General features: G+C 44.2%; 2 protein-coding genes and 1 pseudogene across 3 annotated transcripts; all 3 read right to left on the minus strand.

Moving 5' to 3' along the window:
• Positions 1-7,953: 7,953 nt before the first annotated feature.
• Positions 7,954-27,786, minus strand: LOC132513781 (small integral membrane protein 10-like protein 2A). 2 transcript variants are annotated; one of them, XM_060138368.1, is made up of 2 exons: positions 27,099-27,786; positions 7,954-8,146 (listed from the first exon to the last, which is right to left on the minus strand). In XM_060138368.1, the coding sequence occupies exon 1, from the start codon at positions 27,677-27,679 to the stop codon at positions 27,443-27,445; it is 237 nt and encodes a 78-aa protein (XP_059994351.1). In that variant the 5' UTR covers positions 27,680-27,786; the 3' UTR covers positions 7,954-8,146; positions 27,099-27,442. The 2 variants fall into 2 exon arrangements, with proteins under 2 accessions (XP_059994351.1, XP_059994350.1); XM_060138367.1 differs by lacking the exon at positions 7,954-8,146 and adding an exon at positions 23,558-25,516.
• A 26,086-nt stretch (positions 27,787-53,872) lies between these two features.
• On the minus strand, positions 53,873-54,158 carry ETDB (embryonic testis differentiation homolog B). Its single transcript, XM_060136835.1, has one exon. It carries the CDS (start codon positions 54,145-54,147, stop codon positions 53,977-53,979), a length of 171 nt encoding a protein of 56 aa, XP_059992818.1. The 5' UTR covers positions 54,148-54,158; the 3' UTR covers positions 53,873-53,976.
• Positions 54,159-59,408: 5,250 nt separating this feature from the next.
• LOC132513050 (dolichyl pyrophosphate Man9GlcNAc2 alpha-1,3-glucosyltransferase-like) lies at positions 59,409-68,601 on the minus strand (annotated as a pseudogene).
• Positions 68,602-72,089: the final 3,488 nt, after the last annotated feature.

The raw sequence follows: 72,089 nt of genomic DNA on the forward strand, positions 1-72,089 counted from the left end.
TAATTGTCTTTGTGATCTTGAACAGCTTTCTTTGAGGTGTGGAGTTCTCAACTTGCCTGTCCTTTGAAGCAGCCTTTCCTCAACTTTTGTTAGAGGTTTTCACTAAACTGGGATTATTTGGCTATGATTCCATATAAAGAATCAGGCTTAAGGAGTGAGGCAAAATGTTTGCCTTTAACCAGGATTCTGGACACTTGGTAGATAATTATTTGGGGGAAGGGCACACAAAAAATTTACTGACATTGATAGAATGATTGCTGTGTGCCAGGCAGTGTGCCCAGCATTTTATATAAATTATCTCATTTAACTGTGGGTGGTAGGTATTTTTACTGTCCTCCCTATACCGAGCAAGGAAACTGAGATTTGGAGAACTTCAGACTTGCCTGAGAACCTCTTGCACCAGTCTTTTCTCAGGGCCTTCTCTCCTGTGTCAAGTCAGACTAGCTCTGTTGGCCAGATTGTTGACAAACTGTACAAGTTCACTGCTCTTGAGAAGCAGGTTGTTTTTAAAGGCTGCTTTTTGATTAGTGCTTTACCATGCTGTTTAGGTGATATTAACATTACTAGCCTGTGTGTCTAGGAGAAGTCTGGGGTGAGGGGGGGAAGGGGGGTGGAGGGCTGCCCTCTGAAGCCTGCTGAAGACCCCTGGTGGCTCCTTTCCCCAGCGTTCTTCCCAGTTCTCTGAGGGTTTTACGGTAAGAAATGGAGATGGGGGAGCAGAGTGGCTTCCCTGCCCATAGACCTCCCGGTGGAGGGTCAAGAGCCAGCAGCCACTTCGTGGGCCCTCAGAAGCGGGCCAGGGCTGCAGCTTGGGTGAGGGCAGTCTGGTTGGAGCCTGTGGCTGCAGAGCTTGCCCGCGGCCCAGTGTGCACAGGGACAGCCAGGTCTCCGGGTGGTGGAGAGAGGCGGGCGAGGGCCCTTCTCCACCTGCATGTGGACCAGAGTTACAGCTCCGGGTTCACTTGCTGTGCTTCTTTCCTCTCTGCAGAGTGGGGTTTGTCCTTGCTGTCAAGGCCCAGATTCCTGAGGAGACTAAGAAGTCTCCTGTTCTAGACTCTTGGATGCTGTCATGTAAGCTGGAACATCTTTTGGCCTGCAGAGTGCCCTTAACGGATACTTTGGACTTGCCTTTTCTCCAGGTGGTAGTTTAATCTGAAGAGATGCTTCCTTGACTTGAGAGGACCCTCCTCTCTTCTCTCTTCCAGTAAGCCTTGCATTCGGGCTGAGAGTGGTTCTCTATTTCATATCCCCAAAATTTCCAGTAGCAATTTGGTGTTTTTTTGTTGTTGTTGTTTGCTTAATTAATCTTTTCTGTTGGAGGCAATTACATTTGGGGGCAGATCATCCTCTACTTAGTGATAGAAGTACTAGTGCTCATGATTAATTCGGTCGACGGATGTTTGAGTGCCAACGATGTGTCAGGCACTGGGGATACGACAGTGAACAGAACAGACAAAAATGAGCCTCCTGTGACACTCACGTTCTGGGTGGTGATGATGGCGGTGACGGTGGGTGGATGACAGTAATTAAGGTGTGTTGAGCATTTACCCTGTGCCAGGCACCGCTTAGCGGGCTTTACACCTGTTTCCTTTCTGGAGCAAGGGAGCCCTCCTCTGAGGCGGTTTTCTTGTCACCCCTGAGGAACGCAGAGGTTAAACAGATAGCCCAGAGGTCACTCCCGTCCTTGTTTGCAAAGTCAGAGGTGAAATGTAAATCCCAGTAATCTTATTTTCTATCAAGTTTATTACTAGAATTAACAAATAAATTCTAAGGAGAGGTAAATAGATGGTGTGTCAAATTTGAAAAATAAAGCATATTCAAGAGGTTTTTTTGTTTGTTTTTGCAGTTGTGGAAATATATGGATTATAGTAGTAAAATAAGCCTGTATTAATCACTACATTATATGGCCCTTATTTTATTTTCTTTGCTGTCATTTAGGTCACACCGTTAATTAATTCGTTGATGACTTATCTTGCGAACTCCCTAAATGCTGGGACTCTGTCTTGGGACAAGTGGAAGAGGAGTTGAATTTCTTGGCCAGCATGGGTTTCAGTTACTGCTTAGCTAGTTAGGAGCTGCATGGATTTGGGCAGGGTATTTACCTTTGCTGCCAGGTTGGAAGAGTTATTCCTACCGAATAGAAAAGAAGTCCGGCATGGAATAGGGCATTTGCCCCATGACTAGAATGGACCTCTCTTCACAGTGCTAACCGGATAGTGAGAGTACTCCAATATGGGGAAAAGACATTGAATGTGGAGGGCGCCAAAGTCAGCCTTGCTCCGTGGGGGGAATCTATCGCCTAGGGCGGAAAGTTCCCTGGGATTTGGAATCAGCCACAGGCTATAAACAGATTTGAAGTCTGGTGTGTCTTACAGTGCAAAGCAGATCTGGGGGCCGATCTTATCTTCCCTTGTGAGAGGATTGTGGGCAGTGGACTGGACTCTAATCCTCCTTACTGTGATTTTCGGTCCAGGAGGAAAGGTTTGGCATAACTGGGAATGAGAAGGATGTCTTCAGTCCTGTCCTGCTTTGGTCAAAGACTGTTATGCGGTGAAACTTTTTTTTATGTCTTTACATTACACATAATTAATTGATTAACTGAGGAAAGAGCATGGACCTGAGAATCAGAGGCTGGGTTTTAACACCAATTAATTGTATAGCCTTAATTTTTTCTTAATCCATAATACGAAGGGATCACCTGGCGATCTCTAAAGTCTGTTCAGAGTGGAACGTGCTATAACTTTAGGATTGAACACTAATTATAGTTTATTGTATGCAAAAAAGTCTTGCATTTAAGCAGTGCAGTCATTTAATATCAGTTTCAAAGCTAAGGCCAATAGGACAATTTAAAAAAAATAAAACCAGTGACTGTTAACTGTAGTGAATTTATAATTAAGTGTGTAAACTGGGAAGAAATTCACATATGAGTTGTATTTTGCTAGAATTTATAAGGTTAAAGCAGGAATTCTGAGCTGTCTGCCCTGGTAGGTTTCACCAAATGAAGTGGTTTTTTGGTGAGGAAGGATTTAAAATTCCTGGAGATCACGCCTCATTTTCTACATTAAAAATTAGATTCAGAGGGCTTCCCTGGTGGCGCAGTGGTTGAGAGTCCGCCTGCCAATGCAGGGGACACGGGTTCGTGCCCCGGTCCGGCAAGATCCCACGTGCCGCAGAGCGGCTGGGCCCGTGAGCCACGGCCGCTGAGCCTGCGCGTCCGGAGCCTGTGCTCCGCAACGGGAGAGGCCACAACAGTGAGAGGCCCGTGTACCACAACAACAACAAAAAAAGCCGTCTCTGGCAAACTGCCATCCTGAGCAAACGCCCGGCGCACGGACTCCCGCGCAGTAGGCGCCTGGGGCGAAGCGCAGAGGTCCGGAAGCGGCCGTGGGGCTTCGGGGCCCTGTGAGACTGGCCTGTGCCTGCCCTTCCCTGCCTGCGTCTCCCCGACCCCGCCGTCAAATGGACTCGGAAACACTGCGACTTGTCTCCGGGAGTTGCTTGAGGGTTAAAGGACGTGGATGCCTCTCAGGCCCTGAGCCCAGCGGTTGGCACAGACGAGCGCTCAGCACCCACGGAATCAATGCAACCAGAGCACGGACGCCACCCTCCCCAGCAAACCTCAATTTAACAGATGCCTGCCAAGAAAATGACGTCTTCTCAGTGTCCCCCGCGTCATCCCCTCGGTGCCAGACTCTGGGGAAGCTTTCTAGGGCTCAAAGGTGAGCAAGTTAAACACGGCCCCTGCCCTCCGACGGGGACAGGTACATGATTCCTCCACTTGGCTTCAAATACGCGCGCGTTTGTCAAGTAAAATCAGGGTCACCCTCAGATCGGGCCGATGCACCGTAGGGGAAATCTGGAAAGCCATCTGCTGCAGGAGCAGCTGGGGAAATGCAGGGTCGGGAAGCGCCCCCATGGGCCTTCTCTGCGAGGGTGCTGTGGGGGGCCAAGGGGACTGAGAGGTACCTGGTGGGAGCCCTGGCTGGCCGGGGCACTCCCCCTCCACGGGGTCCCCCTCCTCCGGAAAACGGCCACCGCCCTGGTCAGAGGCCTGAGCGTGGTCACCGCATCCTGGGCACGCGCCACACGAGATGATGCACGAGGCTGACGCCGCTGCCTCGTGGATGCCCTCTGGTCACAGCGACCTCTCGGGGCCTGAGCCTCCTGCTGTCTGTCCTCAGCCTCGGTGCCCCCAAGGGACCCTGCTTCCACCCTAGTAGGTGACACGGGCCCCGTGCTCCAGTGTGTGGGTTCATCACATGCAAGGCCCATCCCTGTGGCCGTCCAGCCAATGAGGGTGCAGCTGGCGGGCTCCTGTGGCGGCTCTCTGGAGCTATCCAGATGCGGAAGCAGCCTGTGCAAAGCTTCTGAGGCCAGAGTGTGCCTGATGTGTTCAAGGAAAAGCCAAGTGCTTGGAGCAGTGTAGGTGAGAGATAGAACAGTAGGAAATGTGATCAGAAAGAGAATAAGGATTCAGGCTTCTACTGTGCATGAGATCTGAAGTCCCTGGAGTGTTTGGATCCTTAGAGAGGATTCTGTCTTATGTTTTGGAAGGATGCCTGTGGCTGCTTGACTGTGAACAGGTTATAATGGGCTGAAGAGTGAAGCAGGAAGGCCAAGTAGAAAGGTACTGCTTCATGCCTGGGCACTGTGGCGGAAACTGTGCGCCCTTCATGCCCTGCAGAGGGAGACGGCAGAAGAGCTGCAAAGAGGATCATCTGATGGAGGAGATGGAAAGGGAGACGCCCGAGAACCAGGGGAGAGCAGTGTTCGGACAACGAGGGGAGGTCTATGGGGCGTGGGGGGCATGGTGTTGAGTGCAGGGGGCTGGAAATGTCTACTGGGCTTAGGTGATCACCAGTGGCTGTGGGATGGATTTGGGCAGCAACAAGTCACAAGGGGAGAATGGAGAGTGTGGTCTGTCCTTTCAGCAAGTGTCAGCATGAAAAAAAATGAGAGAGATGGGGAAGAATGAAGGCAAGGTTTTTCCTTAACGTACTAGTCATGGTTGAGCCTTTAGAGTGTGTGCTCTGTGCTGGTACCGTGCTGAGCACTTGACGTGCAGCAACTGATTTCATCCGCCAAGTTTTTCATGGTAGGTGTTATTATCCCCACTTTATAGATGAGGGTCCTGAGGCTAAAGGAAGTGGAACAACTTGCCTGAGGGTGCCAGCCAGGGGGAAATGGGATGTGGGTCTGAGCAGTCTGGCTCCATCATTGGTGCCCATGAGCACAGGGTCACGCTCAGCGGCCAGAGCCTGGAGACACCCATCCTTCTACTCCTTCCCCCTTCATTCCAGAAGCACTCCCCAAGAGAGTGGTAAAGACCCCGGGGAGAGGGGTTGGTTGACAGATCAGGGGGAGGTCTGGGGTGTGTGCTAGCATCTTTCCCTGGCTTTCTGATCCCTGTAAGCTGTGAGTCGGTGTATTTGCTTCTTGCTCCAACTCTAGGGGCAGTGGTTTTCCTTTAACATCTGATGTATCTGAAAAGAGTTGTTGATTTTCAATTTGTTCATCTTTTTTCTTGTTATGAGGATGAGAGTCATGACTTCCAAGCTCCTTACTTGCTGGGCAGGAAACCTGGTTTTATTTTTATGTCGGAGAATGTTCTGGTTTTTAGGAGATATGTGCTAAAAAAAATTAGGAATGAGGTGTCATGAGGTTAGAAAATGTCTTTGAAAAGGTTCAGCATGTTGGGGAGGAAGAGATTTTCCTCTACTCTTCTAGCTTTTTGTGGCTGGTCTAAGAATTAAACTTTTTAAAATTTTAATTTTATTGGAGTATAGTTGATTTACAATGTTGTGTTAGTTTCAGAAGTAATAAGACTTAAATTGACATGAGACTGATTAACAGGAGAAAATCACAGAAAAGTTTAATAATGTGTATCCATGGGAGAGACCCCAGGAGAACTGAGTAACTCCCCCAAATGGACAAAACCTTCATCTTAAATACCAACTTCAGCTAAAGATAGAAAAGGATGTTGGGGGTAGGGGTTTGGAATGTAAAAGGGGAGGAAGGCATTTCACATGAAGATGGAAAAGCAAATGTTTGGTAAACAAATGTTTGCTGGGCCCTGCAGAGACAATGGGACCTGGGGTGGACTCTGATCTCTAAGAGTTGCCCCCCCAGACCCAGCCCATATTCTTACAGATGTCTCTGGTGATAGTTCTATTCTGAGAACAAGCCCTGTATCTAAATTCTTTAGGTGGTTAGGGGGAAAGTCAAAGTTTCTTCTTGAGTCTTTTGGACCTAAGAGACATTTTGGAGTGGCAAATTTTGCTCTCCTATGTGCACAGTGTTCATGGCAAGAATGTTAATGATAGTTGTGTTTAGATGGTGAATATTTGGGTGTTCATGGTGCTATTCTTTCAATTTCTCTGTATATTTAAAATTTTACATATCATTTTGAATTTAAAAATCAAAAGGAAAATAGGAATCTAATCATGTGAAGGAGCTTGGTAGTGACTATTTCTCTAAGGGAAATTGTCAGCCCGGTGAGGTTTGACATCCTTAACCGACAAGGTGAAAGAAACCAGAGGCACACAACATGGGGATTCTAACTCTGCCAGAAATGATCTGGGCCCCCAAGTTGTTATGATCTAACGGCTGGGAGGAACAGGAAGTGGACTTAATATCGGGTGGAATTATAGATTAGTTTCAAATACCCTGGTTTGTGTAGGGGCCTCAAGTTTTGCACTTGGTTTTCTTGGACCCCATCTAGAATGACCCCAGACATCTGGCAGAAGCAAATGAAAATCCTCTCTGGAGTAAGCTGCTAGCATTCTAGGTCTCAAGTTATTCTTACAAATATATTTGAAACACAGTGGACAGCAGGAGTGCAAAAACACGTAGGCACAGATAGAAACAAGTCTCTGTGAATGCAACCCAGCAGAAACGGAGTCACTCTGCCCAGTTTGACAGGCACTTGCCAATAGGTTTTGGTTTAGTCTGTTCAGGCTGCTCTAACAGAATATCATAAACTGGGTGTCTTATAAACAACAGAAATTTATTTTTCATAGTTCTGGAGGTTGGGAAGCCCAAGATCAAGATGCTGACAGATTCGGTGTCTGGTGAATGCTCACTTCCTGATTCTTACACAGAGGTCTTCTTGCAGTGTCCTCACATGGCAGAAGAGAACTCTGGTCTCTTCAGCTCCTTGTATGGGCACTAATCCCATTCATGAGGGCTCTACCCTCATGACCCAATCACATCCCAAAGGCCTCACCTCTAAATACCATCACACTGGGGGTTAGGATATCAACATCTGAATTGGGAAGAGGGGGAACACAAACATTCAGTCCATAAGTTTGTTTTCTTTACTCTGTGAAGGTCTCTTTGCCCCTAATATTTTATTTTCTCATTATCATATTCTGCTTCACAGCAAATAGTTTGCATAGTCAAAGAAGGAATTACTTTGATGATTAAAGGCTGTTTGAAAATGCAGATTTTAAGTAGGTAAACATCAGGTAGATCTGGGTGGGCCATATTCCAAGTCTGGCAAAATCCACTATTAGACAAATTGTAAAAGAGGCAGAGAAGAAGAAGACATTAGGTAATAAACTTCTAATTGCATATTAATTACATGTTGATCATATGTAATATTTACTATGCCTGGAAAGCATCTCCAAACGACTTATTCTGTAATGACTGAGTAATAGTGATGTGGTTAGTGCTTTCATTTGCAAGAGCGTATCTCCAATACTAAATAAGATAAGCCTGTTCTAAACTTTTAAGGTATAAGTAATATTTTAAAAATATTATACTTGATTATACTTACCAAAGGAACATTAATTTTTTTATAATTCGTTTTTGAATTTTATTTTTTTATACAGCAGGTTCTCATTAGTCATCCATTTTATACATATTAGCGTATACATGTTGATCCCAATCTCCCAATTCATCCCACCACCACCCCACCCCACCCCCCGCCGCTTTCCCCCCTCGGTGTCCATACGTTTGAGGAACGTTAATTTTTTCCCTCTGTATTAAATATGGATTTAGTCTTTTACCTAAAAAGGAATTAATGTGATCAAAATGATTAACTTCCGGGACTTCCCTGGAGGTCCAGTGGTTAAGACTCCGCACTTCCACTGCAGGGGGCGCAGGTTCCATCCGCGGTCGGGGAACTGCAATCCCTCATGCCACGCTGCAAAAAAAAAAAGAAAAAAGAAAAAAGAAAGAAAGATTAATTCCAGCCATCACTGTTGATTCATACCTAGTATCCAATCAGTCTCTGAAACTTTTGCTTCTGTCCTCCTCATTGCACGGTTGCCGGAGTCAATGCGTTCAGGTGAATTTGGGGGAAGACCAGTAGGAGGCTCCACAAGAGCTGCAGGAGGTCCTTTCCTCAGGCTGCCCTGGTGTTCCAGAACCTCTGGGTCTGCATAATGGCTCATGGCTGGTAATCGTGTGTAAGGATGACTCCAGGGCAAGGTACACTTAGTCCTTGTACAGTTGACTTATAATTTGCACCTGACTATACTCAGCTGGCAGAAAAACACGGACACAGTGGGTTAATACTTCCACATATTTGGGGGGGGAGTCAACCCATAACCCCCTGTTTTAATTTATATTGGGCTGTATTAACTATTTTATGTGGGATTGAATGTCCAAGGGCTTGCATTTTGTAAAACCAATTGTGCCAAAGACTTTATCTTTCATTGAATCAGAGCATAGTTTTGGGTAATTTGACTATGGGGGAATTTATGCAAGGCAACAGTTCTGATGTACTTTATTTTGTGTTTGATAACTCTCTCCTAAAAGTATAATTGGTACCTTTTTAAGATCTAGTGAGAATCTCCAGGTATAACTGTATTCGTGTTCTAAGTCTGATGCTGATTAAGGCTATGAAGCTTTGCCAATTGGTGCATATCAACAGATACTAAAGTTAATTCAGAACCTCTCTTGTAGAAGTACAAAAGCCAGTTAGCATAATTTAATCTTTTGTTGCATAAATTCTTTTAGTAAATTTTGGATTTCCAATTGGGTAAAACTATGAACCTCTATTTTAGTTTTTTGTCCCCCTCACCATCCAGTGTTTTGCCTTTTGAGTAGTTACTGGATACTTCCAGGGTCCTCTGTTCTGCTTAACCCCAAATTTGGTTTAGATATCAAGACAGGTTACGCCTTACATGCATTAAAGCACTAGTAACAGGATCAGTACTCACATATTGAGGCTTTCTTGGGAGACCAGGGCAGCCTCCCCAAGTAGGTCTGAAAATGGCTTGAGTGAACAGGGAAAGGAAATTGACTTTGGGGCTTTATTATGCTTAGGAGATGGAGCTGCGGTGAGGGATTTTGCTTCCACTGGGTGGGGCTGGCATGGTTTGAACTTCTGGCTTGCATCAAAGGAGGGAATATATGTACCACATCTTCTTTAAAATGATGTGGTCCATATATATAATGGAATATTACTCAGCCGTTTAAAAGAGTGAAATAATGCCATCTGCAGCATAGGAAACTCTGCTCAATATTATGTTTCTAAGTGGGAAAAGAATTTGAAAAAGAATAGATACATGTAAAGAAAAAGTTGTAATAAGAGGGAGAAATTGGGAAATGCTAATGCCATTTCACTAAACTAAGCAGATGGGGTTTGGGTCAATTACTAAAGAACTGCTGTGGGCACAGTGTTCCCCCCACCATACACACACACACACCATCACCACCTGCTCCGGGGAAGCTCTCCCCAGTCCAGGACTCTCGGCTCTCTGCACAGACACACAGCACTTACGCTGCTGGGTCTGGCCTGCTTTTCCAATGGGGGACTGTGTAGGGAAGCTGGGGACACAGAGTGCCCCCTCCTCCTGGGGTGTTGGCCTGCTAAAGGGACCTCAGGTGGGGCTCCGTTAACCAATGTTTCTGATGTTAGGGTGGACACAGGCTGCTTTCCAAGGGGATCAAACTGAATAAGAGCAGACTTTGAGGGGCCACCTCCCAACCATACATCTCCAAAGAAGTTTGTCATTTCCCTTTCTCTGCACTGTGAGTCTCGCCTCTGAAATCCCTGACTCCCACTCCAGTTTCCTGCTCTTCCCAGATCGGCGAACTCCCTTTTGCTGATCTGACCCCTACCCTCTTCTTTGTATTCACCCCACCCAAGCAGAGCATCTCTTTTAGGAGCTGGGTTGCTCTGCCCCCCTGAACTAAGTATTCACAGCATTTGAGTATGGCTTGCATTTCCCCAGGGCACTTGCCCCTGCTCCCTGGGGGGTTCAGATGTGATTGGAGAGCATAGCTGTCCTCAGCCCCCACTGGTGGCTCCTCCCCGCACACAGAGTTCTGCCTCTTGTCCGAGGGAGGGTGTTCCTGCACCTGTAGCCCGTCCTTGGTGCTTTCTATTGTTCTCATATGGGGTTTGGAATTTTTTTTTTATGTTAAAGCCATATCGTGCCTAGCCTCTCCTCTGTCCTCTAGTTTCTGGGATGGCCTGACCTTTCCTGAGTAATTGGCTTTGCATTCACTAAAAGTGAAAAAGACGATTTGTGGATATGCCCCTGCATTGCTGCAATGGTCCCTGTTCGCCTCCACTGTGCTTTGCTGGCTCCAAGGCAGGTTGCTCCCTGGTCTCCGAGGAGGTCTAAACTCTGCGACTGACCCCTGCCTTGCACTTGGATATTTGCACATTCCTTGATAAAACGTGCCAATGAACCCCCTATCACAGCCCTGTTGCGGTAGCTTCCCCTTTGGTACCCTAATTGCTGGGTTAACCTCATTTTTACCTTTCAGTTGCTTTTTACAGTCACTACAGTGAATAATACTATTCTGAATGGGGCACTTAAGATGGGCTGCCAGTGTATTGCCTTCTGCAGTCGCCTCCGTTTCACATGATCTGCCCTGAGTCACAGCTCCCTGCTCACCAAGGGTGGCACACAGTGCTGGGGTGATCTCCATGATCCCCAACTCTCGGTATCCATGCTTTTGTGTAACCTCCTCCCCTTGAGTATGAGTGGGACGTTCTAACCAGCAGAATGTAGCAAAGGTGATAGGATGAACATGATGACAGTGTATAAGATTGTAACCTTCATCTTGTATGAAGACTCTCACTCCCTTTAGGCTTTGAAGAAGCAAGGTTCTGTGTTGTGAGCTGCCCTTAGGAGAAGGTCACGTGACAAGTAGCTCAAGGTGGGCTCTGGCTGACTGCCGGCAAGAAAGGTCCTCAGTCCAAAGACCACAAGGAACCGGATGCTGCCAACAACGATGTGAGTGAGGAAACAGATATTTTGCTAGTAGAGCCTCAGAAGAGACCACAGCCTCAGCTGACACATGGCCTGAAGACTTTACTGCAGAGGACTCAGCTAAGCCAGGCTCAAACCACAGAATCTGTGAGATGTTTAATGTGTGCTGTTTTAATCTGCTAATTTTGTCTTAAAATTATTCCCCCACCATTAGATAACTAATATGCTGATGATGTATAAATTCTGCTAGTAATGCTTGTCCTTGGACCCCCATGCCTATTTTTCTTTCCCAAATGGACTGATATCTCCTCTGTAGTAGCCTTAGCTGTTGTTATGGTCTAAATGTTTGTGTCCCTCCAAAATTCATATGTTGAAATCCTAGCCCCTCAAAATGATGGTATTGGGAGGTGGAGTCTTTGGGAGGTGCTTAATTCATGAGGCTGTAGCCCTCACGAATAGTATTAGTGCTTTATTAAAAAAAAGAGAGAGCCAGGGAATTCCCTGGTGGCCCAGTGGTTAGAACTTGACGTTTTCACTGCTGTGGCCCGGGTTCAATCCCTGGTCGGGGAACTAAGATCGCATAAGCCACTCGGAGTTGGGAAAAAAAAAGGAAAAAAGAAAAAAAAAAGGAAAATAGAAAAATGAGAGAGAGAGAGAGAGAGAGAAAGAAAGAAAGAAATCCATCTGTTACCCCTTCCACCATGTCACCATGTGATGGCACAGAGAGAAGACACCAGCTATGAGCCAGGAAAAGGACTCCCACCCAACCGAGCTGGCACCCTGATCTCAGGTTTCCAGCCTCCAGAACTGTGAGAAATCAATTTCTGTTGTTTATAAGATTCCCAGTCTATGGTATTTTGTTACAGCAGCCTGACCGCACTAAGACAGTTAACTTTGCATATAATACTCTGCTCCTAGTTTCAGCTAGGAGTAGGCTGACTGACTGCTGTTCTCTGCAGGTATTTAAACTGTTACTGACAATTTTTGCCTCACCTCCATGTCTGATTTCTCACTGCACAAGGTGTCTGCTTTATCCATCATGGTCTTGTTGTGACCTTGGGATAATGTGCTACTGTCTTTGGGCACCACTGTGCTCAGTGCTCTGAGAGGATGCCCCAGGTCATTTTCCTCATGCTACACAGATAGCTCTATCCACTCTTGTCCTGACCACTGCTTTATTAAGACCTAATCTTTTCTCAGACATTGACCTTTTAAAAATAGCTTTATTGAGTGGGTGGACCTAGAGTCTCTCATACAGAATGAAGTAAGTCAGAAAGAGAAAAACAAATACCGTATGCTAACGTATATATAAGGAATCTAAGAAAAAAGCTACTGATGAACCTAGATGCAGGGCAGGAATAAAGAGGGAGACATAGAGAATGGACTTGATGACATGGGGTGGGAGGGCGAAGCTGGGGTAAAGTGAGAGTAGCATGGACATATATACACTACCGAATGTAAAATAGTTGGCTGGTGGGAAGCAGCCGCGTAGCACAGGAAGATCAGCTCAGTGCTTTGTGATGACCTAGAGGGGTGGGATAGGGAGGGTGGGAGGGAGGCTCAAGAGGGAGGGGATATGGGAACATGTGTATGCATGTGGCTGATTTGCCTTGTGCAACAGAAACTAACATAGTATTGTGAAGCAATTATACTCCAATAAAGATCTATTTTAAAAATAGCTTTATTGAGGTATAATTTATGTACAATAAACAGCGCCTATTTAAAGTCAACTTTGACATATGTATACACAATGAATCAAGATAGACGTTCCCGTTACCACCAAACATTTCCTCTTGCTCCTTTGTAGTCCATCCTTCCTTCCATTTCCATCCTCAGGCAACCACTTATTTACATTCTGTCAACACAGAATAGTTTGAGATTTTTCTAGAGTTTTAAATAAATTGAATTGTAGAGTATGTACTTCTTTTTACCAGTGTTCTTCCATTCCACCTAATGATTTTGAGGTTCATACAGTTTGTTGCATTTATCAATCGTTCTTTCCCTAATATTGCTGAATAGTATTCCATTGTATGGATATATGACAATTTATTAATCCATTCACCTGGTCATGGACATTTGTGTGGTTTCCAATTTTTGCCTATTACAAAGAAAGCTGCCTTGAATATCCACGTACAAGTCTTTGTGTGTACGTGTGTCATCTTCTCTCTTTGGTAAATATCTAAGAGTGGAATTACTGGGTAACATGGGACGTGTACGTTTAACTTTTCAAGCAACTGAGAAACTGGTCTCCAACTGCTTCACATCCTCCCCAATACTTGGTATGGTGAGTTTTAAATTTTTTTAGCTTTTTTATTTTTATTTTTTCAAATTTATTTATTTTTGGCCACGTTGGGTCTTCGTTGCTGTGCATGGGCTCTGGGCGCGCGGGCTTCAGTAGTTGTGGCACATGGGCTCAGTTGCTCCGGAGCCTGTGTGATCTTCCCCCACCAGGGCTCGAACCCGTGTCCTCTGCATTGACAGGCGGATTCTTAACCACTGCGCCACCGGGGAAGTCCTTGGCTTTTTTATTAGTGTTTAGTGATTGGTATCTCATTGTGGTTTGATTTTTCATTTCCCTAATGACTAATAATGGTTGAGCATATTTTCATGTCATCTATATAATTTCTTTGGTCAAGTGTCTATTCAAACTGATTGCCCTTCTTATTAGATTGTTTGTCTTCTTATTATTGTATTGTAATAGTTCTTTTTGCTGCACCGCACAGCTCGTGGGATCTTAGTTCCCCTGCCAGGGATCAGTCCCGCGCCCCCTGCAGTTGAAGCATGGAGCCTTAACCACTGGACTGCCAGGGAAGTCTCTGTAATAGTTTTTTAAAGATATATTCTAGATATAAGTCTTTCATCCAACATGTGTTTTGCAAATACTTTTACCCAATCTGTGGCTTGTCTTTTTATTTTCTTAAGTGTCCTTTAAAGAGCAAAATATTTTAATTTTGATGAGGTCTACTTTATCAATTTTTCTTTTATATTTTGTGGGGTTTGGGGGGGGTCTTATTAAAGAAATCTTTTCCTAAAACCTAGGTCATTAAGATTTTACCCAGTGTTTACTTCTAAAAGGTTATGGTTTTGTCTTTTACCTGTATGCCTATGATTTTGAGTTAATTTTTGTATTTGATGTAAGGTTTTGTTTTAAAAAATATGCTTATCCAATGTTTTCAATACTATTTGTTGAAAATATTATCTCTTCTCCGTTGTATTGCCTTGACACCTTTGTCAAAAGTCAGTTGTCCATATAGTTGTGAGTATATTCTGAACCCTCTGTTCTGTTCCACTGATCTCTAAATCTATCTTTATGCCAAGATCACACTGCCTGGATCATTGTTGCTCTATACTAAGTCTTGAAACTAGGTAGTGTAAAGTTCTGCACCTTTGGTCTTTTTCAAAATTGTTTGGGCTGTCCTAAGCCTTTTGCAATTACAAACAAAAGAAGAGCAAAGAGCATTGCACTCACCATTCAAGTCTACAAAGATTAACCCGCTGCAGCTGCTGACCGACAGTGCACTTGGTGCTTCAGACGAAGAGATTAAAGGGATAACTGGGTGAAGCACCCTGTGCTTCAGACAGAGGAAATTAAAGATGATAATGGGGTGCTCTGTTCTTTGGGCAAACAGGCCTTTAGATAGTTAAGATGCATTTCAGGAAGAATTTTAATGGACCTACTTCTTGCACCTTCCCATACGTAGAAAAGCACTATATTCATTGAGTTGAGATATCTGTTTTTGGTGACTAGCAGTAATGTTTTGCCAAAGTGTATGCTGACTGCTTGTATTCCCTCGCACACACAAAAATCACATATAAACTAGCCTCTATCCCCGCTGTTTCTTTGGAGCAGTTCCTCAGAGCTATCTGAGAGGCTGTCTCCTGGGCTATACTCTTCAGTAAGACCCTGAACAAAACTTAACTCATAATTCTCACATTGTGCATTTTTCTTTCAGTCCACACATTTCTATAGAAATGTTGGACTCACCTTGTCAATTAAAAAAAAAGGTACTGCTATGGCCTTTTTACTTTACTTCCTCACTTCCTCCCCCTCTCTGTTCTATAAAAGAAACTGGCATCCAGACCCCGATAAGATGGTTCTTGGGGACACCAGTCTGCCATCTTCTTGGTCTGCCATCTTTCCAAATAAAGTCGCTATTCCTTGCCTCAAAAAAAAAAAAAGGTCCTGCTGTGACTTTATTGGGAATGCATTGAATATATAGATAAGTTTGGTAGAGTTGACATTTAACAATATTGCATTTTCAAATTTGTGAGCATGGTACATCTTTCCATTTATTTATGTATGTATTCTTTAATTTCTTTTGTAATTTTCAGTATACAGGTCTTGCATATCTTTTGTTAAATTTACTCCAACTACTTAATACTTTTTTCATGCTACTGTTAAGTATTTCATTTTTTTTATGTTATTGTACACAGTCCTTTATGTTTTGTTTTCTTTTTCTTTCTCTTTATTTTTTCTTCCAGTTTTATTGAGACATAATTGACATAACAGCATTGTATAAGTCTAAGGTATACAGCATAATGATTTGCTTTACACACATCATGAAGTGATGATCACAATAAGTTTAGTGAACATCCATCATCTCATATAGACGCAAAATTAAATAAATAGAAAAAAGTTTTTCTTGTGATGAGAACTCAGGATTTACCCTCTTAACGACTTTCATATATAACATACAACAGTGTGAATTCTATTTATTATGTTGTACATTATATCCCTAGTACTTATTTATCTTATAACTGCAAGTCTGTACATTTTGACTGCCCTCATCCAGTTCCCTCTCCTCCCACCCCTACCTCTGGTGGGTACATGGTCCTGTTTAAAAATAATTCAATTGCTGGAAATCCATTGCTAGTATACATAAGTGCAGTTGGTATTTTTATTGACCATGTGTCTTTCAATGTTGCTAAAATCGTTTATTAATTCTATAAGCTTTCTAAAAATAATTCCTTAGGATTCTTTTTTTTTTCCTTTTTTGCGGTACGCGGGCCTCTCACTGTTGTGGCCTCTCCCGTTGCAGAGCACAGGCTCCGGACGTGCAGGCTTAGCGGCCATGGCTCACAGGCCCAGCCGCTCCGCGGCATGTGGGATATTCCCGGACCGGGGCACGAACCCGCGTCCCCTGCATCGGCAGGCAGACTCTCAATCACTGTGCCACCAGGGAAGCCCTCCTTAGGATTTTTTACATAGATAATGAAATCCTCAGCAAATAAAATTTTATGTCTTCTTTTCCTATATGTATTCCCTGAAAAAACTTTATTGCATTGTTGCATGTTTACTTTTTTAAGTAAATGCAGAAACTTTTTCCAGGGTGGCTGTTTAACAAGTTACACTCCCATTAGCAACGTATGAGAGATCCACTTTCTATGCATCCTCCCCCAGTATTTGATGTTTTCACTAGTTTTAACTTTAGCCATCATAATAGGGTAAATTCATCTTTTTGTATAGATTTCCAATTGTCTCAGCACCATTTGTTGAAAAGACCATCATTTCCCCATTGAATTGTCTTGGTACCCTTGTCAATATCAATTGATCATTCTAATATACAAAATACATAAAGAACTCTTATAACTTAACAAAAAAAGACAACTCAATTTTAAAATCAGTAAAGGACATGAATAGACGTTTCTACAAAGATACACAAATGGCCAATAAGCAAATGAAGAAATGTTCAACATCATTAGCCCTAGGGAAATGCAAACAAAAATTACAATGAGATACTAATTCACACCCACTAGGATAGCCATAATTTTTTAAAAAGGAAAATAACAAGTGTTGGAGAGGATATGGAAAAATTTGAATCATCTACACTACTGCTGAGAATGTAAAATGGTGCAACCTATGTAACACAGCTTGGTGGTTCTAAGGTAAGCATAGAATTACCATGTGATCCAGCAGTTCCAATCCTAGGTATGGATGCCCCAAATTGAAATCGGGTGTTTAAATAAAACTTGCACATGAACGTTCATAGTAGCAATATCCACAATAGCCAAAAGCTGGAAACAATACAAATGTCCATCAACATATGAATGGATAAACAAAATGTGGTATAGCCATACAATGGAATATTATTCAGCCATAAAAAGGAACAAAGTACTAATACCTGTAACAATCTGAGTGAACCTCCAAAACATGCTAAATTAAACAAGCCAGGCACAAAAACTCACATATCATATAATACCATTCTTATAAGATATCCAGAATAGGCATATACATAGAGACAGAAAGCCTGTTTGTTGTTGCCAAGGGCTGGGGTAGGGAGGGAATGGGGAGTGACTGCTTAATGGGCATGGCATTTCGTTTTGGGGTGATGAATTGTTCTGGAACTAGATAGTGGTGATGGTTGCACAACGTTGTGAATGTACTTCATAGCACTGAATTGTATATTTTAACATAAATTTTATGTTATATGTATTTTACCACAATAAAAAAAATTGATCATAAATGTAAGGATTTGTTCATAGTCTCTCAGTCTGTTCCATTGATCTACACACCTACTTTGCACCAATACCACACTGTCTTAACTGTTGTGGCTTTATAATTTTTGAAATAGGTAAGTGATTCAACTTTTTCAAAATGTTTTGGCTATTTAAGGTAATATACATTCCACATACATTTTAGCATCAGCTTTTCAATATCTATAGGAAAGTTAGCTGAGGTTTTGATAGATACTGTGTTCAGTCTACAGATAAATTTGGGGAAGATTGCTATCTTGATGATATTCAGTCTTCTAATTCACAAAATGTCTTATTTATTTAGAGCTTCTTTTTCATTTAAAAAATTTTTTTAAAGTATAGTTGATTTACAATGTTGTGCTAATTTCCGCTGTACAACAAAGTGACTCAGTTATACATATACATAATCTTTTTCATATTCTTTTTCATTATGATTTATCACAGGATATTGAATACAGTTCCCTGTGTTATACAGTAGGACCTTGTTGTTTATCATCTTATACATACTAGTTTTGCATCTGATAATCACAAACTCCTGATCCTTCCCTCCCCTACCTCCCCCTCCCCCTTGGCAACCACAAGTCTGTTCTCTATGTCTGTGAGTCTGTTTCTGTTTCATAGATATGTTCATTTGTGTTGTATTTTAGATTCCACATATAAGTGATATCATATGGTATTTGGCTTTCACTTTCTGACTTACTTCACTTAGCAGGATAACTTCTAGGTCCATCTGTGTTGCTGCAAATGGCATTATTTCATTCTTTTAATGGCTGAGTAATATTCCATTGCATATACACACACACACATATATATATATATATATATATATATATATATACACCAACTTTGCATTCCTGGTATAAATGCCACTTGGTCATGGTACGTATGTCTAGGGTGTTTGGACCAGGCCTTTCCTGGTCTCCCTACTTTCCATTCACAGAGGATGTGATCCATGAAGCAGAAAAAAGAGAATCATAGTGAGGAGGGTGCAGATCCCCCAGCTTCTTCTGGGGCTGTATCTCTGATCAGAAAGCCACACCTTCCATGCCAGTCTCCCATCCTCCCAAAGACCCCACAGAGGAGCCCCTCATCCCCCTGAAGCACACACAGGGCATAGACCCCAGCCCATTTCCCTATGGCCACCAAATTGGCACCCTCACCAATGATGGGAGGAGCCAGGATGTCCCCGCCCACCTCCTCTTAGCGGCCACAGGAGCCCACCCGCTGCACCCTCATTGGCTGGACGGCCACGGAGGTGGGCCCTGCCCATTGCGCACCCAGGGACTGGAGCATGGGGCCCATGTCACCTCCTAGGGTGGCAGTAGGGTCCCTTGGGGACACCGAGGCTGAGGACAGACAGCAGGAGGCTCAGGCCCCAAGAGGTCACTGTGACCAGGGGGCATCTGCGAGGCAGCGGCGTCAGCCTCGTGCATCATCTCGTGTGGCGCGTGCCCAGGCTGCGGTGACCATGCTCAGGCCTCTGACCAGGGTGGTGCCCGTCTTCTGGAGGAGGGGGACCCCGCGGAGGGGGCGTGCCCCGGGCAGCCAGGGCTCCCACCAGGTACCTCTCAGTCCCCTTGTCCCCCCACAGCACCCCTGGTCTGGGCGGCAGAGGCGGCTCCGTCTTGTGTGCAGGGGGTTTGGGGCATCCCTAGTCCTTGAGAGCTGGGCCGGCACCACCCAAGCCCCAACTCTCCATCGGTCTCAAGTGCGGAAGACGGGGGCAGAGAAGGCCCACGGGGGCGCTTCCCAGCCCTGCATTTCCCCAGCTGCTCCTGCAGCAGATGCCTTTCCAGATTTCCCCTACAGTGCATTGGCCCAATTTGAGGGTGACTCTATTTCACAAACGCCCATGTATTTGAAACCAAGTGGAGGAATCATGTACCTGTCCCCGGTCGGAGGGCAGGGGCCGTGTTTAACTTGCTCACCTTTGAGCCCTAGAAACCTGCCCGGGAGTCTGGCACCTAGGGGATGACTCGGGGGACACTGAGAAGGCATCATTTTGTTGGCAGGGATCCTTTAAACTGAGAAGGTTTGCTGGGTAGCGTGGTGTCCCTGCTCTGGTTGCATTGATTCTCATGTGTGCTGAGCGCTCGTCTGTGCCCGGGCAGGAGTGGGAGGTGAGCACCTGACTTCACCCCAGACGCCAGGCAGGCTGGCCTCAGCACCAGGACAACTCCCATGCTCCTGGGTTCTAGGTTGTAAAAATAGAACTACCGTGTGATCTAGCAGTCCCACTTCTGGGTATATAGTTAAAGGATATGAAAACAGAATATCGAAAAAATATCTGCACTCCCATATTTATTGAAGCATTATTCATAATAACCAAGATATGGAAAGAATCTAAGAATCCATTAATGGATGAAAGGACAAAGGAGATGTGATATGTGTATACACACACACACACACACACACACACACACATATGTATACACACACATAGAGAAATTTTTTTCTTTTTTTTTTTTTTTGGCCACATAGAATGTGGGATCTTAATTCCCTGACCAGGGATGGAACCCGCGCCCCCTGCAGTGGAATAGCGGAGTCTTAACCACTGTACCACCAGGGAAGTCCCATAGAGGAATTTTTTAAATTTTTTATAGTTGATTTACAATACTGTGTTAGTTTTGGGTGTACAGCAAAGTGATTCATATATATTATATATATTCTTATAAGGATTATATATATAATTATATATATATATTCTTTTCTTTGATTCTTTTCCATTATAGGTTATTATAAGATATTTAATGCAGTTGCTTGTGCTATAAGGAAATCGTTGTTGTTTATCTATTTTATTTATGGTATGTGTACAACAGAGGAACATTATTCAGCCATGAGAAAGAAGGAAATCTTTCCATTTGTGACAATATGGTTGGGACTTGAGGGCATTATGCTAAGTAAGATAGGAAAAACAGAGAAAGACAGATACTATCTGACATCACATTATGTAGAATGTAAAAAAGCCAAAGTCATGAAAACAAAGAGTAGAACCATGGTTAGCAGGGGCTGGGAGGTGGGGAAATTGGGGAAAGGTTATTCAAGGATACAAACTTGCAAACAGGAGATGAGTTCTGGGGATGTAATGCACAGCACAGTGATTATAGTCAACAATACTGTATCATAAACTTTAAAGTTGCTAAGAGACTAGATCTCAATTGTTCTCATCACACACACAAAAAATGGTAATTATGTGATGTGATGGAGGTATTAGCTAACACTACTGGTGGTAATCAAACTGCAAAATATAAATGTATCAAACAAACACGTGTACAACTTAAAGGTAGACAATTTATATGTCAATTATATCTCAATAAAAAATTACTCCCCATAGTTTAAAACTACAAGTGGCCAATGGACACGTGAAAAATTTTAATCTTGATATGTATTGAAAGGCATGCAAAATAAAATATCAAAATAAACAATTTGGCTTATCCAATTGAGAGATTCAAAACCTGTCTTGAGACTTCGCTACAGGCAAAGGTGAGGAGCAGAAAGAAAGGAACCATGACTTTATCCCAGGACAACTGGAGAGTGGATTTAATTCTAGCCATCAACTGGGGATGATGGGAAAGGAAGAGTTTGAGGGAAATGATGAGTTAAATGAAAGATTACACTGATCTTGAGGAGAGAGAAATGCACCCAGCTTGAGGCAGGAAAGGCAGTACCAGATTTTGAAACGTGTTGTGACCCACAATTGCCACCCTTGTCTCACAACAGTCTCACTCCTGAGTGGCATGAGCACAGTAACGTGGCACCGCTGCTCTGGAGGGTGTCAAACCCCTGAGGCGTGCCTACCCTGCGGCCCACGTGCAGGAGTGTATGGTAAGAGATCGACCATGACTGCAGCACAGCATTTATCCACAAGGACACCTGTCACCGCGTCATCAGTAAAACCCAATAAAAACCACAAAAGCAAACCAAAGCCAACAACAACCTCAAACTCAACCCCCCAAACAAACAACAACAAAGGAAAGCAAGCAAGAGGCAGTGCGAAATACATGATGAGAGCTTCATACCAGAGATACTGTGTGGCTTTGGAAGCAGAAGCGTACTTCATCACACAGGAAGATGAGCAGGAAGTGTTTATGTCATAAAGTGAAAAAAGTCATATGTTCCTAATTTTACGTATATAAAGGACATGCACACAAAGTGAAAATTCATCCGAAACTGGGCAGTTTCCCTCGGGGTGGGCTGGGCTGGGACTCTGTACGCCGTCTCTCTCTCGTGTTCTGACTGGGCTGGGCTGGGACTCTGTACGCCGTCTCTCTCTCGTGTTCTGACTGGGCTGGGCTGGGACGGGACTCTGTACGCCGTCTCTCTCTCGTGTTCTGACTGGGCTGGGCTGGGACTCTGTACGCCGTCTCTCTCTCGTGTTCTGACGGGCCCTCCTGGAACTGCCCTCTCAGCTGCTCTTTCGCCCTCCCCTGACTCAGTTGCTTGGATCCCAGTCAGTCTGCAGAGGTGGGAGGTTCGCAAGAAGACAGGTGGCCCCACCTCAGCGTGGCCCTAGCTGCTCCAACGGGGAGCTCCACGTTGCTAAGGCTCCCAGCCCCGCCCCCAAGCCTGGGTTCCTTATCTGTCCCCTGGCCCCTACCCAGAAAGACCAGGGTCGCCTTCAGACTGTGTCCTTGCACCACCCCTCCAGCCTAATCCCCTGCCCCTGCAAGAGGCACTGGGGCCTCAGGAAAGCAGCTTCTGCTTGGGCTTCTAGTTCAGACTGGGCTCCGAGACTCAGTTTCTCCGAAAAATGGGGATAACCGTGGTGCTGGTTTGCAAACTGGTCCTGCACACAGAAGGCAAGGAGAGACCTAGAAAGAAGCAGACCACTCCAGACTGGGAAGGGGGCACGGTTACTAAGCCAACGAACTTACAGATGAGGCTTGTCTTGAGGCCACAAGACAAGCAGCTCTCCCCACCCACCTGGCAGAATCTTTAAAGTTTGTACAGAGGTCTTAATGGAATTCAGTCACATATTCAGTCCAGATAGTCCCAGAGACGCCTTACTCTCTCAAGGCCGCGTCCTCAAAAGGGCTCTGGCTGTGGGAACAGTGGGCAGAACGTGCAACCCAAGGAGCGGGGAAGGGTGAGGAGCTGAGGCCAGCTCGAGGTTCAACCTCAGTGACATCCTAGTGGTGACCTCCTCCAGAAGGTGGCCATGGGGATGATGAGGTTAAGGCATGGTGCCTGGAGCTCGGCAGGCTCTCATCCCCTGCCAGTTCGTTTCCTTTCCTCATGGTGACAGAGCTGCTCTGGCTGAGACCTGGGGCCATTTGTTGAAGAGACATCCTCACACTGAAGGCCCACAGCACCCTGAAGGCTCCTTTCTGAAAATGCACGAGTGCCCGTGGCTGGCCTGGGGCTCTGCTGTGGTCAGTGGAAGAGCTGGGCTCAGCGCGCAGGTCTCTGGTCTCCTAGGCGCCCCTCTTAACCAGAGTGTGATGCGCCAGCCTGCCTGCCTCCCTCGCGGAGGAATACGGTCCTCCCTCATCATGGTCCCTTGGCCCCTGGGTGCTGGATCCTCTCTCCCATCTGGCTGTGCCAGGCTACCTGGTCCCTGAAGTGGGTGCAGAACCATCAGGGACTGAACAGGACCATCTGGACCAAGGGACGGGAAGCTCAGGGCTCTGGCCGGGACTGGGGTCTACCCCTCCCTCCTAGGGTGGCGGTTGCTGGAAGAGGCCCTCTTGTCAAGTTGCACTGACCCCTGCGGAGCTCTTGGCGACAGGTGTCTTACCCCAGGCTGCGCTCCTCGTGTGACCACACCCCGAGTCCTCAGGACACCCCTCTCCTGGGTCCTATGGGCCTGCATTCCTCCGAGGCGGGTGCTGCCCTCCCCTGCAGGCGTCCCTCCCCAGCCCTTTGTCCTCGGCCCACCCTCCCCCTGCAGCAGCCTCAGAGCCCCCGCCCCGGCTTCTCTGCCGGGACAGCTTGCGTCTAAGGTGGGAGTAAGGGAGGCAGGTTTCCAGTCCCAGAGGTTGATCTTCTCCGAAACTCAGACACCACCTGGCCAGCTGGGAGGTGATGGAGACCCTGCCACTTGCGGCTGCGGAAGGGCCTTCGGGGACACGAAATGATCTGCAGACAGTCCATTCCACCTCACCTACCGCAGCCCGCCCTCGGGGTTCAGCTGAATTACGCGCCTTCTAACACCAGCCTCTAAGATGAAGAAAAGGCCTAGGCGTTAGTTGATTCAAATAAAGTTTGTGAATGGGACAAAGTGCCACCTCTTGGGCCAGGCCTGTGCTGCTGCCTTCCCCTCACGGGAGCAGTGGTCCGGGTCAGCTCGGGTCTCGCCTCATCTTCTGACCCGGCACCAGCCCCGCCCTCAGCCCCGCCCCCTTAGAGCCCTCGGGGTGCTCCCCTCCCCCAGCTCCCGGCCACCAGAGTGGGGTGAGCTCGCCGCCCCTCTCTCCTCCGAGGCGGCAGAAACAGGAGGCCTCCAGGTTTTATTTGATTGAACTCAAAGGACTTTCTTCTTAACTGAGACAGACAACAAGATTTGACAACACCCGATGCAAGAACATTTCTCTGACCAGACGCTGCTGCCCGGTGCAGAGTACATCACACACAGGAAAGTGGAAGTTGTCTCATTCAAGTCGGTGTCTGATATTGTGAAAGCTCCACTGCCTGAGAAACAGACGGCAAATAAATAAAGTGCTCTGAGAGCCCGTCAAGCAGCAAGGGCCCAGCGGGGGAGACGAGGAAGAGGTGGGGAAGCGGAAGCAGCTCAGGACTCGGGGCCAGAACCGTAAGAACAGCCGCGGCAGGAGCGCATGCTAAGGACGCGTCCCCAGCCCCTCCCACGGCCAGCCCCTCAGAGCGCAGACAGCCCCAGCCAGGGCCACCGCCGTGCCCCTCCCACGATGGGTGGGAGGGGGTCTCTGAGCCCGGGCCCCTGGGCCTCCAGCGCGCATTCTCCCTGTTGGGAAGCAGCCCCAGGCAGCTCCGGCTGAGCCCGGAGCCCAGGGAGGATAGGGCACCCTGCACAGCTCACTCTGCTCAACAGCTCCGCGCCCGCTGCAACGCACAGCCACTCGTGTGTGTGCACAAGCACTCACACACACGCTCACACCCGCACGTTCACTCACACACACGCGCTCACACCCGCACACACTCATACATGCGCACTCACACACGGGCACCCACGCGGCCAGTGAAGAGCCTCCCCTGTGCCATTCTCAAGCCCGCTCAGGCTGGCCCAGCAAGAGGCTGGAGCTGGGGATCGAGCCACCCGGAGGGTGAGAGCTGGGCTTGAAAGGGGCACGTCTGCGAATCAGCCCCAAGGAGGCCCCTCGTCCTCTGCTCTCCTCCCATGCAGCCCCGTGGCACAGTCTCAGAGGCTGTCCCCAGAGCTCCAGGGATGCAGTTCGCAGGCTGGCAGGCTCCCAGAAGTGGCCCTGGGTGGGCACAGTTGGGCTGGAGGAGGGCCACCAGGACCAGGGCTCCCGGGTGACTTGGCACAAGGAAGGAAGCCATCAGGCCCCGTCGGTGGGCATCTGTGGGGGGCACGTGGTGGCCGCGGTGCAGCCTCCGGCCCCGGGGTGAGGAAGGCAGAGATCCTCACGTGGGACCCGGGCTCCAGCTGGGCAGCTGAGGAGGGCACATGGTGTGAGGCTCGGCCGCTCTGTCCTGGGGGCAACCAGGCTGCTGGGGTGCTCAGCCCCAGGAACTCTGAGTGCATCGACCATGAGCAACCACCGCCCGAGCACACGTGGGAGCGGTGCGGGGTGAGGGCCAGGGTCTGTCCTGCCTCCCCTCTGCACCGCTCCTGGGGCGTCAGTCAGCAGCGCAGCCAAGGCCTCCAGGACCAATGCAGGCCCATCCAGAGGAGACTCTCCCGTGAGACGCTGGGCCCAGGGGCCAGCCTGGGGACAGAGACATGGGGTCAGGCGTGGGTCTCAGCCCCACCCCACCCACCACTGTCCCTTCCCCTCCTGGTGACACGGTCCCCAGGAGCCACCCACCCTCCCGTCCCACCACCCAAACTGAGAGGGTTGTGCCACTCAACACTGAGGAGCCCTTGGTCCAGCCTTGGGTGGGATTTGCGGCAGGGTGGGGAGGTCCGGCTCTGTGGGTGAGGACCTTGCTCGCTGGGGGTGCTGGGACTCATCTCTCCTGTGCCCATCTCAGCTCAGACTGTCCCCCGGTCTTCCCTGTGACTTCCCATACACTCCACTTTCCCTACCATGGGCCCCTCTGTCTCTAGGTCCCCTGGGAGCCTCTGCTCCCTTCCCCCATCCCGCTGCTAGGTCTTCCAGAAGAAGGTGGGAGAGTGCAGGCCCAGAGGCAGATTCCGCTCCACCACTTCTTACCTGTGTGATAAGGGCAAAGCGCTCCCCTCCCAGAGCCCCAGTAGGTGGGGAGGACAGAGCTCCCGCAGAGTGTCGCTAGGTCTGTCCTTCCTTCCCCACGCCAGAACCGGACCACTGGGCCACCCCACCCCTCAGGGTCTCTGCCTGGTCCCTTCCTGTCCTCGTGGGTCAGGCCCTTCTCTAGGCTGCTCCCCAGGCAGCTCTAGGGTCAGGGTCAGGGTTAGGGTTAGGCACTCTCTTGACAAGACCAGAGAAGGGGCAGGTCACTTCCTATAACACCAGTTCCTGAGACAAAGAAAGAGATGGGGACTTGAGAGCTGCCTCCCCACCCAGAGAGGTCCCTGTCTCGCCAAGTGTCACCTCCTCTACAAGCCCCTTCTCCATCTCCCCTCCACCCCAGCCTGAGAGCTGCCCTCCGCTCAAGGAGATCCCCACTTTCCCAAATCCTCTGGGACACGGGGGCTGCTGGAGGCCGTCCAGGGCTGTGGCACCGGGAGGGCACGGGGAGGAGCTGGAGGGAGCGTGGCTGAGATGGCGGGAGGGCCGGGGAGGAATGCACCTTTCCTGCTCTTCCGTGGCCGCAGATGCGGAGCTTTGGAGGATGCCCCAGGAGAGCGGAGAGGGGAGCAACAGGGCCAGCAGCAGCAGGCAGAGAGCAGTCCCCCGGCCGCAGAGACCAGGCAGGGGGCCGGTTTGCAAAGCGCTGAGAAACAGACCTGGGCTTTGGCCAAGAACACAGCCACCCTTCCAGGCTGCCCCCCAGCGTGTAGAGGACAAGGGTAGCAGCATCTTTTCTCCTCTAAGGCCTTCCCTGGGCCTCCCCTGGGCCTCCCTGAGCCCATTTCCCTCCACTCCCCCGTGTTCAGGTGACACCACTGGGGCCGTGGCCGGGAGGTGATGGGCTGACCCTCCAAGATGCCGAGGCCGCCGCCTCTCACCCCCATCTTGGAAATATGACAAGGGACTCCGGAGGGCATGCGCCCGCCCTGCCTTGCCTGCTCGCGGCTCGGCAGCTTTCCGGGCTGGCTTTCTCGGGCGCCTTCCACGTCTCCCCCAAACCACCGAGGGGCCTGGACATCTACATGTCATGGCAACCGCCTCCCTCCAGCCCGAAGTCCAACCTCTGGCCTCCTACCTCTTTGGTCAGGGCCAGTCATTCACGTTCCTGCTGCAGAATTTCTTCCTTCTGCTCCCCACTTCGCCCAAGGTGAGGCAACAGGTCGGCCGCACTCAAGTAATTTTCTCGAGTTCGATGGAAAGGGCCCGTTTCGCGAGTTTCTGTGCAGTTCGTCACCGGCCGCGACGTGGGTGACCAGAGCCGGGGCTTGGGGCTCGGTGGCCGTGACCTCCGCCGAGGTCTAGGGTCCGGGGGCCCGGGCCGCCCCTTCTCCTTCCCCCGCCGCGTCCCGGCGGCCCTGGGTCCCGCGGAGCTTCATGCCGGCGCCCCTGCCGTCGCGGCCGCGCGGTGGTTGCGGGCGCTCACTCGATCCGCACCTGCAGGCGGACGTTGAGCATCACCGAGGCCACGATGTAGAAGTAGGGGAAGTTCATGCGCAGCCGCCAGGCCAGGTCGAAGAAGGTGATCAGCGTGCGCGTGAGCCCCTTGCAGAAGGCGCCGTACGAGCCGCGGGCCGCAGCTGAGCGAGACAGCCGCACCGCCAGGCCCGACATGGCAGCCGCCGCCGCCGCCGCAGACAGGGCCGCCGACGCTGCCATGGGCCCAGCGCGGCGCACACCCCGCCGACCGATCGCACCGCAGGCGGGCGGGCAGGTGGAGCCGAGGCCTTGAGCCGACGGCCAGCAGCCCTCGCGTACCGCCCGGCTCTCGGTCTCGCCTACCCGGCTGGGCTCCAGCTGCAGTGGTAGCCACAGCCAAGTCTCCGCCTCAGCCGCCCAGGGACAGCTCCGCCCCCTCGCCTGCTCCCGGAGTAGCGGCCGCCAGCGTAGCTCCGCCCCTAGCGTGGTCACGCCCCTTGCCGGGCGCCATAGAGCTGCGGGTGCGGACTCAGCCCCACCCCCCGACCCGCCCCCCCATAAAGCCCCGCCTCCTCCCGGGCTGCCAAGAAGAGAGCCCAGAGGGCCTTGAGTGCTTTGGAAGGCAGTGCTGTCCTGGGATTCTTTTGCAGAATGTGCTAGAGCAGGGGCAGTGGAGGCCCGGAGGGTCTGGACCGCTGGGCTTATTCTGCACAGAAGGTCCACCCTGAACGCTCTACCAGTTTACACCATCCCCTCTCCCTCCCTGTCTCCACAGAAAACTGGGCCAGCCAACCCACTGTACTTTTTCTTAAAAGTATTTATTTATTTGGTTGTGCCGGGTCTTAGTTGCAGCAGGCGGGCTCCTTAGTTGTGGCATGCAAATTCTTAGTTGCGGCATGCAAATTCTTAGTTTTGGCATGAATGTGGGATCTAGTTCGCCGACCAGGGATGGAACCTGGACCCCCTGCATTGGGAGTGCGGAGTCTTATCCACTGTGCCACCAGGGAAGTCCCACTCTGTACTTTTCTTTAATTCACATTTTTCTGGTAACTCTGCACTATAGAGTTTCACCAAGCCCACATGCACATTTTTTCCCCTTTCTGGTATATTTGCTGGTGTTGTGTATTTCTTTATTCATGAATTGCCCCATTGTCCTTCCCTTTTACCTGTAGGGGAGGAAAGACTTTCCCTCTACCCTCCTAGATTCAATATGTCAATATATACACTTCCTAGGTCAATGAAAAAAACCGACAACAGGCAGAGTAACAGGAGAAAAGGTATACATATTTATTAATTTTTAATGTTATTTGGGCGATGGCGTCATAAGAAAATAAAGAATACCCAGACAGGCAGTGAGATTTGAGATCTTATATGCCACCTTAACAGGGGAAGGGGAGGTAAGATGTAGGCAATCTAGGGAAGAGTAAATGATTTGTAGAACGTTGGATGACATCTTAGAAGCATAGATAGGAGATTTCACAGTTTGAGACAGAGTTTTTCTGGGTGTGGTGTTGACATCTAGTTCTTCTCCTGTGGTAAGAGTCAATCCTCCCTGGTTGATGAAACTTCCAAGGAGGGGATTTATGACAGAGTTCCTTTTAGAAGCTCTGTCTTTAAGCAGATAAGGGGATTTCAGAGAAAGCTGTTTTTCCAGATGACTTCAGCTAAAGATAATCAGTATAACCAAAGTGGCATATTTTGGGGTGGCATGTACTGAAGTCCTTCATACCCTACAGTGATTTCTAAGCACTTCTCTTAATCCATTGTTTGTCCTGGATACTGCACAGAATCTCTCAGGTTTTCATTTGCCCTCGTTCATGGCATTTCTTGCTGGTGTGTTTAAAAGCCCTTTCATGGTTTCATCTCATCTTTATTGTAAGCCAAGTCCAACCCAAACTTGATCATGTTTTCAAGACTATTTAATGAAGTGGAAAAAATGCTCATGTTTCCTTATAGTTGTAACTTTTAAAAAACTGTCTGCAAGAGGTAGAGTCACCACGACCCCATCCCAGTTTCACAAGGAGGGCTGGCCTGAGTATTAAGGCTTTCTCAAAGTGCCTGTTCACCATCACATTTGAACATCTCTATGGCATCCATGTGACTGTTTAAGAAACCCAACAGATTCGTATACACTGATTGGGCAATTGTCCTACCTACATGGTCAAGGAGAAAAAGGCAAACCTGAAGCGTCAAGGACACTGAAAGAGGTGGTACAGAGCGGAACTAATCGCTGGTTCAGTTTACCACCCATACACACATACACAAATTCTATATTTGTGAAAACCTCCTTCAGAAGTGAAAGGGAAATAAGGACATTCTCAGATGAAAGGAAATTAAGAGAATTTTTCATCAGCAGACCTACCCTTAAAGAATGGCTAAAGAAAGTTCCCTAGACAGAAAGAAAATGATACGTGAGGAGGATGGCTTGATGGTTGAAGCAAAAATTGTGTCATCTGCTGCCATGTTTTACATATGGTGGGCATTGATCTTTTTTTTCCCATCCAGATATTTGGCTTCAGAAAAAATCAGATTAGGAAATGCTTATAAACAAGCTAGTGTTTCTGTTTTTAAATAACAGTTTCATTGAGATGTAATTCATATAGCATAGAATTCATCCTTTTAAAATGTGCAATTCAATAGTTTTTAGTGTATTTACAAAGTTGTGCAACCAGCACCACTATCTAATTTTAGAAAATTTCCCTCACCCCAAAAAGAAACCCTGTACCCCTTAGCAGTCAAACTCCATCACCCCCTTCTCCTAGGCCCTGGCAACCACTAATGTACTTTCTATTTTTGTGGATTTGCTTATGCTGGACGTTTCATATAAATGAAATCATACAGTATGTGGCTGTTCATAACTGGCTTATTTCACTTAGCGTAAAGTTTTCAAGGTTCATCTTTTTGTAACCTGTATCGGTATTTCATTTTTCATGGCTAAATAATATTCCATTGTACAGCTAGGACAAATTTTGTTTATCCATTTATCAGTTGAAGGATATTTGGGTTGTTTCCACTTTGGGGCTGTTATGAATAATACTGTTAGGAACATTCATGTACAAAGTTTTGTGTGGACATACGTTTTCATTTCTCTTGGGTATATACCTAGCAGTGGAATTGTTAGGCCATATGGTAACTCTATGTTTAACTTTCTAAGGAACAGCGAAAGGGTTTGCCAAAGCGGATGCACCATTTAATAATCCCACCAACAATGTAAGAGGGTTATAGTTTCCCCCATATCCTGCCAGCACTTGTTCTGCCTGTGTTTTTTATTATAAACATCCTAGTGGATGTGAGGTGGCACCTCATTATGGTATTGATTTTTATTTCCCTAGTGACTAATGATGTTGAACATGTTGTCATGTGCTTGTTGGCCACCTTTGGAAAAATGTCTATTCAGACCCTTTGCTGATTTTTTTTATTGTAGTAAAATAGATGTATCATATATGACGTAATAAGAAAGATATACTTGGTCTTTGACCGTGGTTCCTGACACTGAGCTCCCAAAACTCTTATAATGTCCTGGATGATAGGGGTGCTAGAAGCATCTTATTCAGAGTTCCTAAATCCCTTTCTGGGGTAATAGGAGTGTCTTTCATTCTAATGAGGTGACCCTTGGTGGGCTCCTGGGTAGTTTCAGGATGGGGGCTTGTCCCCAGAAGGACCAAGTAATGATTAAAAGCTTAGTGCTTTCAGCCCTAAGGGGAGAAGAACCTGTCCATGTGTTGGAAGGATGGCACACCACAAACTCCACAGGGACACAAACTCCTGTGCTCGAGACCCTTGCAGACCTCTCCCTGAATACTTCTTCACCTGGCTGTTCCCTTGTATCCTTTATAATATCCTTTATAATAAGCTGGTAAGTGTAAGTAGTGTTTCCCTGAATTCTATGACCTGTTACAGCAAATTGTCAAACCCGAGGAGGAGATCATGGGAACCCCTGATTACAGCCAAACTGTAAAGAAGTGTAGGGAACCTGGGAACTCATTACTTGTGATTGGCATCTGAAGTGGGGGCAGTCTTATGGGACTGAGCCCTTAATCTGTGGGATCTGTGCTAACTCTGGGTAGTTAGTGTCAAGATTGAATTAAATTGTAGGGCAACCAGTTGGTGTCCACGAAGAACTGCAGAACTGCTTGGTGTAGAAAACCTACACATTTGGTGCCAGAAGTATTGTGAGCAGAGAAAGTTTCCCTTTACATAAAATTTACCATTGTAAAGTGTAGAGTTCAGTGGCATCAAGTACATTCACAAAGTTGTGTAACCATCACCACTAATTCCAGAACTTTTTCTTACCCTAAATGGGAAACCCCATACCCACTAAGCAGTCACAACTCGTCCCCACTTCCCCCTGTCATCCCCTGGCAACCACTAATCTGCTTCCTGTCTCTGGATTTGCCTGTTCTGGAAATTTCATGTGAATGAACTCACCTAGTATGTGGCCTTTGTGTCTGGCTTCTTTCATTTAGCATAATGTTTTTAAAAATCATCCATGTTCTAGCATAGATCAGTACTTCATTTCCTGTTATGGCTGAATAATATTCCATTGTATGGATAGATCACATTTTGTTTACCCGTTCATCCATTGAAGGACATTTGTGTTGTTTCAACTTTTTGATTACTGTGAATAATGCTGCTATGAACATTGGGTACACGTATTTGTTTGGACATCTGTTTTCAATTCTTTCGAGTATATGCCTTGGAGAGGAATTGCTGGATCATATGGTAATTTTATGTTTACTTTTTGAGGAACTAGGGAACTGTTTTCCACAGTAGCTGCACCTCATCCTCCCCTCCCGCCATTCACCCCTTAGCCTCTGGAAGGTCTCATGCCGTAAAGGACTTGCCCTTACATGCAAATCTGTCATAGCATTGCCCAAATGAAACTCTTGTACTACTTCCTCGTGGTCATATTTGCCCCTTGATTAACCCCATAATCCTTCAAATTCACTACCATTGGCCCCCATACCTGCTGGTTCTGCATCTGCACATACGGAGGGCTGATTGTATTCACTGTACTAGCCATTTTACATAGCACACTAGAGCATCCATGGATTTTGGCATGGGGGAGGGTGTGAGGCTCCAGGAACCAACTCCACGCAGATACAGAAGGACGACTGTATATTGTCCCAGTCCAGATTTGTTTCGGGGAGACTTTAGTGAAATGGGAGAGCTGCTGGAAAAACTGCACCCCAACATGATCCTGCCCCCGAAAGAGACACTCAGCGCTCCGCTCTTGCCTCTTTGACGGCACAACATGGCCTCCAGCAAAGGAGCATTGCAGCTGGAGGAAGGAAAATGCCCTTGCTTCAGAAGCTACTGGATATGGGCTCTTCATAAATCAGCATTTTCCAAATCAGCCTGGATTCCCAGACACTGTGCTTAAGGGCACCCAGCACTCAGGCTCTGCCCAACAGGATCCCCCTACCACCCACCTATATAGTACTCTGTGCCGCAGACGTGGGACTTTTTGTTGATGTCTCTTGGAATGCAACAGCCAGTGCAGTTTCTTCTGTCCAGCCGCAGAATCTGTTGAACATCCATTTCCTTTCCAGAACTAATGACTTTTGTTTTTCCATCCCAAGAGAACTTTGAACCCAGGAAGGTGGCCACTGCAATCCATGGAGGGGATTGTATAAGTCATTTTATATGTCTGTTGCTAATATTTTGTTTGAGGTGAGAGGAGAACCTTCTTCTTTGTTGAGTTTTTAAGACATTTTTGTAAATGTATTTAAAAATTGTTGCCTACCAGCTGTTAAAACTCCAAACTCTGCTGGGTTGTCACAAACTCAATTCCCCGTTTGTGGCCAACGCTATCGGGCAACTTGTCTGTGGGAGTAATTCAGAATTGGGCCCAAAGAATTTGTATTAGCCTCATTTTTCTTCTTCAGGTACCATGCTGGCCGCCACACAAGAGAGGCATAGTGGTAGTGGTGTCAGATTTCTACCAAGTCATCAAATATTTCCATTTAAAGAATTTGATCATCATATTCACGTTGCATTCTTGTCTTTTAGTGTGTTTACAATTTTCAACAGCGATACTGAAGGGTAATCGTCATCTAAAATCCAGTAGTTAGCCTCTTGCAGGCTAAGAGTTGTGAATGGTCCCTGTTGCATGGACTTTCAGGGAACAGGGCTAAAAAGGAAGTTGAAACTGGGGCTCTGGGACAGGTTAGGTGGGGGTCTGTAGACTCAGTTAATCTGAACTCACGATCTTCATTATTATTTAACTGGGAACTGCAATTCACATGTTGGACCCCTAGCCAAGGAAAAGGATTTTTGAATAAAGGAATATATTGACCATCATGATTACATTAAAATGAGAAATATTATTCTGTCAAAAAATATCCAAAATCTCAGGGCATACATCAAGCTGGTGAAAATATTCACAAATACAGCAGACAAAAGGCTGACATCTTTCCTGTGTAAGAAACTCCTAGGAATCGATTAGATAAACAGAGGACATGAACAGGCAATTTACAACATGGGAACCACAACTAGTTTACAGACATGGAAAAATGTTCAGGCTCTCTGGTACAAAGGAAATTCAAATTCAAACAGTAATGAGATACTCTTTTTACCTATCTAATTAACACAATTAAAAAATATATACCACCATCACCAACCAAAAAAGAATACCTAGTACCCAGTGGTGATAAGGGTGTGGTATATAACATAATTCTCATACATTATTGGTGGGAATGTAAATTTGAATAATCCTTTTGGAAATAAACTAGGTAATATAAAGAGAACCATACAATTTTTATATCTTTGACCCATAATTTCCTTTTCTGGGAGTTTACTGGAAAACATAAACCTATATATGTGCTATGGACTATTTTCCCCCAAAACTGTGTTTCCTCCAAATTCATATGTTGAATTTCTAACCCTCATGTGATACTATTTGAAAGATTATTAAGTTTATATGAGGTCATGAGGGTGGGACCTTCATGATGGGATTAGTACCCTTGTAAGAAGAGATACCGGACAGCTTGTCCTCTTTCTCTTTCCCCACCACGTAAAGACACAGCCAGAACGCACCTGTCAACAAGCCAGGAAGACAGTTCTCATCAGAAATCAACCATACTGGCACCTTGATCTTAAACTTTTAGCCTCCAGAACTGAGGGAATATTAATTTCTGTCGTTTAAGCCACCTGGTCTATGATACTTTGTTATGGCAGCCCAAGCTGACTAAAACGACATGACTTTCATTCATTCATTCATTTATCTGTTTATTCAACAAATATTTATTGAGAGTCTGCTATACCCTAGGCACTATGTTACATGCTGAGGGCACCATGAGGAATCAGGCAGGTATGGTCCTTGCCCTCATGGAGCTTACCGTGTAGTGGAAAGATACACATGAAACAGAAAATTATGGAAAGTGCCATGGAGGAAAAGTACAGAGCGCTATGAGAACATACACTATGAGATTGACTGGGGTTATTTACACAAGCAATGAATTGAAAACAACCTGAAGATCCATATAAAAGAGATTGATTCAAGAAGTATCAATGCATCCACTTGGAGGATTACTACAAAGACATTTAAAAGTCCTTTAATAGTGATGGAAAATTGCTAAAAGAAAAAAAGGATAAAAATTGAGGACCTAGGAGGGTCAGATCAAGATGGCAGAGTAGGAGGACATGGAGCTCACTTCCCCCCACAAACACATAAAAAATACATCTACATGTGGAATACTTCTCACAGAAAACTAACTCGAAACTGGCAGAAGAACTCTTATACAACAAAAGCTGCAAAAAATATTTCCATGTAACAGGGTAGGATGGAAAAAAGGCATAGGGTCAGGATCTCTGCCCCTGGGAGGGATCTGCAAGGAAGAGAAGGTCCAGAACCTCACCCTGGGGAGCAAGTGGGTTGAGCCACAGACCAGACATCCCAGGCCTGGGGTCCTGTGCTGAGCAGACAAGCTGCCTTCACTGCTGGGAGAACCACTGGGACAGATAGAAGGGCTGGAGAAGCCAAGATTCCACTTGCAAAGGGTGTGGGGTACTAACTTACCAACAAACAGGACAGAGAAAGCCATGCACTGTCAGCTGCCACCACGCTGCACTTCCCCATTCCAAGGGGGCAAACACCCCAGTCCTGCTCACTACACACCGCAGCTTGGTGCAGGTTCTGGGCCAGCTGGGCCCTGGGAAAAGACTATGTCTAGCTATGCAGATACAGCCCTGAGGCCTAGAGTGTTGTCCAGGTGGGGTGGCGTCAGCCAGTGTTGGCACTAGCTTAATCAGAAGCTCAGATCTCTGATGGCAGCACAACCACTTCAAATCTGCACCCACAATGCCCCGACCCCCAGCCCCAGCCTAGCAAACAGTCCAGCCCCACCCACTCCACATCACAGCCTTGCACTAGATCTGAGACAACCGCAACAGGAGAAAGGATGCAACCTTGGGCTGCATCTGGGCAGAGCTGCAGATGCCTACACAGGCAACACACCGCCCTCTGTGAGCACATGAGCCTCACTTACTTCAACACTCCCCTCCTTTGGGGCAAAACATGCACTCAAAGGAAACAGAGCCTGCTAGAGCCCAACCCTCAGGTCTTCTGCTCCAGCAACTGGGGAGCAGACCTGGCCCCTAACTGGGTGACAACAGCCATGGAGCAGAGAGGAAGTGCCACCTCATACCCTGCACAGGCTTTAGATCCCCCAACACTAACCACATCCCCTATCAAGGTGGTAGCAGCCAGCACACACTGAGGAAAGGCATGGTTGGCATCCACATCAAAAACAGCCCTTGCACTAAATACACTGGACACATGCAGCCTACACAAGGATGCTCCCACATAAAAACACCCTTTCGCAACCACAATACATAAATGTTTCTCCTAAATTCATAGACACGGAGAAAGTTAAGTAAAATAAAAAGGCAGAGGAACTACTCCCAATTAAAGAGCAAGAGAAAACCCCTGAAAAACTAAATAATGAAACAGAGATCACCAGTCTACCAGACATTGAGTTAAAAAAAAAGAGGCAATAAAAATGCTAACTGAATTAAGAAGATTATCGATACAAATGCAGATCATTCTAACAAGGAGCTAGAAACTATGAAGATGCCCAAATCAAAAATAGATAATTCAATTTCTGAGATAAAAAGCAATCTAGAAGCAATAAACAGCCAACTAAATGACACAGAAGAACAAATAAGTGATCTCAAAGACAGAATAATCAAAATCACCCAATCAGAACAGCAGACAGAAAGACAAATTAAAAATTTTGTGATTGTCTGGTACCCCAAAATTGATCCTAAAAAAACAAAATTATTTTTAATAAATAATAAAGCTAGTCAAAAGGCTGAAGGCCCAGCACACAACTTACAAGGGTGAAGTCAATTCTTAGTTCACATGTAATAGTTGTAGGAAAAATGAATACTCCGTGTAATTATCAAAAGTTTTTCAGCTTATTTACTTCGATAACTATACAGTCAACCCTCAGTATCCGAGGGAGATTGGTTCCAGGAGCCCTGCAGAGAACAAAATCCACCGAAACTCAAGTCCCTTATATAAAATGGTCTAGTGCAGTCGGCGCTCTGTAACTGCAAATTCGGAAGCTGCGGTTACGGAGGGACGATTGTCTATTTTCCCTCTTCTTGAGTGCTGCCCAACCTTTATCCTCTTCTCTTCCTATTGCTCACACTCATTGATTCAGTCCATTATTTTAATTCCCACTTCTAGGGTCATACTAATGGTGTTCGCATGCTTGCAACTCAGAGCACTGTGCTTGGACATTGGCAAGAGTTTAATACAGACTTGTGGAATAAACTTACAAATCTACTTTGTTAGCCTCGATTCTCTCCCAAACTCCAAATCTACACGTTAGGGAACTAATATAGGGCAGTGGCTAATAGGGTGGGCTATAAGATAAGAGTGTTCAGGTATAAACCTTGGCTCAGTTACTAGCAAGTTGTGTGGCTCAGAGGAAGTTACTTAAATTTTCTAAGGCTTTTTTTCTTGATCTATAATAGAGGGATGATAACAAAACAAGCCTTATAAAGCTATTGTAAGTATTAAGCAATGTAATGCATGTCACGGACTTAGCAGAGTGTCCAACCCAACACATAATAAGCCCTCTATAAACAATACCTTTGTTTAACTGTTTGGTAGATATTGTCTCACTGATGTCTCCCAAACACCTTAAATCTGTCCAAAACTTAATCCATTACCTTAAACTCAGTGTTTCTATCACTGGGCAGGCTTCTCAGGTGCAGGCAGACAACTGATTCCCTGTACATGGCACACTTTCTCACAGTTCCAGTACTCTAGTCACCGTATTCCCTTAGTGTAGAATACACTTTGTTTCGATTTCTGAATTTTATACCTATACTTCAACTCCCTTCACTTTCCTGGTTTCCTTAATAAACTTTTTTGGAATTAAGAGCTTCCTTCTCCAGTGTTGTGTATTGAGTAATATGATTTCAAACCCACTTGTTTTGATCTAAGAATGAAGCTGTTTACATTGAGGAAGTGTGTCATTATTGATATCTGTGGTTGACCATAAGCATTCAGTAGTTCAGCTTTAGCACTGCTGGGGGCTTATCGATAAGAGCATGTGAAGGAGCGACTATGACTGGCGGACATTTAAGCTTTAAATACCAAGAGGTGTGAACAGCATCTCCAGAGTGTTTGGTCTGGGCGAGGCGACTCTTTGCTGATCTAAATAGCTCTCTGAAGACCTTGCGGGGAGCGGGGAGGGGAGGGACTCTTTACCTGCTGTGGTGAAAACCGAGCAGCCCCTTGAAGGAGACCATCTTGCCCGTCAACATGGCTACTTCCCTCCCTAGCAACGTGCCCTAGCAACGGGGGACTTTTGCTTTGCTGGGGCAGCTGAATGTCAGCCCTTGTTGCCTAAGCCCACTTGTAGAAAACCAACTTGTAGAAAGGTGCAGCTCAACTAAATTTGGACTTTATTCCTTTCATCTCCCCCTTGCCTGGAACCATAGTGTGCTTAACCTAGTATTGGTTTGGAGTATGTTATTTCTTCATTGGCTTATTAAGAGATATTATCCTTTATGCTATTGGCTTGTGAAATTATTATAATTCCCGCGGTGAACCTGTGTTAAATAAATTATTGGCGAAGACAATCTCAGTCTCTGAGTATAATTTGCCCCCCCCAAAAAACATTCAGTTTTCCATGATATTCCCTAAAACTTTCTTAAAACACTTATTTGTCTATGTTTAATAATGATTTGTGTATATATCTGTCTCTTCTAATAAACAAAGTTAATTGAAGACTTTACTTACCTTGTTATTAATCATAGGGCTTAACACAGAGGTGGATGGGTTAAAAAATGAATGAATAAATGTATGAATGTATTCTAGTGTATAAATTAAATTATGAATAATGGTATTTTGAAATGTACTGTAAAATATGTGGCAGGAAATACATTTTTCAAAATCATGTAAAATGAAACCCAAAAGTTGTTAGTTAACACTGACCTATTTATAATCGAAATAAATTTACTGGTCAAAAAAATCAAGACCAGAGTTCGAATGAGTTTGAATTACACTCATTTTGTGTGGGATAATTCACATATTCCTGGTACAGTGGTATAAATCATGTGAAATGTCCTAGTGCCTACAGGAGAATTATTTCAAGTTCTGCCATCTTTTCACTTTGAGCATTCACTGTCTTCTGACCCCTCCTATTTCAGTCCTATCCCATTTCTGGAAATTTCTTCCTCTCTGTATAAGCCCTACAGGTCCACAGCTCCACACAACTCAGGCATAGGACAACCACATTGTGTCCAACCCAAATTTCCAGAGACCACATTCTCTCCATGAACTTGGTACCTTGTCTTCCTGAAGACAGGTGGATTAGAAAAAGAGATAGAACACTGCAAATCATAACATTTCAATCACTTAAGTTTTTGTTTTAATTGTGGTAAAAAAAACTTGTTTTGCCCTCTTAACTATTTTTAAGTGTACAATTTACTAGTATTAAGTATATTCACATTGTTATGCCCTATATCTGCAGAATTTTTACCTTGCAAAACTGAAACTCTGTACCCATTCAACAATTCTCCATTTGTCCCTCCCCCCAGCCCATGGTAACCACCATTTTACTTTCTGTTCCTATGAATTTGGCTACTTTGAATACTCCATATAAGTGGAATCATACACTATTTGTCTTTTTGTGACTGGCTTATTTCACTTAGCATAATGTCCTCAAGTTTCATCCATGTTGCAGCATGTGACAGGATTTCCTTCCTTTTTAAAGGCTGAATAATATTCCATTGTGTGGATATATCACATTTTGTTTTATCCATTCATCCATTGATGGACATTTGGGTTGCTTCCTCTTCTTGGCTATTGTGAATAATGCTGCTGTGAACATGGGTATGCAAATATCTTGTTGAGACCCTGCTTTCAGTTCTTTGGATATATACCCAGAAGTGGAATTCCTGGATCATTTGGTAGTTCTAATTTTAATTTTTCGAAGATTCAATCACTTACGTTTTTAAAAAGAAAGATGGTGCTTTTCAATAACTTTATAACCATTTAGGTTTGCTTTTTCAATCAATTGTTACAAGAAGAAATTAGTCTTAATTTAAAGAGCAGAGTGTACTTAAAAATAACTAGCCTTTTGAAAAAATATTTTTTCCCTTTTCATCTGCAGGCATCCTTCTGTGCAGGCTGAACAATCCTTAAGTGAACAAACGAAGAAAACTTTCTGTTTCTTGTCCCATAAATCGGCAATAGGTCAGAATTGCTATCATAAAGCCAGATTATCTCTTACCAATAATAATATACACACCTATAGATAGATGATGATTACCCTGTACCCGGATTGTCTTGCAAAAGTCAGTATATTTGTGAGTGTCATCAATATTACTCTGGGAAGTGAGAGAGTGGGTCTTGCAGTGTGCTGGAGGTGGTTGACACTAGTTCCTGAGAGTACATTGCCTCACAACTGCCAAGAGCTGATTGTATGTTAGTGACATGATGTTGGTGGGTTGAAATTGACCATAATGACAGTATTTACACGATGGAAATTGGCAAACATTACAAATCAGGACTTTAATTTATTTATATATATTTTTTGAGAGCCAGTTGGCAACTATTAACCAGCATACTACTGAGTGGGTACTAAGGAACTTTCAGTTCACTGTCTCGGAGATTAATAAAAAGCATAGTAAAAAAATTTTTAAAAGAGCCTTATGTAAAATAGATGTGAGTAGAAAAAGAACCTTGATTAAAATTGAATGAAGTGAAACAAATGGCCTGGAAGAGGGTGAACTAACTTCCTTATTATAAATAGAAGTTTCCATTTGTTTGCTTTTTTAAAACAAATAAAATAGAAAATATTTAATTTAATTTAAAGCTCTTTAGAAATATATCACGAAATTTTTAAGAGGCCATTTTTTTCATAAAACTTGATCAAATATTTGATCTGACAGTATAAACGTATACCTATACAAATTGACTTAGACATCCGAAAATTAACTATTGCCCAACAAAATTACATTTTCTGCAATAAAAGTAAGTTTATAGACAAATTTATCTTCTTTTTTTAAAATTAATTAATGTATTTATCTTTTGGCTGCATTGGGGCTTTCTCTAGTTGCGGCGAGGGGGGGCTACTCTTCTTTGCGGTGCGTAGGCTTCTCATTGCGGTGGCTTCTCTTTGTTCCAGAGCACGCACGGGCTCTAGGTGCGCGGGCTTCAGTAGTTGTAGCACGTGGGCTCAGTAGCTGTGGCTCACAGGCTCTAGAGCACAAGCTCAGTAGTTGTGGCGCACGGGCTTAGTTGCTCCGTGGCATATGGTATCTTCCTGGAACAGGGCTCGAACCCGTGTCCCCTGCATTGGCAGGTGGATTCTTAACCACTGCGCCACCAGGGAAGTCTCCAAATTTATCTTCTTAAGTTTGCCAAGTTGTATTATTTTACTCTAGAAGTTATACTTTTGATAATTTTTCTACTTAAAAACAAATATTCAAGCTCTAGTACTCCACGTACCATTAAAGGAGAGGCTATTGAGGCAATGTTTGCAGTAGCAATCATACTTTACATCAACCCTTTCCTTAACAGATGCCTGAATTCTGTTAACCTGATACAAATCTCTGGCAGGAGACTCAACAACCTGGTGTTTGAGAGAGATCTCCCTTTCACATACAACAAAGGACAATCTGATTAAAAGCCACTTTCTGCGAGAATAAAAGCACTACTCAGATTATTTGCTTAATCAAAGCCATGTACAAAAGAGCTGTAAAAATTCCTCATTGAAAAGATGTTTGCACAAATTGTGATTTGTGCCCCTAGTTCAGTAAGCATTCAATGGATATATGTATATATTTAGTTGTAACTTATCCATATCCATCCATTCTCTTTAGGCTACACCAAATGTACCATGAAGTTAGTATGGTGCTAACTGGAGAACGTTTACCTTTTAGCACTCACTTCAGACAGCACTCTTTTTTTCTTCTGGCCGTGCTGTGTGGCTTGCAGAATCTTAGTTCCCTGACCAGGGATGGAACCCGTGTCCCCTGCAGTGGAAGCACAGAGTCTTAACCACTGGACCGCCAGGGAAGTCCCCAGACAGCATTCTTCAGAGGACGATGTCTGACCCACCCTGTAACGGTGCTTTACTTCATAACTTCATTTTAATATTTATCACCCAATTGTGCACTATTCACCTGACTTTCTCCTTCACTAGATTTTGAGTCCTTAGAGGAGAGAAAGAAATTTTATTTGTAATATGTGTATCTCCTAATTCTATTAAAATCCCCAGTACAAAGTGACTGTCAGTTAAATGTTTGTGGAATGACTACTTCAAATTGAGAAATAACTGTTTCTTCTTTATCCCTATATATTTTTCCCCAGAACTCCCAAATGGCTCATTCATTTTGGGGGAACAAGTTAGATACCTTTGGAGCATGCAGTCATTCTTCTGGTATGACTGACTTATATTCTGAGATAATTATAACTTAATGGTTCTGTCATGAATGCAGGGCCTGTTGGGGAGGCGATCTTGGAATTTTTTAAGCTGGAATGCTGCATTTATAAAAATTGCAGTTCCTGCATTTTACACTGCCAAATGGAATTTGGTTTTACAGAAGGCTTCCTTTTTTAGGGTGGGATCGCTTTGGTGAGCCTGGTCAGTCATTCAGATAGTAGGCAGGTATGAATCCAGAAGGTACTACAGACAGGATTTGAACTGTTTAGTAATATAAATTGGGTGCATTTTAAAACAGATTATGCCTACACAGAGGCATATATAGACAAAAAGTGCCCTATGCCTGAGATCATTGTTGGGTTTGAAAGATGTCTATAAATATTGTGAACAGTTCTCAGCAAATCAGCGGGCATAAGTGGCCTGATCTTCCCTTGACTTGTCACTAAAGGAAAACCTTTGGCTAGAAATTAGACTGAGTTTGATCCCGCATGCCCTGCATTGGACCATAGGAGCCCTTTGTGGGGTAATTTAAGTCGGGAATAGGCCACACGTTGGCTAAATGCTTTGTACTGTGATGGTCTTCTTCAGGCCATAGGGTCCAGAGTCCTTTCTGTAGAGATGGGCGTGCGATTCCCTCTGAGAAAAACGAATGTCCCGGCTCCATTCAGAGGCAGAAAAGGAGTTGTATGCTTGGGGAAAGAATTTCCTCCTTTTTCTGTGGCTAAAGGTTCTGGGTTCGGGGGTGGGGTAATGAAGCATGCCATGGCTCCCCACCTCGAGGCTGCTGAGATGCTTGGAACGGGCTGCTGATCAGTGAACAGCCATGTCTGGGAGTGGGTATAAGCCGCTTTCTACATGGGGTCTTCCCTACACCTCCAACGAGGTCTTTACAGCGCTCAGCTCCATGTGATCTGTGCTGTGAGAAACTGGATGGAGCAGGGTCCCGTCCCACAGCCTGGAGTTGCAGGATGAGTTACCATCCACGGCGGAGGAACAACAGCTGTTCCCAGAAGATCAAGCACCTCTCTGTGTTATCAGCAGCGCCAGAGGCCTGGGAGCAATAGAAGTCAAGGGCAAGCCATGGAGCAGAATGTTCCAGAGCACAGGTGAGCAGGTCCCACGTTCAATGCTCAGGAATACTTAGTGATAACTCTTGGAGTGGGCTGAACTCCAGCAAATAAGGGGGGATAGGTAGTTATGCCGTGATGATTTGGGCATGCAAAGAAGAGTAATTTTATTTTGTAGGCATTGGCTATTGAGGAAGGTGACACAGTTATATTATTGACTATATAACTTTGTCTTAAGGTCCCCAATTTTATCCTATGGCTATTGGGATCTAGAATTACTTTGAGTATATAAAATACTATTTTCTATAGGGAGTTATTGTCAGGGAATAAATCAGCTACCAAAAAATCTGGCTTTGTGCTCTGACCAACAGAAATTTGCTTATAAACATTTCCATTTTTATGGACAAAAGCAAGAATCTGCTTTGGGGCTTCCCTGGTGACACAGTGGTTAAGAATCCGCCTGCCAGTGCAGGGGACATGGGTTCAAGCCCTGGGCCGGGAAGATCCCACGTGCCGTGGAGCAACTAGGCCCGTGCGCCACAACTACTGAGCCTGCACTCTAGAGCCTGCGAGCCACAACTACTGAAGCCTGCGCGCCTAGAGCCTGTGCTCTGCAACAAGAGAAGCCACCACAATGAGAAGCCCACACACCACAGCGAAGAGTAGCCACTGCTCACAGCAACTAGAGAAAGCCCGCGCGCAGCAACGAAGACCCAACACAGCCAAAATAAATAATAAATAAATAAATAGATTTTGAAAAATAAAGAATCTGCTTTGGTGTGTTAAAGGTTCTCTTTTTCACAGCTCTATTTGAGTACAAGTGGTTAGGCTGCTGTGGGACCTGACTTTCCTGCATTTATGTTGATGGTCTGCTAGGCAAACAATTGCATACCATGTCCGCAAGACTGAAACAACAGATGGAGAGCTAGAGCGGAAAGGTGCTTTTTCTGCTTCTGACCTGATAATGTAGAAGAGAAAATTGGTTTTCTTTAAGGTAGCCGCAAACACCATACAACAAAGCATTATCAAATTAAATACTGACACGAGTTAGTTGACTTCTTACTGAGTTATAAATTGCTATTTAACCATGGATATTCATAACTTTCATAAAATCTAAAGTATATATTTATAACACACCACTTTTTATTAAAAACACTTATTAAATGTTTACAATGGTTCTTCTATAAAACTGGCACATGGAAGTGGCACATCCATCCTTAAAACTGCTTTTTGTTTAATTTGGTTATTTGCCTTTTACTTTATCAATATTTGAGTTACTGACTAAAGTGAACTGACAACTATGGGGCCAGAAATAAATTATTACTGTTTTCTGCACATAGCTCTCAGCCTGAATTATTAAATAAAGCTAAAATCATCATAACAACAACATTAATAATGAAAGCATTTAAAAAACAGATGCATTTAGTTTTCACTTTTATTTTTGCCCTTTCTATATTGTCTGCAAAGAAATGGTCTTTAAATACTTGAAAACTACAGTCTGGCAAACAAAGATGAAAGGTCACTTTCCCCTCCTTCCCAGGCAACCGTGCAGGCAGTTCCAGGCATCCTACTCATCTGCTTCTTCCTCCCAGCACCATGGCTAAATGAACCATAGATGAGCTTTAAAAAATCACAAATGTAGTGGAGGAACAGCTCCCAAAGTCAGGACACTGCATTAACACAGTTTAATGTCTGGTTTCATTCACAAACAGTTTAAGAGAAAGCAAAGCAAGATGCATCAGAGATCCCACAAACTAAGTGGTTGCCATCTTAATAAAAAAAATAATAGATTTCAGCCAGGCACAAAGGTCTCCATGAAAACGGTGAGTTTAGATCCCCATAAGCATCATTTGTGCAACACAAAAGATCCATCCCACTAGCCTGTCTAGCAAATCTTACTTTTCTAATCTTCATTTCTTTGCCCTGAATTTGTATCTTAATCCTCAGCTATCTGTACCTTATTATTTAAACATCCTGGAAAATTGCAAAATAATTTAAAAACTGAATTTAGGGCTCTGTTTCCTTGATATTCACAGGGGAGAGAGATTCAAGGTTGTGTAGAGTTCATATTTAAGGCCAGCTTAATTTTATTTCAAAGATGGACAGTTGTTTAACAAACATGAGTTTATTCAAATTGTTTCATTTTTTGAAATGAGAGTGCAATTCAACAGAAGTAAAAAAAATGTGGTGAAATCGAACCAAGAAAAGGCTCATAGAAAAGAGAATGTTTGGATGCTGATTTAAAGCTAACTTTTATATACTGATATCCACCCACACCCACATCTAGCACCTCGAGGTACTCTTTTTTTTTTTAACTTTTTTTTTTGGCCGCACCGTGCGGCTTGTGGGATCTTAGTTCCCCCACCAGGGATCGAACCCGGGCCCTGGGCAGTGAAAGCACTGAGTCCTAACCACTGGACAGCCAGGGAATTCCCTCAAGCTACTCCTCTGAGTAATCATTTTTTTAAAATAAATTTATTTATTTTATTTATTTATTTTTGGCTGTGTTGGGTCTTTGTTGCTGCGCACTGGCTTTCTCTAGTTGCGGCAAGCGGGGGCTACTCTTCATTGTGGTGCGTGGGCTTCTCATTGCAGTGGCTTCTCGCTGCGGAGCACGGGCCCTAGGTGCACGGGCTTCAGTAGTTGTGGCATATGGGCTCAGTCGTTGCGGCTTGCGGGCTCTAGAGTGCAGGCTCAGTAGTTGTGGTACATGGGCTTTGTTGCTCCACGGCATGTGGGATCTTCCCGGACCAGGGCTTGAACCCGTGTCCCCTGCATTGGCAGGCGGATTCTTAACCACTGCACTACCAGGGAAGCCCTGAGTATTCTTTTTAGCCAAAACTTTCTATTTTAGCCAAGACTTTCACAATCATAAATTCAGCAAAATATTTTAAACATGTTTTAATGAATTATGTACTAAATGGATTCCGGGTTCATATTTTATAGCTAGGTAATTGGAGGCAAGATATTTTAAACAGAGATAACATACATGCTCCAATATAATTAGGTTGCTGTGAGAATTAATAGGGTGGTGCTGTACAATTATTTTTTAATTCTATAGAAATATACAAATATACATTGTTAGGGTGATATTTGATGTTGTTCAAAGGAAACAGTAATAGTGCTCATTTATGAAGACTTGTATTTAGTATTATTAGCTCAAATAAGAGCTAAACAAAGTGACTTAAAAATTAGGTTTTGATTATAAAACAAGCTTAGTATAAAAATACTTGAATAGTATATACTTTTATAAAGTAAAGGGTAGCTCTTATTCCACGCACTTCCAACCCCTGTCCCACTGTCCTTTTTTTTTTTTTTTCTTTTTTGCTGTACGCGGGCCTCTCACTGTTGTGGCCTCTCCCATTGCGGAGCACAGGCTCCAGACAGGCAGGCTCAGCGGCCATGGCTCACGGGCCCAGCCGCTCCGCGGCATGTGGGATCTTCCTGGACCGGGGCACGAACCCGCGTCCCCTGCATCGGCAGGGGACTCTCAACCACTGCGCCACCAGGGAAGCCCTCAGCTGCATTGTTTTATTGTTACTATCCATCAGGCAGTGAATCTCCATTAGACGAAAGCAGAGGAAAGTGAATAAAGCAAATATCTTGAAAGAAATTGTGTTTCGCTAATTTATCATAAGATGTGGTATTTTTTGTGAGTTTTGAGAATTATTATTGTGTGTTCGTTTGATATTTCAAACCCACTTGTTCTGATCTAAGAATGAAGCTGTTTTGCTCTAAGAGTGAAGTTGTTCACACTGAGGAAGCTGTGTCAGGATGTCATCACTGACATCTGTGGTTGTCGATAAGCACACATTAGCTCAACTATTGACAGGCACTGCTGGGGGCTTATCTATAAGAACGCGAGGAGGAGCGACTGTGGCTGGGGAACATTTAAGCTTTAAATACCAAGAGGTGTGAACAGCATCTCCAGAGTGTTCGGTCTGGGCAAGACGACTCTTTGCTGATCTAAATAGTTCTCTGAAGACTTTGGGTTGAGAGTGGGTGGGGGTGGGGACTAGCTACTGCCTGGACAAAGCAACTCTGCCTGCAGTGGTGAAAACCCTGCAGCGGCCTAAGGAGATGCTTTGGCCGCCACCATGACGTCTTCCTTCCCTAGCAACGTGCCCCGCCCGCCAGCATGGCGTCTCTTGCCCTAGCAACGTGCCCCGCCCGCCAACATGGCGTCTTCTTGCCCTAGCAACGTGCCCTAGCAACGTTTTGTCCTGGCAGCTGAACGTCAGCTCGTGGTTAGCTAACTAAGCGCACTCTTTCGAGAACCCACTGTAGAAACTTGGACTTAACTAAATTTGGACTTTATTCCTTTCATTTCCCCCTTGCCAGGAACCATGATTAATCTAGTATTGGTTTGGAGTATGTCATTTCTTCATTGGCTTATTAAGAGACATTATCCTGTATGCCACTGGGTTGTGAAATTACTCTAACTCCCGCAGTGAACCTGTGTTAAATAAATTATTGTCAAAGACAATCTCAGTCTCTGAGCATAATTTGCTGCCTGGAAACCAAACAAGCAATTACGTTTTCCCCAAGCATACATGTACTCAACTAAAATGTCAATGTTTTTCAAAGATGACTTTCATTTCAAAGGTACATATTTCAGGGACTAATTTTATTATTTTTAATGAAAATTTAAATATATAATAAAAAATAAATATCTTGGTTCCCAATTATGTAACCATGTTTTTAAAAAATGTGTTCAATGCTTTTTCCATACTCTATGTTAACATTTTCATTTGATTAGTTCTATAAATTCTAAAGCTTATGTACTAAATTAAATCACAAACTATAAAGGTATATGGCTGAAATTTGTTTAAAAATTATTATTTACTCTATATAATATGTCAAAAACACCATACATGTTAGAGCACATAAGTAGAGGTTCAAAAATATGTTTTAATGAATGAATGAATGCATGATGATGTAGTCAGTAAAAGACTATGTCATCTGACAAGTATTTAATCATATGGAAACATAGCTGCAATATATTTCTGAATTTTAATTCTGGTTAATTCTTGAGCATGTAATTATAGAAGTTTCCTATTTTTTTCTTTTACATTTTCACTGTTCTAAAATTTCCACTAAAATAAATGATTTTTAAAATATGAGGTATGGTTTTTAAGCTATTACAAAACTACAAAATATAAAATTCAAACTGTAAAAATATTTGTAAAATGTAATGTGTTAAAATGAAACTAGCCAGAGGCACAAAGAGAGTGGCTGTGGAGCGTATCTGCTTTGCTGAAATCTCATTGCTAGCATTAGTCCTATTAGGTAGGCTGGCAAACCAAATTTTGGCGAGAGGCTGTAAAGGACTGGGGAAAATCATGAGGACCTAGAGCAGCTTGGGAGAGGGTTGAGGGAATCTGTGAGAGAGAAGACACTGAGGCTGAGGAGATAAACCTAACAGTAGTTAGGTGAAACTTGGGAAACTAGAGAGAATTTTTTTAGAAAGTTTAACTGTGTGACATGTGATATAATCTCTTCTTATCTTTCCAAAACTTTAGTAAATATCTCCGTTCCTCTTCCAAGTTTAATTGAAAAATTGTCTATGTTGTCCTACATTGTCATACATTGCCACGTGTAAATTCACAAAGTACAGAAAGAATCTACCAAAGTTAATAGAAAATGAGTTCTACAATTTAATATTCATGTCATGATTGACTCTGAGGAATTGCCACTTATTAAATAAATAATTAAATACTTTTATTCATTCATTAAATAAAACTTAGTATAATTTGTTGGCATTTATTAAATAAAACTTAAATACTCAGTAGTCATGTGGATATTCTATGACCATATATTCAGCTACAGTTTTAGGTAGTTTAAAAATAAATGGCAACTGGGCTTCCCTGGTGGCGCAGTGGTTGGGAATCTGCCTGCCAATGCAAGGGACACGGGTTCGAGCCCTGGTCTGGGAGGATCCCACATGCCACGGAGCAACTAAGCCCGTGAGCCACAACTACTGAGCTCTGCGCGTCTGGAGCCTGTACTCCACAGCGGGAGAGGCCGCAACAGTGAGAGGCCTGCGCACCGCGATGAACAGTGGCCCCCGCTTGCCACAACTAGAGAAAGCCCTCACACAGAAACGAAGACCCAACACAGCCAAAAATAAATAAATAAATATTTAAAAAGAGTATTACACCTTTAAAAAAATTAAAAAAAATAAAAATAAATGGTGACATAGTAGCATAGTATTTAAGAGCACAGATTTTAGATGAAGCTCCACTTGGATTTGAAACCCATTTTTACAAGGTACCATGCTTTATCTTAGGCAAGTTATTGAAGTTATTTGAATCATAGCTTCCTTATCTGAAAGACAAGGCTAAAAGTACCTACTCCATAGTATTATTGAAAGGAGTATACTATGCCCATGAAATGTTTGGCACAGGCCCTGAGAAATCAACAAATCTTAATTATAATGTAAGCTCAACGAGGGCAGGAATATTTATATCTTTTGATCACTGTTGTATGGCTAGCACACAGAAATGTCAATAAATATTTTTTGAATGAATTGATGAGTGTTGTTATTATCAGTAATTATTTCAATAATTAAAGTGCCAACTTAAATATATCTGGAAATATATGTATACAGGGAATATATGATATTGAGGGAGTTTAACACCACTTGTCCCTCTGTGCTGTCTCTTTCTCCAGGTCCTGCCCCTCTCCATCCAGGCTGAGAGCTTCTAATTGTCATTTAAAGGTTCCCTGGGGGAGTCAGGGTAGCGGGGTGAACTGGCCCTAAGTACTCCCTGGTCTGTAGATCGTAACAACTCTTAGCTTTATCACATCAATTAATAAATGGATACAAAGTTGCAAATGGTTTTAAAATTTTTTCATGGATCTCCATCAACTAATTTTGCAAGCTCAGTACTGAAATCTACAGTTTTAGAATTCCTCTATTTTTACTACAAGTTGTCCTACTATTTCTCAGAATAAATATTTTTAGACATTATGTAGAAACACTCCTTAAGCCAGTTTCGTAAAGGCATAGGAAGACATATCTGGAGCTGGAAGAGGGAAGTTGGTGAATATGGTTAGTGGTGCATTTTGTGTGCCCAGGAAAGTTCTGAAGAATCTGTTCTGAAATACCTACACCTTGTGGGATCCCAGAGGCATCATCTCCAACCCATATGACATGGCATCCACCTGAGAGCAAAAAGGCAAATGGCCTACAGATTTTGGAGGAGAAGTTGTGAGAGCTAGAGAGATGATAGAACTAATACCAGGATGCTCTAAAATTCCTTGCATTGTAGGTACACCAAAACATCAAGCCATGTCCCACTGTATCGTAGCTTCTACACCCATCGCTCGTTCTTCCTGACTGCCTAGTTGCTGTCTATCAATTGCTGAGTGCACCCTTAATGTCTCAGCCTTCTTCAAAGTTCTTTGTGGACTCACTCCTCTCCTCAGTTCATTCCCTCCTCAGTGATTTCATCCACTGCTGTGTGTCGCAAGGCCTGAAATTCCGTGTGCTGCCTTGACATCTCTGAGCCTCACAGGGTCCCAAAGGCCTAGCCACGATTCCCCCTGCTTTTGCAAGATATGCTCCCGACCCAGTGGGCAAAGCTCCACACCCAGGTAGTTCCCATATTGGCTGGACTGGCTGCAGTGCACCCGGTCCTTAACCAGAATTATTCAAACAAACCAATGACATCCTCCCATATGAATGAAGGGCTAATCCGCATTCTTGTCACTACAAACCTACCTCCCCCAGTTCCTCCTGGTTCCCTCAGCTCCTGAGTGCAACCCCTGTGTGGTCCTGCATGATGTGCCACGTCCTCCTTTCCTGAGCTGTGAGTATATGTGACTAATAACTGCTGCCAATCCCATCTGTCCAGAATTGGGTATTGTGTGTTCAGGTATCTCATACTATTTAGGCCAGGGAATCCCTCCTTCGTCCCTTGTGCAAGGGTGCTGAGATCAATGTATTATTCAAATGTCAGGAGAGCCACTGGCTTCAGGAGAGGTTAGGAGAAGTCAGTTCTGGTTCAGAAAACCACAAAGGGAGGGCATTGGCTCACTTCCACTCGTTTCCCTAGAGAAGAGCATTTCCAAAGTTCTCTGAAAATGAGAGGCACTATTTAGTACCGCCTTAAGTTCTTAGCGAACACCCAATATGTGCCTAGTATTAATTCACCAGGGAGAGCTGCTTAAATTTTCCAAAAAAGGGTGCACATGTATTCAGGATTTAGATTTGCCTTCCTCATTCTTAGTCATTCTATGAGAGCCATAATTCTTGGACTCATGAACAAATTTTCTGACATTACTTTTGTCCAGTAACACTTTCAATAGCAGCTGAATCTGTATATGAGCCCAGGCCCTTGTAATCCACTGGTCTTGCCATCCCACAGAAGCATCTGGCCTCATATGGTGCTGGAATAGTGTGCTGAGACTTCTATATAGGAGACAGAAGCCTGCAAGGCTGGAGGGCTGTCCGAGAGACGGCAGATCAAGCTCTGGACTCACAAGCGACCTATGGTGCCATTCCCCCAGGCCAGGATGGGTAGACGGTGACTCCTCCCATTCTTATACTTAAGAAGACAATTACAGATGTTTATTTCCCTGTCTTTCCCCTCAAAGCTGGGCTTGGAGGGTCTGAAGGTTAAAGTACTCAAGGCAAGAACGCCTCTCCCATGGAACATTGCCATACTTCTGTTAAATTGGAAACTGACATTGATCATTGTCTCCTGCCCATTTTTAGGTCTTTGCGCAACAAAACTGATAGCTGACCACTAAGGTTATAGTTTAGGTTCCAGACAGGACTATGGCCAAATTGATCTCACTTTTCAGTGATAAGGTGGCTGACAGCACTATGTTACCCTGTGCTGGGCAAAGCATTTCTTCATCTGAGCAAATCAACAGTGGGTGCTAGCTGTGGAAAAAGCAGCGGATTGTTCTACTTATTCTGTTTGTCCGAAAGGTAAATCCTACTCCCTTCTTCCCACTGCTCTATGCCCCAGGAAGCTGAAACCCATAGACTGCGTTACTGTGGTTTTCTTGTCCTCTGGCTGGCAGATAGCTTTGGCCAATGAGAGACAGCAGACAGAAATTAAAGAGCGGAAGGAGACAGTATATAATTCCGTGACACAGCGTGAGGTGCTCTCCAATCAACCTCTAGTCCCTGAGCCTCACCTGCATCCAGATTCTCTGTTATGGCCTCCACAAACATCTCCTGAGAAAAATTCATTTAGGAGGATCCCAACCAAATCTCTCTTTCTGCCTCTGTCTCTGTCTGTTTCCGTCTGTCTGTCTCTTTTTGCCAGCCAGTCCCCTTTTGAATTTCGCATTTGTGATGCTTGAGACCTCATGCTCCCAGTACGTGAGGGATATTTTCCTCCTGTAAGTTCAGTACATCACCGAACCTCTGTGAGGAGGCCCTCTCTGGGCCTGAACCCACCCAGAACCTCACGTGAGCCCACGCCTCCCCACTCTGCGGGTGAGGGGTCAGAGGTCACACGAGTGCATGTGATGCCTCCTGCAGCAGTCAGTCCTCCGCGGATGGTCAGGCCACCCCTGGGAGATGTGGAGTATGGGTACCAATCACTCTGGGGAGTCAGCCAAGTCTGAGGCAGGCAGGATCAGCCCAGCATCTCACTGGTGAGCAGGCTTCCCCACACCCGCACTGCTCCTGCCGCCCAGCTCTCCCTGTCGCCCCTCCAGCTTAGCTCCCGCTCTGGGTGCCCAATTTCCCACGCACTCATGTTTCCAATGTCTCCCAGTGAGCATCTGGCTCTCCCAGCACATTCCTTTGGGAAGCTCTCTTTGTGGGTGCCGTCGCAGTTGACCTAGGAGCTGGCCTCACTTCAGTCCAGTGGATTTTCTCCACCCAGCTGTGGCCTGAACAGGTGTGCTTCACATGGCACAGATAAAGGGAACTGGGATTCCACTTATTTGGGGAGAATAACAAGAACAAATACCTTTAGAAGGCCTTGAAGGCACGATGCTCCCATTTCTAAATGCCTTGTGTTCTGATGTTTTCATATTAAATAGAACCAACAAAGACTCTTTGATGCGTAGAATATCTAAATGATATTCTCATGAGCATCAACATTTAAAAAAGAGTATCCTAAATGCACCCCCGCCCCGACTCATGACCTGTTCTTAATGTCTTCTCACCAGGATAAGCAACCAGGTTTTAGAGGGGAACACAGTGGATGTCTTTCCAAAACACCTAGGGGACAGGAGACTTGGGTCCTTGAGTGACCTAGAACTACATAACTATTCCCTTGCTTTTTTTTGGGATTAAAGATGGAAGAAATCTGACATGCAGTGTGATCTCACCATCTCTGCTGTGTCTGAGAGCCCCTGCATAGACTGTTAGGAGGAATAGAATCCCCTCTCCAGTGTAAGTCAGGAAAACTATCGGTATAAAAAAAATCAAGCCAAAAGGAGTGAAGATGCCGCTTTTATTTTAACAGCTGAAACGAGGAGTTTGTTGTTCTACATTTTGTTGTCTTTTTTTGTTTTCTAAGATTAAATTTTAGAAAAAAAATTTTTTTTTTCTAAAATTTTATGACTTCTTGGCCCTGGGTGTGACTTAATTCAGCATCCACACCCACCTGGACAAATCCACATCACTTCTGTGCTTGCCCAGTTGCCTAGCAAGTAAAAAGATCACCACACTGTTGGTGACCTTCTTGGATTTTTCTTTCTTCTTGATGGTCAATGTAGGCATGTTGGGACTGACTTCAGAGGTTCCTTTATCCATGACTGGTTGACGCCACAAATGGCTTCAGGAAGAGCACAACCGAGACAGCCTGAAAAAGACGATGAAACCCACTTAACCCAGTGGACCCTGGGGCCTCTTGCCCTCACAATCTCCCTGCCACACTCACACATCACTGCTCTATAAGCAAACGACAGTCCCATACCCTCCCCCCTTTTCTCTAGTAGGGTTGGGGTTCATGAGGTAGAGTAGTATGGTGATGGTACAAAACAATATGACATTACCTTGGTATATCTGGATACGTTGCCTCTCAGACCACTCAGGTTTCTCTGGAAGGAGCACCCTGAAGAGATGGCAAGAAGTGAGAGGGAGAATTCTCTCACTCCCTGTCTTATTCTGAGTGCCAGGGCCTGATTGGTCAGACCCAAGAGGAGTCATGATGACTCACAATGACTCTCAGCACTTTTTGACCACATACCATGGATACCACCACCTAGATTGTCTCAAGGCTAAACAGTGAGTGACTGAGAGGTGCTGGAAAAGGGGCAAATGCTACCCATATTTGGGTACCATCTTCATATCTGTTCCCTGTAGGGGATACTCATTTCTCTTGGCCTCAGAGATCTTCCATGGCTCGGTCAAAATCTCTCTATTAAAACATCTCTTGTAGACGTAAGAGGGAGGAGATATGGGGATATACGTATATGTATAGCTGATTCACTTTGTTATACATCAGAAACTAACACACCATTGTAAAACAATTATACTCCAATAAAGATGTTTAAAAAAAGTCTCCTGTGTGAGGAGTTAGCAACACCCATTGCATATCAATAGGTCCACTGGGCAACATTCAGCAATTTTGGCCTCAAGTTCCAAACAGGAACTTAGCCCCAGGTAGAATTTTCTGCTTCCTTCTCAATCTCTGGATACAGCCTTGTCCACAACTCTGAAATTACTTTAATAACACACAATTCAGAAGTGGGGTGTTTACTTGTAGAAATTTTGGCTGTGAGTAACCATACTTCTCAAGCCATATTACCTTGCAAGTCTCTGATATACAGCAATATAGTTAACATTAATGAGTGATCCTAGTGGCTATTGTCTATCAGTAGGACATGGATTCTCACAGGCTATAAGAGGGGTAATGGTGAGGACAGGGCTTTGTTGTTAGTGGTGGTTTTTTTTTTTTTATTATTAGTGCTGTCCTAAGAGTCTGACATGACTATTATGATGAAATTTAACATATTCCTACACTGGTGACCCTACTGTGGTCAATCTTATATGACAACTGAAGAAAGTTGAGGCATGGAGGTCTATGAGATGGACCCAGGTCAAACACTCCCTTCCTTGAGTGGCAGAGAAGGCTCAGGCATCCAGATTTCCTCCCATTCCATATAGAACCATGGAAAAATCACTAAGATACTGTGTTCAGTGTCTAAAAGAAATTAGAGAGGCATGAGAACTGTTATTAGTGTACAGTATTTTATTAACAAAAGGAAGTGGCAAAACCGACTTTTTCTTTTTTTTTTTGCGGTACGCGGGCCTCTCACTGTTGTGGCCTCTCCCACTGTGGAGCACAGGCTCCGGACGTGCAGGCTCAGCGGCCATGGCTCACGGGCCCAGCCGCTCCGCGGCATGTGGGATCTTCCCGGACCGGGGCTCGAACCCGTGTCCCCTTCATCGGCAGGCAGGCTCTCAACCACTGCGCCACCAGGGAAGCCCTATCTTTTTCTTAAGGGTTTGCCTTCCTGGAAAAACCAAGGCAAGTAGATCAGGAAAGCTTGGTTGACATAAGTTAAACACATAAAAAATAAATAAATTTTGCATACTCTTCTAATAATTAGGAAATATAATAGAAATAAAATGTCATGTCCAAAATATCCCAAGCATTGTAAAACACCTATAGATATAATTAACTTTTAAAAAAACATAGGGAAAATATACATGAAACTTTTTATGACCTTCCTGTTTGGACACTAAAATAATATTTTAAAATAACTTTCTTTTGGAAAGGAAGACTAATTTTTGGAATGGTGTCAATTATTCTCTAAATTAATCTATGAATTCAGTGCAATCCAAGTCATAAATTACAACAGGATTTTGATTGTGTATGTGGAACTGGAGGACTAGATTATAAAATTACCTTGAAGAGAAAATGTGAGGGATTAGTCTGGGGGCGGGGGGGAGGTGTCATACTATATATTAAAATTTATAGAATTAGTAATTGAAACAGGAATTGATTAAGTATGTCAATGGAACAAAATAGAGATTCTAAAAATAATTTCATATATATGTGGGAATCAAAGAAATGATAAAGCTGGCATTTCAAATCAGATGTTGCCTCAAGGCAGTATCTTGTGATCAAATATGTGTGTGTGTGTGTGTGTGTGTGTGTGTCTACACATGGACATGTGTGTGTTAGGGAGATGGAAATGCAGAGGGGCTTCTGGGGCCACTTGGTATTTTTCCTACAGGTAATTCTGGATTCCATCATCTTTCACAGGTTTTCTCAGTCGTGCTGTCTCCCTGAAGCCATCTGTGGCATCAACCAGTCATGGATAAAGAAGCCTCTGAAATCAGTCCCAGGATGCCCACACCCATCATGAGAAGGATGGCAGATGAATACCTAAAACCTGCCCTGGCCTCCAAAAACATGCTGATCTTTTTACTTGGTAGGCAACTGGGGAGGCACAGAAATGATGAGGAGCTGACAAAGTGGCTGTGGACGCTGACACAAAAAACACCAGGGTGCGGGCTTCCCTGGTGGCGCAGTGGTTGAGAGTCCGCCTGCCGATGCAGGGGACACGGGTTCGTGCCCCGGTCCGGGAGGATCCCACATGCCGTGGAGCGGCTGGGCCTGTGAGCCATGGCCGCTGAGCCTGCGCGTCCGGAGCCTGTGCTCCGCAGCGGGAGAGGCCACAGCGGTGGGAGGCCCGTGTACCGCAAAAAAAAAAAAAAAAAAAGAACAAAAAAAAACACCAGGGTGGAGTTGGCCTTTACCTAAAAGTCATGTGACTTACCCACCTTATAATCCTCGAGGATTATGAAAAATCCAAGAAAATGGTGTGGGTCAATAAGTCTTTCCCTGATGTAACCTTAAAATTGAAACTGTTTCCACGTTTTTTGGTTTGATGCGTTATTTGTTCATGTGCCATTTGTACTTCTGACCCTTCTCCATGCTACCCGAAGGCCACAAACATGTGAACTTTGGCTACTCACCTTTGGAGAATGTTTACTCACATAGAGGCTGGGGGATTTGGAGTCAAGAGGGGCCCTCTTGAGAGAAGCTGGAAAAGCTGCTGCGTTTACAAGTGGAAAGTGCCCTGATTTACTAGGGTAATTAGGGCTTCAAGAAGGCCACTTGGGGGGTCTTGATTTGTCTCCCTTGAGGTTTGAGAGAGACAGTGGGAAGAAGTCAGAATCACAAATAAATTTAAAATGGGAGTGACTGGGAAGGTAGGGGGAGTTCTCCCCTGTGTGGAGGCTATGTGTTGGGGAACTACAGGGACTCAAGGCCCAGAGATGTGGTCTCCAAAGGAGCCATGAAACACCTCAGCAAGGGACAAAATTTAAACAGTCAGATTTAAACAGCTGCTAAACTACATCCAGATAGGGAGACTGGTTGTGACCCTGGCCTCTGGTTCCTCCCTGTGCTCAACAGACCCTGGGGGACAAGTGGTTGCAAAAGGGGAGGGAAGCAAATGCTGGCTGATTCCCAGTGGAAGCATCATACCGCACCTTGCTCCCCTTTCCTACTGCAGGCTTCAGCCTGGGCCAGGCCTGAACCGGGGGAAGGGAGAGGCTTTGACACTGAAAGAAGGTTAGAGTTGTGATTATTACCTTGAACAGGACATACAAACTACTGAACACTGATCATGTGGAATACTAAGGTCACCAAAGACCTGGTAGTGATCAAAAAAGTCATGAGGCTGACGCTGGGATTGATGAGGGGGACCAGAGAAGGAAGAACCCAGTAGAATGGAGTTGGCTGAGGCATTGGGAAGGGTTAGAGAACAAAATTATTGGTTTTTTTTATGGGAAAATGATTGTTTTATTTCTATCACAGAGACTAAAGAAAACACATCTTTACATAAGAAACAACAACATGAATATAATAGATTATTTTACCAATTGAATACTGTAGTAAAGATGGGCCTCAGCTAATTAGAGTGATACAGAATTAACAGAGCCAAGTTAACGGGAAGCATGGCATGAATGAATGCTTATGGCAGTGGGAACCTTGAACCATGTCATAACAAAAAAAGAACAGAAGGATGGAATAAGGCCATTTAACTTAAACAGAATGACCCTAGAAGTTTAGAACTAATGATCATGAGAAATTAAAAATCCTTCACTCAAACCACTTAGATTTAGTTATTTATTTTAACATCTTTATTGGAGTATAATTGCTTTACAATGGTGTGTTAGTTTCTGCTTTATAACAAAGTGAATCAGTTATACATATACATACGTTCCCATCTCTCTTCCCTCTTGCGTCTCCCTCCCTCCCTCCCACCCTCCCTATCCCACCCCTCTAGGTGGTCACAAAGCACTGAGCTGATCTCCCCGTGCTATGTGGCTGCTTCCCACTAGCTAGCTATTTTACGTTTGGTAGTGTATATATGTCCATGCTACTCTCTCACTTTGTCCCAGCTTACCCTTCCCCCTCCCCATGTCCTCAAGTCCATTCTCTACATCTGTGTCTTTATTTCTGTCCTGACCCTAGGTTCTTCAGAAACATTTTTTTTAAGATTCCATATATATGTGTTAGCATACGGTATTTGTTTTTCTCTTTCTGACTTACTCCACTCTGTATGAGAGACTCTAGGTCCATCCACCTCACTACAAATAACTGAATTTCATTTCTTTTAATGGCTGAGTAATATTCCATTGTATATACGTGCCACATCTTCTTTATTCATCTGTTGATGGACACTTAGTTGCTTCCATGTCCTGGCTATTGTAAATAGAGCTGCAATGAACATTGAAACCACTTAGATTTAGATTCAGGAAAATTCATTTAATTGCGTTCATATATGTCAGCATTCTTGGAAACAGAACAAGATTAATCTCTGCTTTGTAAAAATACAATAGGTCTTGGCCACTCAATAGTTAGAAAATAAAAGCCTCCATTGGGCTTTGGTCTCCATATATATTTATTTTGTGTAGACAACAATGACTTTTCACCATTTCCTTTCCAATAATTCCATGATTCTCAAAATGATAATTTCATTCTTTCATAGTAAAAAGTTCACCAAACCTTTTAGTACTGTTAACATTTTCACATCTGTTTGGGGATATAGCTAGTTGATTTTCTTCTGATTTCTTCCATTTTTGGAATCCCACATGACTGTAATGTTAAAGTATACCAAGAAGAATAGGAAGTTCAATCAGGAGACAAACACACCAATACAGAGAAGAAGTCCGGTAATGTCTGAGGAGGATCCAGTGTGACAGTCATCAGTGTCACAAGGACCATAGTGATTGTTGAGATAAGAAACAAACGTTGCATAATTCTGGGAAGAAATGTAAAACATGGAAGATATTTCCTAACAGAAATGGAAAAGGATTTCAACTGCAGTTCTTCTTCAGAAGTCTTTTCAAATATTGAAAAGGAAGTTGCACAAGCTATTAAAAATGCCATTATTGTCACAACTGTGGGTATCAGGAGTTCATCCTTCAATAGAAGAGGTAGCTTTGTAAATGTTGACACAAGTAAAAACCAAGCAGACATGAAAGGAAGCTCACTTAACACCAGGCAGACTGGTAATGATACCAAGAGAATGGACTTTCCATGTACTTGAAAAGAAAATTAACAGAATGATAGTGCACAGCCAACTAGAGTAAATTTGAATCCTTTGGGAGAGGACTGAAGTGTTCATTTTACATACAGGAAGCAGGCTGAAAAATGTAAAACAAAAGCTGATTATTATGTGGATGTGATGTGGCAGAATATCCTTGATGTTCAGAAAGACACTGAAGCCGCACCAGATATTGGCTCATTTATCCTCAAGTAATCCACGATCACCTGGAAAGAGTCTTCTCAGAACTTGCAGGGTTTGTTCCCTTTCTGTAAAGGATGACAGCCAGCAGAGAATGAAGGAAGCCACAACAGTACAAGCTAGCTTAATTAACAAACCAAATCCCTTTCCTTTGAGGCCTTTTTAAAAAACACTTTCCAGGTTAAAAAAAGACGCAAGAGAGAAGAGATATGGGAACATATGTATATGTATAACTGATTCACTTTGTTACAAAGCAGAAACTAACACACCATTGTAAAGCAATTATACCCCAATAAAGATGTTAAAAAAAAAAGGTAAGCGGTGGTAAAATTTTCAACTGTTTATAATTTATAGCTAAGCAAAATGACAGTGACCCTAGCACATTCTAGTCACAAGATACTCCAAGAATACCACACAAAGCAAAGCCAAGACTCACAGAATTATACTGAAAATGTCCATAGTTGATTAGAATGAGGCCTGGGCACAGCGATATGCATAGTGCATTAGCAATCTTTTTCTTACTTGAGATTTCTTTTAAACAACAACAGTACAAAACCACTCCAGGTATGTCAATCAGCCAATCAGCAATTAACACAGTTGTACACATCAAGAGTTTATCTCTGGGTGCTGGGAAGATGGCGGAAGAGTAAGACGCGGAGATCACCTTCCTCCCCACAGATACACCAGAAATACATCTACACGTGGAACAACTCCTACAGAACACCTACTGAAGGCTGGCAGAAGACCTCAGACCTCCCAAAAGGCAAGAAACTCCCCACCTACCTGGGTAGGGCCAAAGAAAAAAAGAAAAAACAGAGACAAAAGAATAGGGACGGCACCTGCACCAGTGGGAGGGAGCTGTGGAGGGAAAGTTTCCACACACTAGAAGCCCCGTCGCGGGCGGAGACTGCAGGAGGCGGAGGTGGGGAGCTTCGGAGCCGCGGAGGAGAGCGCAGCAACAGGGGTGCGGAGGGCAAAGCGGGGAGATTCCCGCACAGAGGATCGGTGCCGACCGGCACTCACCAGCCCGAGAGGCTTGTCTGCTCACCTGCCGGGGCGGCCGGGGCTGCGAGCTGAGGCTCGGGCTTCGGTCGGAGCGCAGGGAGAGGACTGGGTTTGGCGGCTCGAACACAGCCTGAAGGGGTTAGTGCACCACGGCTAGCCGGGATGGAGTCCGGGGAAAGGTCTGCACCTGCCGAAGAGACAAGAGACTTTTTCGTACCTCTTTGTTTCCTGGTGCGCGAGGAGAGGGGTTTAAGAGCGCTGCTTAAAGGAGCCCCAGAGACGGGCCCGAGCCGCGGCTAAAAGCAAGACCCCAGAGACGGGCGGTAGATGCTAAGGCTGCTGCTGCCGCCACCAAGGGGCCTGTGTGCGAGCACAGGTCACTATCCACACCTCCCTTCCGGGAAGCCTGTGCAACCTGCCACTGCCACGTTTCCGGGATCCAGGGACAACGGCCCAAGGAGAACGCACCATGCGCCTCACGCTGGTGCAACATCACGCCGGCCTCTGCCGCCGCAGACCTGCCCTGCACGCCGTGCCCCTCCGTTCCATCCCCCCTCCCTGGCCTGAGTGCTCCAGAGTGCCCGAATCAGCAGCTCCTTTAACCCCGTCCTGTCTGAGCAAAAAGCAGACGCCCTCCAGCGACCTACACGCAGAGGCGGGGCCAAATCCAAAGCTGAGCCCCTGGGAGCTGTGAGAACAAAGAAGAGAAAGGGAAATCTCTCCCAGCAGCCTCAGGAGCAGCGGATTAAAGCTCCACAATCAACTTGATGTACCCTGCATCTGTGGAATACATGAATAGACAACGAATCATCCCAAATTGAGGAGGTGGACTTTGAGAGCAAGATCTATGATTTTTTCCCCTTTTCCTCTTTTTGTGAATGTGTATGTGTATGCTTCTGTGTGAGATCTTGTCTGTATAGCTTTGCTTCCACCATTTGTCCTAGGGTTCTATCCGTCCATTTTTAAAAAAAATTTTTTTTCTTAATAATTAATTTTAATAACTCTATTATACTTTTCTTTCTTTCTTTCTTTCTTTCTTTCTTTCTTTCTTTCTTTCTTTCTTTCTTTCTTTCTTTCTTTCTTTCCTTCCTTCCTTCCTTCCTTCCTTCCTTCCCTCCTTTAGACAACGAAACATCCCAAATTGAGGAGGTGGATTTTGAGAGCAAGATTTATGATTTTTTCCCCTTTACCTCTTTTTGTGAGGGTGTATGTGTATGCTTCTGTGTAAGATTTTGTCTGTATAGCTTTGCTTCCACCATTTGTCCTAAGGTTCTATCCATCCCTTTTTTTTCCTAAATAATTATTTTTTAATTCAATAACTTTATTATACTTTATTTTACTGTATCTTCTTTCTTTCTGTCTTTTTTCCTTCCTTCCCTCCTTCCTTCCTTCCTTCCTCCCTCCCTCCCTCCTTTCTTTCCTTCTTTCCTTCTTTTCTTCTTTCTTTCTTTCTTTCTTTCTTTCTTTCTTCCTTCCTTCCTTCCTTCCTTCCTTTCTTTCTTTCTTCCTACTTCTACTAATTCTCTCTACTTTCTCTCCCTTTTATTCTGAGCCATGTGGATGAAAGGCTCTTGCTGCTCCAGCCAGGAGTCAGGGCTCTGCCTCTGAGGTGGGAGAGCCAATTTCAGGACACTGATCAACAAGAGACCTCCCAACTCCGCATAATATCAAATGGCAAAAATCTCCCAGAGATCTCCATCTCAACACCAACACCCAGCTTTACTCAACGACCAGCAAGCTACAGTGCTGGACAACCTATGCCAAACAACTAGCAAAACAGGAACACAACCCCACCCATTAGCAGAGAGGCTGCCCAAAATCATAATAAGTCCACAGACACCCCAAAACACACCACCAGACGTGGACCTGCCTACTAGAGAGACAAGATCTAGCCTCATCCACCAGAACACAGGCACTAGTCCCCTCCACCAGGAAGCCTACACAACCCACTGAACCAACCTTAGCCGCTGGAGACAGACATCAAAAACAACGGGAACTACGAACCTGCAGCCTGCAAAAAGGAGACCCCAAACACAGTAAGATAAGCAAAATGAGAAGACAGAAAAACACACAGCAGATGAAGGAGCAAGATAAAAATGCACCAGACCTAACAAATGAAGAGGAAATAGGCAGTCTACCTGAAAAAGAATTCAGAATAATGATAGTAAAGATGATGCAAAACCTTGGAAATAGAATGGACAAAATGCAAGAAACATTTAACAAGGACCTAGAAGAAATAAAGATGAAACAAGTAACGATGAACAACACAATAAATGAAATTAAAAGTACTCTAGATGGGATCAATAGTAGAATAACTGAGGCAGAAGAATGGATAAGTGACCTGGAAGATAAAATAGTGGAAATAACTACTGCAGAGCAGAATAAAGAAAAAGAATTAAAAGAACTGAGGACAGTCTCAGAGACCTCTGGGACAACATTAAACGCACCAACATTCGAATTATAGGGGTTCCAGAAGAAGAACAGAAAAAGAAAGGGATGGAGAAAATATTTGAAGAGATTATAGTTGAAAACTTCCCTAACATGGGAAAGGAAATAGTTAATCAAGTCCAGGAAGCACAGAGAGTCCCATACAGGATAAATCCAAGGAGAAATACACCAAGACACATATTAGTCAAACTGTCCAAAATTAAATACAAAGAAAGCATATTAAAAGCAGCAAGGGAAAAACAGCAAATAACACACAAGGGAATCCCCATAAGGTTAACAGCTGATCTTTCAGCAGAAACTCTCCAAGCCAGAAGGGAGTGGCAGGATATACTGAAAGTGATGAAGGAGAAAAACCTGCAACCAAGATTACTCTACCCAGCAAGGATCTCATTCAGATTTGATGGAGAAATTAAGACCTTTACAGACAAGCAAAAGCTGAGAGAGTTCAGCACCACCAAACCAGCTTTACAACAAATGCTAAAGGAACTTCTCTAGGCAAGAAACACAAAAGAAGGAAAGGACCTACAATAATGAACCCAAAACAATTAAGAAAATGGGAATAGGAACATACATATCGATAATTACCTTAAACGTAAATGGACTAAATGTTCCCACCAAAAGACACAGACTGGCTGAATGGATACAAAAACAAGATCCATATATATGCTGTCTACAAGAGACCCACTTCAGACCTAGAGACACATACAGACTGAAAGTGAGAGGATGGAAAAAGATATTCCATGCAAATGGAAACCAAAAGAAAGCTGGAGTAGCAATTCTCATATCAGACAAAATAGACTTTAAAATAAAGACTATTAGAAGAGACAAAGAAGGACACTACATAATGATCAAGGGATCGATCCAAGAAGAAGATATAACAATTGTAAATATTTATGCACCCAACATAGGAGCACCTCAATACATAAGGCAAAAACTAACAGCCATAAAAGGGGAAATCAACAGTAACACATTCATAGTAGGGGACTTCAACACCCCACTTTCACCAATGGACAGATCATCCAAAATGAAAATAAATAAGGAAACACAAGCTTTAAATGATACATTAAACAAGATGGACTTAATTGATATTTATAGGACACTCCATCCAAAAACAACAGAATACACATTTTTCTCAAGTGCTCATGGAACATTCTCCAGGATAGATCATATCTTGGGTCACAAATCAAGCCTTGGTAAATTTAAGAAAATTGAAATTGTATCAAGTATCTTTTCCGACCACAAGGCCATGAGACTAGATATCAATTACAGGAAAAGATCTGTAAAAAATACAAACACATGGAGGCTAAACAATACACTACTTAATAACGAAGTGATCACTGAAGAAATCAAAGAGGAAATAAAAAAAATATCTAGAAACAAATGACAATGGAGACACTGCAACCCAAAATCTATGGGATGCAGCAAAAGCAGTTCTAAGAGGGAAGTTTATAGCAATACAAGCCCACCTTAAGAAGCAGGAAACATCTCGAATAAACAACCTAACCTTGAACCTCAAGCAATTAGAGAAAGAAGAACAAAAAAACCCCAAAGCTAGCAGAAGGAAAGAAATCATAAAAATCAGATCAGAAATAAATGAAAAAGAAATGAAGGAAACAATAGCAAAGATCAATAAAACTAAAAGCTGGTTCTTTGAGAAGATAAACAAAATAGATAAACCACTAGCCAGACTCATCAAGAAAAAAAGGGAGAACACTCAAATCAATAGAATTATAATTAGAAATGAAAAAGGAGAAGTAACAACTGACACTGCAGAAATAAAAAAGATCATGAGAGATTACTACAAGCAACTCTATGCCAATAAAATGGACAGTCTGGAAGAAATAGACAAATTCTTAGAAATGCACAACCTGCCAAGACTGAACCAGGAAGAAATAGAAAATATGAACAGACCAATCACAAGCGCTGAAATTGAAACTGTGATTAAAAATCTTCCAACAAACAAAAGCCCAGGATCAGATGGCTTCACAGGTGAATTCTATCAAACATTTAGAGAAGAGCTAACACCTATCCTTCTCAAACTCTTCCAAAATATAGCAGAGGGAGGAACACTCAGAAATTCCTTCTACGAGGCCACCATCACCCTGATACCAAAACCAGACAAGGATGTCACAAAGAAAGAAAACTAGAGGCCAATATCACTGATGAACATAGATGCAAAAATCCTCAACAAAATACTAGCAAACAGAATCCAACAGCACATTAAAAGGATCATACACCATAATCAAGTGGGGTTTATTCCAGGAATGCAAGGATTCTTCAATATACACAAATCTATCAATGTGATAAACCATATTAACAAATTGAAGGAGAAAAACCATTTGATCATCTCAATAGATGCAGAGAAAGCTTTTGACAAAATTCAACACCCATTTATGATAAAAACCCTGCAGAAAGTAGACATAGAAGGAACTTTCCTCAACATAATAAAGGCCATATATGACAAGCCCACAGCCAATATCATCCTCAATGGTGAAAAACTGAAAGCATTTCCACTAAGATCAGGAACAAGACAAGTTTGCCCACTCTCACCACTCTTATTCAACATAGTTTTGGCAGTTTTAGCCACAGCAATCAGAGAAGAAAAGGAAATAAAAGGAATCCAAATTGGAAAAGAAGGAGTAAAGCTGTCACTGTTTGCAGATGACATGATACTATACATGGAGAATCCTAAAGATGCTACCAGGAAACTACTAGAGGTAATCAATGAATTTGGTAAAGTAGCAGGATACAAAATTAATGCACAGAAGTCTCTGGCATTCCTATATACTAGTGATGAAAAATCTGAAAGTGAAATCAAGAAAACACTCCCGTTTACCACTGCAACAAAAAGAATTAAATATCTAGGAATAAACCTACCTAAGGAGACAAAAGACCTGTATGCAGTAAATTATAAGACACTGATGAAAGAAATTAAAAATGATCCAAATAGATGGAGAGATATACCATGTTCTTGGATTGGAAGAATCAACATTGTGAAAATGACTCTACTACCCAAAGCAATCTATAAATTCAATGCAATCCCTATCAAACTACCACTGGCATTTTTCACAGAACTAGAACAAAAAATTTCACGATTTGTATGGAAACACAAAAGACCCCGAATAGCCAAAGCAATCTTGAGAACGAAAAATGGAGCTGGAGGAATCAGGCTCCTTGCCTTCAGACTATACTACAAAGCTACAGTTATCAAGACGGTATGGTACTGGCACAAAAACAGAAAGATAGATCAATGGAACAGGATAGAAAGCCCAGAGATAAACCCACACACATATGGACACCTTATCTTTGATAAAGGGGGCAGGAATGTACAGTGGAGAAAGGACAGCCTCTTCAATAAGTGGTGCTGGGAAACTGGACAGGTACATGTAAAAGTATGAGATTAGATCACTCCCTAACACCATACACAAAAAGAAGCTCAAAATGGATTAAAGACCTAAATGTAAGGCCAGAAACTATCAAACTCTTAGAGGAAAACATAGGCAGAACACTCTATGACATAAATCACAGCAAGATCCTTTTTGACCCACCTCCTAGAGAAATGGAAATAAAAACAAAAATAAACAAATGGGACCTAATGAAACTTCAAAGCTTTTGCACAGCAAAGGAAACAATAAACAAGACCGAAAGACAACCCTCAGAATGGGAGAAAATATTTGCAAATGAAGCAACTGAGAAAGGATTAATCTCCGAAATTTACAAGCAGCTCATGCAGCTCAATAACAAAAAAACAAACAACCCAATCCAAAAATGGGCAGAAGATCTAAATAGACATTTCTCCAAAGAAGATATACAGACTGCCAACAAACACATGAAAGAATGCTCAACATCATTAATCATTAGAGAAGTGCAAATCAAAACTACAATGAGATATCATCTCACACCAGTCAGAATGGCCATCATCACAAAATCTGGAAACAATAAATGCTGGAGAGGGTGTGGAGAAAAGGGAACACTCTTGCACTGGTGGTGGGAATGTGAATTGGTTCAGGCACTATGGAGAACAGTATGGAGGTTCCTTAATAAACTACAAATAGAACTACCATATGGCCGAGCAATCCCACTACTGGGCATATACCCTGAGAAAACCATAATTCAAAAGTGTCATGTACCAAAATGTTCATTGCAGCTCTATTTACAATAGCCCGGAGATGGAAACAACCTAAATGCCCATCGTCGGATGAATGGATAAAGAAGATGTGGCACATATATACAATGGAATATTACTCAGCCATAAAAAGAAATGAAATTGAGCTATTTGTAATGAGGTGGATAGACCTAGAGTCTGTCATACAGAGTGAAGTAAGTCAGAAAGAGAAAGACAAATACCGTATGCTAACACATATATATGGAATTTAAGGGAAAAAATGTCATGAAGAACCTAGGGTTAAGACAGGAATAAAGACACAGACCTACTAGAGAATGGACTTGAGGATATGGGGAGGGGGAAGGGTAAGCTGTGACAAAGTGTGAGAGCGGCATGGACATACGTACACTACCAAACGTAAGGTAGATAGCTAGTGGGAAGCAGCCGCATGGCACAGGGATATCGGCTCGGAGCTTTGTGACAGCCTGGAGGGGTGGGATAGTGAGGGTGGGAGGGAGGGAGACGCAAGAGGGAAGAGATATGGGAACATATGTATATGTATAACTGATTCACTTTGTTATAAAGCAGAAACTAACACACCATTGTAAAGCAATTATACCCCAATAAAGATGTTAAAAAAAAAAGAGTTTATCTCCTATCCATGCGATATATAGAGAGCAATCTAGTCTGGATTTATAAACTCTGCCATATATGCATCTAAGAGACAACAATAAGCTTAAGGGGTGAATAATCAAATCCCCAATATTGTACCTTTTTATCACTGCTGTTAAAATTCCCTTGTTTGGTAAATTATAAGTAATTTCTTTCCAGTGTCTCTGCTTCATAACCACCAAACATAGGAGGTTTTCCAGTGCTAGATGACCGGTTTATTGTAAAAGGATATAGCACAGGAACAGCCAGATGGAAGAGATGCATAATGCCAGGTATGAGGAAAGGACACAGAGCTTCCACGCCCTCGCCAGACGCACCACTCTCCCTGCATCTCCACGTGCCCACCAACCTGGGAGCTTCAAAATTATTGGGTTTTGACTCCTGCTTGTTCTCCATAAGGCTTCCACAGACATGAGAATGGCAAAGCCCAAATTCAGGATAGTGTTTACATGAGGGACAAATGTAGTCACTGTGTTTGAAGTTTTATTTCCTTAGCTGGGAGGTGAATATACAGACATTCCTTATACTGTTTCCCATACATTCCATACATTTTCATATTCCTGTTATACTTCATCAATAGAGAAAAAGAAAAAGGGAGATAATGAGGCAAGCAGGAACGCCCAAGAGTAAAATAATGGTATAGAGTATATCTTTCAAATATTGGTGGAAAATAACTTGGAGCCTAGAATTCTACTTCCAGCCAGACATTCGAGTGTCAGGGTGAGTTAAATGCATTTTTAATACATGAGGTGTCTTTGTGTGTGTGTTTCCAGGAAGCAGACGCTGAGACAGACCCGTGAATATAAATAGCTTACTTGAGAGGGAATCCCAGGGAGCAGTGGTATGGGTGTGGGGAAATGAGCCTTAGAAGGAAGGCAGCCAGTTAAGGGGGATGATCTAGGAGGTGAGAGCTGTGGGTAACTGGAGCTTATTCAGAGAGGGGGGACTATGGGAGACTGTGTAGAATGCACCTCAAATCCATCTCAAGTATGGGACAAGGAAGCTGGCGTATGTAGCCACCAAAACCCCAACTATTATTTAATAAAGCTACTTCCAGGGGTAATAAATCTCTCGCACTTCCGGCTGGCTTTGGGTCATGTCCAGCATGCGCCAAGGGTGAGGAAAAAAACCCTAATGCAGAAAGTCATGGGTGGTTGTAGAGAGCAGTGTAGTGGGTGTAGAGGTGAGACCTGGCTCTGAGGAGTCAGAATCTTTTTGGCATTGTCTGCAATACTCTACCCACTGTTTGTGTGAAATTTTCAATAAACTGGAATTACATTTCCTCTCTCAGTCTGATCATGTATTAAACATCGTACCAATTAGCATATTTAGTTGAAAATTGGTTTCAGGAACCCCAGTCCCAGAGAATTGTGAGATGACTTTTCAGCTGCCTAAGAAATGTTTGCATTGCAGAACTTAAAATCTTCTAGAGAAAAAGAGAGCAAGACCTCTGTGGTCTGTTCTGACTGAAGATGTGCCCACTGGGTGGGTGGGAACGGGTCTTTCCCTGGGATTTTATGAAAACCTTGGGCTGCAGGTGTCAGCAACTCAGTTCATGTCATCCAGTCTAAAGGGCCCCAAGCTGCAACGTGTCACATCCTGCCTGAGGGGTTCCTCAGCATGCAGAGGTCAAAGAAGCTCCCCTGGTCTTCCATAGCACCTGGAACTTTTTAATATCCCTATTATTAAGCTCTGTGTTAAGGAATGAGTCGCCCATTAGGGTGTGAGTTAGTCCCACCCAGCTATGCTCACCCTTATCCCAACCAGTATACTGTCCCCATAGTGTTGTTATCGAAAGTGGGGTCCGACTGCTCGCTGCTCTGAAGCCAATAAGAGGCAAGGCTGGTGGAAAGGAAAGTTTGCTTTACTTCGGAGGCTGGCAACCAAGGTGGGTGGCAGGGGAGAACTCCTGTCCAAAGGTCGACTCGACTCCCCGCCACTGACAGTCAGTGGGCAAGAGTTTCAGGGGTGTATAGGTGGAGGGAGGGGGCTACATGCAGAAACAGAACAGTCAGCTCTGACAGTCATCTGGAAATTGGTCATACGATGGTCTGATCAGTGACATCTTGATTGTTTCAAGTACAGTTAGTCTTCAGTTCCAGGGTCGGTTTGTTCCCATTTCTTTGAGGACAGTTCTCGAAATTGTGGCAGCTTATGTCATGGCTACAGCCTGGTCATCATGTAGTTAACTTCTTCCACCTGGTGTGCGTTTCAGTATCTATAAGACAGCTCACAGGATACGGCTCAGAATATTATCTATAGCCCTTAAGGAGGAACTAACTTCGCTTAATGATTAAGTTATTATTATTTTGTCCTGTTTGACTGTTTTCCTTTGCTTCTAAATTTTCTCACTTCTCTGATTAAACTTATTCTTTGACTAAAGCTTTTCTACAGATAAAAGGCAGGTGGAAGACATGGGGGGAAGTGGGGAGGGAAGGACCATAGCGTCCTGCTCTGTTTCAGTGTGTATTCCTCTCTTCAGAGATTCTCAGAAATGCTGTTCTGGGTGGTGAGCAGCTTGTAAGGGACTGAGGAGTCAGATGAGCAGAAGTTCAGTGACATTTGGGGTATTATTACCAACTAGACTCCATTTCAGCCTCGCATAGCCACAGGTGGCAACAGATGGCCTTCCCAAGCATGTGATGGAAATCCAGTAATGGATCTTTGTCACAATTCAGATGTGGCTTGGATGCCTGGGTCCACTGGCTGCCCAGCCAAGTGTGCGGTGTCTTCCCTCAGCTGTTGGAGGTTCTCTGAGCTATCACCATCCACAGACCAGGGAGAACTTGGGGCTGGTTCAACCTCCCACCCTAACACCCCCAGAGGGACTCAGTGGCAATAAGAGGTGCCTGCTCTGGATAGAGGGGGCCTAGGTTTGGGGAAAGAGACATAACGGGAAGGGAGGTGTTACCTCAACAGAAAGGTAGGACCTACAGGGCAAAAACCAAGAGAAAACTTTGGGAATCTTGGAGGACTTTTCACATCTGCTTTCCATTTGGGATTAGCAAGTGTAAACAAACCAACCAACACACACTCATAAACAAACAGGCAAGGTGGATGTTTGCTCCTGACTGTAAGCTGAGGCAATACTACAGTTGACTTTAAGTGTTTTTTCACGTGTGGGGAATATTACCCTGGTTGCTTGATGTCCAATGTCACAGAACTAGTGTCTCACATACTTTGAATTTTTTTTTACTTGTGAATAATTCTGTATTAGCCGGGCCCACAAGAGATATTTTGCACTTGAAGGTCATCTGATCATCAAGCACTGTTGCAACTCAAGAAGGTGGAGACAAATTTGCTGTCACCTTGTTGGTATGGGGCAGCACCTAAGTCCATACCTCCTCTATCTCCTCACACAGGGAAAATTAACATCTTTAAGATGTTGTGCCATCCTATTTCAGACCTGGGTATGCATTTGTGTTTGCCTGAGTATTCCTGTATATCCCCTCGTTAGCATTTCAAAATGTTCTTTGACTTTTACAATTTTTCAAGTATATTCCTAGGCACTATTTTTTTAGTTGCTTTTCTGAATTGAGTCATTAAGAGTATTGTCTATTTTAACTGATTACTTTCTCAATTATATGAAAGCCTGTAAAGAATATATATTAATTTTGTACTCAGCCACACAAATGAATTCATATATAACCTGTAATGGTTAGCTTTCCCTCCTTCAACTGGTTAATGTCTTAGTTATTTCTTTCCTTTATTCTCACGTATGGAAATATATAACGTCATATTTGGAAAGTATC

The sequence above is a fragment of the Lagenorhynchus albirostris genome, chromosome X (assembly GCF_949774975.1).
Source record: "Lagenorhynchus albirostris chromosome X, mLagAlb1.1, whole genome shotgun sequence".
Lineage (NCBI taxonomy): Eukaryota > Metazoa > Chordata > Mammalia > Artiodactyla > Delphinidae > Lagenorhynchus > Lagenorhynchus albirostris.

Bases quoted from the DNA above. Each gene is read 5' to 3' on its own strand.
- ETDB (XM_060136835.1), bottom strand. From the start codon at position 54,147: ATGGATAAAGGAACCTCTGAAGTCAGTCCCAACATGCCTACATTGACC.
- LOC132513781 (XM_060138368.1), bottom strand. From the start codon at position 27,679: ATGGCAGCGTCGGCGGCCCTGTCTGCGGCGGCGGCGGCGGCTGCCATG.